The sequence below is a fragment of the Magnolia sinica genome, chromosome 3, assembly GCF_029962835.1.
Source record: "Magnolia sinica isolate HGM2019 chromosome 3, MsV1, whole genome shotgun sequence".
Taxonomy (NCBI): Eukaryota; Viridiplantae; Streptophyta; class Magnoliopsida; order Magnoliales; family Magnoliaceae; genus Magnolia; species Magnolia sinica.
In genome coordinates, this window is record NC_080575.1 from 103,337,515 (window position 1) to 103,409,603 (window position 72,089).

General features: G+C 40.8%; 3 protein-coding genes and 1 non-coding gene across 14 annotated transcripts; all 4 read right to left on the reverse strand.

Annotated features, from left to right (window-relative positions):
- Window positions 1–9,537: 9,537 nt before the first annotated feature.
- LOC131240489 (uncharacterized) lies at window positions 9,538–26,178 on the reverse strand. 11 transcript variants are annotated; one of them, XR_009168776.1, is made up of 8 exons: window positions 26,063–26,178; window positions 25,600–25,902; window positions 24,050–24,118; window positions 20,325–20,403; window positions 12,414–12,588; window positions 12,097–12,273; window positions 11,242–11,424; window positions 9,776–11,137 (listed from the first exon to the last, which is right to left on the reverse strand). XR_009168776.1 is itself a non-coding variant. In XM_058238751.1 (5 exons), the coding sequence occupies exons 3-5, from the start codon at window positions 12,423–12,425 to the stop codon at window positions 10,913–10,915; spliced, it is 414 nt and encodes a 137-aa protein (XP_058094734.1). In that variant the 5' UTR covers window positions 12,426–12,588; window positions 20,325–20,403; window positions 24,050–24,308; the 3' UTR covers window positions 9,776–10,912. The 11 variants fall into 11 exon arrangements, 5 of the variants coding, with proteins under 5 accessions (XP_058094736.1, XP_058094734.1, XP_058094735.1 ...); XR_009168777.1 differs by having other exon boundaries at window positions 12,414–12,597; XM_058238751.1 differs by lacking the exons at window positions 11,242–11,424; window positions 25,600–25,902; window positions 26,063–26,178 and having other exon boundaries at window positions 24,050–24,308.
- Window positions 26,179–31,430: 5,252 nt separating this feature from the next.
- Window positions 31,431–33,169, reverse strand: LOC131240490 (3-ketoacyl-CoA synthase 19-like). The gene has a single exon (XM_058238755.1). It carries the CDS (start codon window positions 33,165–33,167, stop codon window positions 31,695–31,697), a length of 1,473 nt encoding a protein of 490 aa, XP_058094738.1. The 5' UTR covers window positions 33,168–33,169; the 3' UTR covers window positions 31,431–31,694.
- A 23,296-nt stretch (window positions 33,170–56,465) lies between these two features.
- LOC131238670 (3-ketoacyl-CoA synthase 12-like) lies at window positions 56,466–57,896 on the reverse strand. Its single transcript, XM_058236290.1, has one exon. The coding sequence runs from the start codon at window positions 57,891–57,893 to the stop codon at window positions 56,556–56,558; it is 1,338 nt and encodes a 445-aa protein (XP_058092273.1). The 5' UTR covers window positions 57,894–57,896; the 3' UTR covers window positions 56,466–56,555.
- A 14,039-nt stretch (window positions 57,897–71,935) lies between these two features.
- LOC131241859 (small nucleolar RNA R71) lies at window positions 71,936–72,042 on the reverse strand. Its single transcript, XR_009169425.1, has one exon. It is a non-coding gene; the product is annotated as a small nucleolar RNA R71 (small nucleolar RNA).
- Between the last annotated feature and the right edge of the window lie 47 nt (window positions 72,043–72,089).

Genomic DNA, 72,089 nt, shown 5'->3' on the forward strand with positions numbered 1-72,089 from the left:
TAACTGAGCTTGATTTTTAAGCTTAAGCTTTGTTCTTGGGCCTGATACAGCAATCCAAGCTCAGGTCAATGTGGGCCAGGCCGAGCCTGATGAGCTAGCCCGGCCCATTGATAGCCCCATCGTTGACTGGGGAAATATGTAACAGGAAAACACTTGGGTACGGCATAAAGGGAGAACATAAGCTGTGCATGCAACCTCGGTTTCAGATGAGCCAGCAATGTCCATATGATATCCACTCTGTCCATTCCTTTCACTAGTTCATTTTGGGATGTAAGCCTAAAATTGAGACCGATCCAAATCTCAAGTGGGCTGAAATAGTCTAGCTTGACTCCGGCCCAGGACATTTACATAAAGTCCGACCCGATTCCGCCCCAACCCAAGGCCTGAATATACCTGTGGATAAATGATATTTTGGTGTGCCTCATGTATGAGAGAGGGAGAGAATGAAAGAAACAAATAAGAAGAAAAAAAAATTAAGTTTAGAAACGACCTATTAGGCTGGGCTGGGTTTATGAGCTTTTGGGAACTAAGCGCGAGCTCCACATGATGGGCCCATGGGCCCACCGGAGTTCCACGTGTTAACATTTTCAGTTTTCTTCCCTGGACTTGGAATGTGATGCACCACGGGAGCGGGTTAGGTGAAACCCCTGCCTCAGCCAAGACGGTAAGGCCCTTATCGTGGTGCCCATCCTAGATGTGTGTATTCTGTACCCATTGTGTTCATCGGTTTTTCCATATCATTTTAGGGCATTATCCAAAAATGAAGCATATCTAATTAAAAGGTGGATCATACCATAGGAAATAGTGGTGATTGATTATTAATAGGCCACAAAATTTTGGATCAAGTTGAGGTGAACCCTAAGAAGTTTTTAATGGCAATGTTTAATCAACACTTTTTCCTGGACTATGGTCCACCTCACAATTGGATCTTCTTAATTTTTGGTAACATGCCCTAAAATGATCTGAAAAAACGGATGGACGGAGTGGATATATAATACACATATCAAGGCAGGATCCACGGCAACGGCTGCACTGTCTTGGGTGAGGCCGGGTCTCACCGAATCGCTCCCCTCACCGCACAGCAAGAAGGGAATTTGTTGTAGTGTGAATTACACGTGGCCCTACAATGATTTATTTCGTTGATCCACACCGTCTATCTATTTTTTCAGATCATTCTAAGATGTAAGCCCATAAACAATGTAGATCCAAAGCTAAAGTGGACCACACCACTGAAGACAGTGGGAATTGATGCTATTATTTAGAACTTCTTATGGCCATGGAAGGCTTTGATCAGGCTGATATTTGTATTTTAACTTCACACAGGTACGTGTGATCTTGAACAAGTCAAATGAAAAATAAGCCTCCAAGTTGGCCTTAGAAAATTTTCAACAGTAGTTTGTGCAATCCCCACTGCTTTATGTGGTATGATCCACTTGAGCTTTAGATGGAACTTATTTTTGGGCTCATGCTTTAGAATTATCTAAAAAAATTGATGGACAGCGTAGATCTAATACAAAAATCATGATGGTACCTAAAAAAGTTCTAGGCATTAAAAGTTGCGTTACGAGTTAGCAATCCACTTGGGAGAGAAATCTGGCATATCTTGTCAGCGGGAGACTATCTGCACTCAGATAATATATATTTGGGATTTTAATGTAATATCACTGTGGTACGGGGAATTCCAGGAAAGTTTCAAATATTTCAAGGCAGTTTGGCTGACAAGTTTTGAAAATTTTTTTATTTATACCAAAATGTCATTTTCCTGTTATCTTATTCAATCTTGAAACAGTGTTGTTGATCAAATTCATTTATTTTTTTTTCTAGCCTTTTATTTATATGAAAAGATATTAATTTCTTATTAACATTATCTCTCTGTGGCTCACAAAACTTGATAATTTATAACAGTGTTCGTTCGATATGAACTATTTTCTTGTAATATGGTCAATGAGGTTAGCGTATGTTGATCATGCTTCCAATCATGACCTTTCATGAAATTCTGAAGTTAATGGATAGAGTGGATTCCACACATATGCAATGGTAAACCCCACAGACGGTATTCTTATAGTGTTAAGGGTAAGAGTTGAGGTTGTGGTGCATTAAGGGTCAAAGTTGTCATGTGTCGAGGGTTTACTGCCTTCAATACCAAAAAATGGATCAAACTGCTATGGATTAAATCCTCATGGAAGAATTTGATTGTGTGTTATAAATTTCAAGACCGTGGTTCTAATGTGATAAGTGTTAAGTTTGTCATGTTATAAGAGGCGAGTTCATGATTGTAATGTAATACAGGTCGAGATTGTCATGTTATAAGGGTTGTGAGTCCTGCCATAGGTTGTGTCGAATTCACTCCATCCATTGAATTTAGAATTTAATTTATCATCATGGGTCAAAAAATGAGTTACATCACAAATTCTATGGCCACATAAAGTTTTCAATCTCACCGTTTTCTATGATGTGGTACACATGAGCCTTTGACATGCTTCATTTTTGGGGCTCATTCCTTAAAATGATCTTTCAAAATGGATGGACGGCATGTATAAAATATATACATCACAATGGCCCCACGGGACCATCCTTCTCTAGATATGTCGAGTTATCCTATCCCATCACGTCACATTACATTGACGCGGATTTCGAGAGAATAATGAGAGAAAAACTTTATGGAGGCAGTTTCCACCACCATAAGCAATGTTGGGCCCACCGTGACATTTGTGGAAAATCCGCTCCCACCATTCATTTCGGAAGATAATGTTTAGAGATGAGACAAATTAGTCAGATTTGAAACTCAAGTTGACTACGCAACTAGAAATAGTGGAAAGGAATTGCCTACCATTCAAACTTTTCTAAACTCTACTGTGATGTTTATATGCAATCCAAACTGTTCATAAAGTGGCCCAAATGCTCATAAACTCCCTATCATGGGGATGGATTGAAAGAATGAAAATATTAGCTTGATCCAAAGTTTCTGCAGCCCCATGAATGTTTCAACCGTATGCATACGATCTCTATTATTTTCTGTTGTGTGGCCTACTTGAGCTTTAGATCTACCTCATTTTTGGGCTCATGTGATAAAATGATTTGACAAAATATGTAAGCAGTGTGGATTTCTTACAAACACCATAATGGGTTCCATAGTGTTTACCCATCTGAATTCCTCCCGCAGCTGTTACACACTGGCTCAACGCAAAAGGCAGCCTGAGGTAATTTCGTCCTAACATTTTTTTTTTTTTTTTTTTTTTTTTTTAATTTTTGTTTTTTTTAAGTGTCAAGTGACCATATAGGACAATTGTATAATCCTGCTTAATATTTTGGGCATTTTGGAATATCACGATACTTTTTTGGTCGAAATCCCTATATATCTTGGGGAGTTGCTTTTTAAAAAAAAAAAAAAATTTCTTGCCATGAGAATTTACAGCCATTCGGTGGGTCCCAACAAAAAATTACGGACCACACCTATCATATAAACACCATCTATGCTAGACAGAGCCAGAAGAAGACACCTAAACAGATACCTGATCAAGAACATCTGCTTATACTCTTGTTGCTTAGGAGGGTTGATATGCCAGCACTCAGAAGCTGTACATTAACTCAAATTAAACCAACTACTGTATGAGATTTACTGTTTGTAATTTAGCATACCAAAATCAGATTGGTCAAATAAATCTTACCACTGATTTGTGGAAATCTGTTTCTTGAAATAGCACCATTGGATATTTTCATCTTTAACCATCCAACAAATGTCCACCAATCAGATAGTCAGATAATCAAATAAGTATACTTTTTGGTTCATAGTACACCTCTATTAGAGCCCACGATTTTGGACAGTTTAATTTATTTATTTCTCAGGTACGCAATTTCTAAGTCAATTACGTGTATATGTATCATCCATCAAATGCTACCAGAGTTTCAAAAATGTCTATCATATATTTCATGCCATGGGTCATCCAAATTATTTATAAAAATAAAATAAAAAAAAACCAGAGACCAATTTCATTGAAGGTATGAACAGAGATGAATAGATCAGTATTTCAGGAGGGCACCACAAAAAGGCCGTGCCCTACCTATCATATAGCGTAAAGATCTAGCGAAAATGCGCAGGAAAAAAAAAAAAAAAAAACTGCAGCCCTCCTGCAGAGAACAGGGCTTAACTGAACCCCAACCACGGCGAAAAAGGAAAGCTCAGCCGGACTGGAAGTATGGCTAAACGAAAGAGGCAGAAACTCAGAGGTCATCCAAATTCCCTTTAAAAAAATATTATGGTTACCAAATCATCGACCATACGCTTGCAATACATCTAATGATGTACTACCATCGATGCCGTTCAAATAGTGGTCCAGCATGACGTTACTGGCATGATTTTCTCATCTGACTTGGTCATTTAAATTTGGGCCACTGATCATTTTCTTTTCAAAAGTTCGTTAGATGACCGCCAACTGCTAGCAGTCAAGAATGCAAGGTCAACATGACTTTCAAGCTATTCTTCGTCCGCAATGGGACCCACACGTATTCAAACTAATCCTCGTCAACAATCCTCTCTTATGATAGCATTAAAATGGCCGATCAGTAAACCATCTTCGTTCATCGATAGAGATTTGGATGGTCTCCATTTCCTCTAAAGATGAGGCATGGCGCTGTGGTTGTTTTGTTATTGCTTGTTTCTATTACTGTTACAGCGAGTTTTCTTGCAAGAGATGTTGTGGGCGTGAACGATAGCATTAGCAAAGGAGGCTATGGAGGCTGGCGTGATAGAGCTTGTGCCGGTGCCGGTGACGATAGCAATAGTATTCAGTTTGGTAGTAATCGGAGATTCGCCGGTTATTTTAGCAAGTTGTGCCGACAAGGAAGAAGATTGACGAGCAGTGCATATCATGATAGCTTCAATCTTCCAGGCGAACGAGCAGATCAAATAATTCTTAATGATTACGGTGGTGGCGGCGGTGGTGGGGGTTTCGGCCGTGGCGGTGGTGGGGGTTTCGGCCGTAACGATCGACCTTGAGGCATCGGATCGGTTTTCATTCATTCAGCTCATATACTAGGTATTATAATAATAATAATAATAATAATAAATAAAATAAAATAAAATAAAAGAAGCATAGGTGGATTATAATGGCTTGAGGTGGACTCCTGGCACAAGTATAATTTTTTTTTTTTTACAAACGCGCTGACACCCCCACACACAAGTATAATTTTATTTTATTTTTTTACACGCGCTGACACCCTCACACATACCCATGTACTCGCACTAGTAGCGGGATTTCACCACAATGGGTACTCAAACTCATGACTTTGTGTTGAAACTCTCGTGAGTCTGCCATGGAGGCCAAAAGTTAGATTGTACACTCATGGGTTAGGTCAGATTTGTATGTTACATAGAGATCATTGGAACTATTAAATAGAGCATTCAAATCATACAACGTTCCTAGCCATTCAATAAGTGGCTAGCAACAAGAGAAATGAGTAGGCATTGTGATTGTGATATAGGAATTGCTTTCTCACAAGCATGTCATATTTCTAAAAGATCCAATCTCCCCAAAAAGTGGGGTGCAATATGATGATCACCAGAAATAGAAACCAGGCTGATGAATTCATCGATCAGGACACAGCACCAAAATCATTGGCATCCGATGGTGTGTGTTATACTGTTAGGGCCCGTTTGGCCAGCCGGATTGGAAGAGATTGGATGGTATTGGAAGGGATTGGAAGTTAAATCCCGGGACTGGCCGGGCGTGCCAAACAGAGTCGGTGATCTCATCCCAATCCCACATATCTTAAGACAATCCACTGACAACACCATCGTTACCTTTAAATCCCATCCAATCTACCCTAATCCGTTCAAATTTGCTTGGGACGTGTTTGGTTTGTGGGATTGGAAGGGATGGGAAGGTTTAATCCCTGGATTGGCCAAGCGTGCCAAACAGACTGGATATAGCAATTCCATGGATCTCAAGACAATCCACTGACAACACCATCATTACCTAGAAATCCATACCATCCACCCTAATACCATTCAATCCCTTCCAATCCACCTGCCAAATGGGCCCTTAGTGTACTGGTGTGGGTCACACAATGAATGAATCAGCATTATTTTCATGTTAGGTGACTTTGGTGGTGCGGCTCACATTTTTCATGTATTGGATATTTTACAGATGTGCTATGTTGAGGGGAAATTTTGGCTGATTCAGCCGCTATATATATCTGATTGCTTGCCTTCCGGATTATAGAAGTTTTATTAAATTTTCTTTTATACACCTACTGAAAGAGTCAATAAAAAGTTTACTTATATGACCAATATATCTTTTGTAGTAAACCCAATTTATTTTTGGGATTTTTATCCCGAAAAAATTCCCAAAATTCCTCACAGATGCTAATTTTCCAGGAAAGATTTAATAAAATAATTAATAAAAAATTAATAAAAATTAATAAAAATCCTTAAGCTTTCTTATTTACCTTTGGAACCTAGTAATGAAAATAAAATGATCAATTTTGCCTTATTTCTATAATTGCATGGGAATTCAGAACACCTGTGATACAGAGAAGTTGGGTTTTGCTTAGCAGTTGTGTCCAATGAAGCTCATGTGCACACCACATATATGCAGCACTAAATTTAATCCATTAATCAAGTTATATTTTCAAAAATTAAAAAATGATCACTTGCGGACTCAGCGTTGGTAGCGAGGTAGCTATGACAGTGCTCTGTGGGACCCTTCATGATGTATGTATCCTATCTACGCCTTCCATCCATTTTCCAGACTATTTTATGGCATGAGCCCCAAAAATGAGTAAGATCCAAATCTCATATGGACCACACCACAGGAGATAGTGGTGATTGAACACTTACCATAAAAAACTTCTTATTATCCACAAAAGTTTTGGATTAAGTTGACAGTTTCGTTTTCTCTTCATCCAGGTATGTGTGACTTAATCAACGGGGTGGATGACAAATAAACATTACAATGAGTCTTATGAGGTTTTTAATGATGTCAATCGCCGCTATTTTCTTGTGGTGTGGTCCACTCAAGATTTGGATCTCCCTCATTTTCGAGCTAATAATCTATAATAATCTGAAAAAATGGACGGTTTTGATAAAACACATATATATCATGTGGGGTCAACAAAGCACTCTCGGTAGCCACCCGGCAACAGACACGGTCAGTACACAATCTGCATCCCGAATTCTTGGACAACGATTGCCACTAGCCAATGGCTAGTGGTCGGTGCTCTGTGGGACCCACCATTATGTTTGTGTTTCATCCATGCCATCCATCCATTCTTTCAGTTCATTTTATGGTATGAGCCCAAAAATGAGGTTGATACAAATCTCAAGTGGACCGCACAATGTTGATTGAACACCGACCATTAAAAACTTCTTGGGGGCCACAAAAGTTTTAGATCAAGCTGATATATATTTTTCCCTTTATCCAAGTTTGTATGACCTAATCAAAAGTTTAATCTCAAATAGTCATTATAGTGAGTCCTAGGAGGTTTTTAATGGTGGACATTCAGTCACTATTGTTTTCCCATGGTGTGGTCCACCCGAGATTTAGATCTACCTCATTTTTGGGATCAAGCCCTAAATTTATCTTTCAAAATGTATGGACAATGTGGATAAAACACATACATCATGGTGGGGTCCGCATAGCACCAACCACTAGCCACGTGGCCAGTGGCAGTGTCAGTAGCTAAATCGACACGAGGATTTGTTGGGGAAGGCTTTCTTAGGAAGTTCCTGCGCAAGGATGCTGAGTGGGCCCCATAGAGATGTTTTTGAGAAATTCACCCCGTCCATCCTTTTTACCAGATCATTTTAGGACATGCAACAAAAAACGAGGTGCATCCAACACTCACATGAACCATATAAGAGGAATAGGTGGGCATTAAGTGAGCATGAACCATTCTTATGGCTGTAAAATTTTTGAATCAGGTGATACTTTAGGTGTTCTCACTTCTTCCCATTCCAAATGACCTTGTAAATTATTTAGATTGCATATAAATGTCAAGGTGGAATCAAGGAAGGTTTCAACGGTGAGAATATTTTCCCCCAATATTCTCACCTATCACTACATCAGAATCTCTCTTAGGAACAGTTTTCAACCATGGTTAAAAAGGGCGTCACAAACAATTAGGGACGGTTGAAAACCATTCTTGAAATAGGGCATCGCAAACAATTAGGGATGGTTGAAAACCGTCACAAATTTTCAATTTCCAACCTTAACAAAACCTTGTGACTGTGAGCAAAAGCCAATAAAATTGTAGCATCACATTATACAATTTTAAGCACATGAGAGAAGCCTGCATCAATAGTAAAGATTAAGGGTGTACATCGAGTCGGCCACTAGCTGACCTCAGCTCAAACTCGGCTCAGCTCGGTCCTCGAGCCTGACTGGCCAGCTCGTCTCGGTTCGATTAGCAGCTCAGGCCAGTTTGAGCAGAGTTCGAGCTGAGTTGCCATTGCATCATTTTCACAAACACTTGGAATACATCTTCAAAATCTCACTGTATTTGAAGACAGCAGCAATCAATTTACAAGTATTTAATCAAACACCTTTTAAGCAACATAAAAATCAAGAAAAAAAGGGTGTTGGTTTCATATACATACCTTCCTTTCCACCAGCCACACTTCTTTGAGTCATTTCATCAAACACTTGGTGAGCGACATCAATATCAAAGTAACCAAGTCACTGAATTGGTTCGATTCGAGTTGGGTTCGATCCGAGTCGAGTTGAGCTGGGGCCAACTCGAACTCGGCTCGAACTCATTTTCGAGCTCAAAAAATTAGCTTCACTCGGCTCGAACTCAACTTTGAACCGAGTCGAATCGAGCTTTTTCGAGTCGAGTCGAGCGAGCTAACCGAGCTAGCTCAGTTTGTGAACACCTTTAGTAAAGATCCACCAAAATGCACAAAAAAAAAAAAAAACGTCCGAGTTGATATACCCTCTTCTCCAAAACAAGCATGTATTTGAAGTCAATTTTTAATTGAGGCTAAACCCTTATTAATTTTAGGAACAGTATTTTTCCTTATTTAGGAAGGATTTTAAACCCTTCTTATTTAGGAAGGGTCGATAAAAGCCATACAACTATTGAGAAAGGCAATTAAAATTTTTTTTTATTGGAACCTGTTTTTTTTTTTTTTAAATATTTGAAATCCAAATAATATTACAGTACAATTAAACAAGGTGCAAGGCATACGGACCTTGACAAGATACATAACCATCACCATGATACTGAACACCATCCACTATAGGGCATTGACATAATCTACCCCTGAAAGTGTCCTAAACAAACAGACAATCCAAAGATCAGTGAGAAGTGAGAAATAAGACATCATTCACTCAAAAACCCACCTCTATGCAATGGTCGTATGTTTTTACCACATGAAAACTATCTTAACATGTATCAAAACTATCTTAACATGTATCATTCACAAGATGCATTTAACATAATCTCATTCACAATACCTTGCAAGCAGAAATATTCAATTTCTAGTTCTGCCAACAGCCGTCATTCCTTTCAAGGCACTAGTTAGTCTTGAATTTCCGGAAACCAATCTCGACTAGAAAGCCGTAGGCATGTGTTTAACCTCCATTCAAACCATATGCTTGTTTGCATAAAAATAGACTTGCTGATGCTTTATGCCATGAGAATTTCACCTTCTCTATTAACTGCATTGTACCACAACACCATAAACACCAAATCATGTGGATGATGAACAAAATCATGAAATCCAGTATATATATATATATATATATATATTAAAAAAAAATAAAAATGAACCTCTTTGTTGCTAGCACTGATAGCTCGACCAAGCAAAGAAGAGAATCTTCTAGCCAGCAAGATTAGAAAAGAGTGACCTAACATAACCAAATCAAGAGATATAGAAGATGAAAAATAGGCGAAAAGCAGCCCACACCACCAAGACCATCCTATATCAGTATGTTTTGCAATGAATTATGACAACCATGGGAACTATGAAATCCAAATGCACTTTTACATCAAGTGTTGAAACTCGAAAGCAACCCATTCAAGTGACCGTTCTTGAATCATAATACAAAATCAAAGCAAGGTCACTGATATGAAGGATTTTGTCCTTCAAAGTATATGCAAAGAAATAAAGAAACAACTTAAAAGAAAAAAGTACAGCTTTGACGACATAAATGGATGAGTATTGCAGACTCCATGCAATGCAAATGTTCATCAGATCATGGTGCTCAGGCCAAGAACTGTCTGTAGAACTGCAAATGCAGCTTGGAAGAAGGCCAAGAATCCATTAATTTTCTTTCTTTCATCAACTTGGGGAGAACCCCAACTGACCAAAATCTTTTTCATATGCATGTTTTATGTCTACGTTTTCTACATACTATTGAGGTAGCTTAAAGAAGCTTGGTACTCTCATTTTTTAGTGCTTTCAACATAAATATGTATGGACTCATTAACAACAAAATCGTGTTAGTGTACAAGTAGTGTACAAAGGAGGGAAGAACATCATAGGATACATCACTTATCTTAATGGTGCCACTCTTGCTCTCCTCCATCTCGTTCTCCAGCATTTCTTTAAAAACTGGAGATTTGCTTATCCATACAAGAAACTTCGAACAAGCGTAGCTAGACAAATGCGTTCAAAAAGTTCTACCTGAATACAACTTTGAGGCTAACCAAACGGCCCCAAGATAAACATGAATTTAGTATCAGTGCTACATATGCACGCCACAAAAGACACTAGCATATGCACAAGATCATGCATGTGCACACATAAAGACACTAGCATGATGCATCTACGAAAACTTCCCTGTTACTATAGTCTGTCACAGTTCAATACTTTCAGTACTTGCAAGGAACGAATGCTATCCTTAATTTCCTGTAGATGATTATCATCGTTCTGATGAGCTGTTGCATCAATGTCAAAGATGACCAAATATTAGAAGGTATATGAAAAAACTAAGAGATCATCGTGACCTGATTCAGAATGCCAGCTTCCAACAGTCCAAAAGAAAATCGACACAGGATAAGGCCACCAAGTATTACTAGATAAAAGAGGAGAGTCAGGGGTCCAATGTGCTTCTTCTTTTGAACTTCCAGATACTTCATGCAATGCTTGATCTTTCTGAAGAAGATCCATTTCTATTTCTGCCTCTTCTAGTTCCTGCAACCATGGGGTAAAAATTATTCTATCAGTTTTGAGCTACTGTTTGTCAAAAGATTACAAAGTTGTACCTTTCGGGAAAAAAAAAAAAAAAAAAGATATACTTCTGATAGTCTCCAAATGATAGAATCTCCAAGTCTTTCTTCAAAGAACACGCTTCAAGAACATGCTCATACTACTCCCCATCCATTTCCTTACCAAACAATATATTTTCTTCGATTTTCACGCTCTGTATCCAAGGTGATTGAGCAACATAGGTTAAGAAACTGTCCAAGTTATAGTACCTGCTGAAGATGTATCGTGAACCAACCATTAATCTTATTTGATTATCTGACTATCAGATTGGTGGATAGTTGACAGTTTAAAATGAAGAAAATCCAATGGTCCTATTTACCCAAATGAGTGTCCACAAATCAGAGGTTAGGATTGTTTAACCAATCTAATCTTTGATTTTTGATTTGGCAACAGTGGGCTGCACGATCTAATTGGTTTTATTGAAGTTAATATATGCCATGTGTACAATTTTCGAGTGGCTGTGTATCAAGCATCATATGCAACCTGAGTATCATACAACTCTAAAATTAATACATGTAGTAAGACATACAACATACAGACATTTCATCAAAATTATAAAATTTGGAACATTAGTAAAATGTGTGCATGCAATGGTATGTGTGTTGTGGATGATAATGGTAACCTGCAATGGTAAATTATCCAGTACCAAACACAAATTCATAAACACACTATTGACAGATCCTATCACCATATGAACATGAAGTCAGACACAACTGATCCAACCTCTTAAATAATCAAAGCAAGTGTCACTACCTAGACTAATTGAACAGAGATAGGATTCACAAAAGGCAAAAAATCCCTCTTGTGGTTTGTGCACACTTTTTTTTTGTAACCACAGCAGCTACTGGCCCCATTCACCAATATTTATATTTTACATAACTAACCTGCAGCCCCAGCGCATGCACAAAATACTCTGCAGATAAGTCCATTCCTCTAAACCTGCTGCAGGTCTTACACAAGGGGAGCTCAACCATGGATTCAGATTCTCCAGCAAGGTAGGAGAGATCATCGGAATCTGAGGGCATTGTCCACTTCCCAGCCCTTAGAGAGATCATTGGAATCTGATTCAATGTTTACCTAATATTAACTATGAAAATCTCATAATATATAGACGAGTACATAATATTAACTATGAAAATCTCATGTATCCAAGATGATATGAGTAAAGAATTTGCCAAACAATGAAAGAAAAGGAACATACTTCATGTGGCATACTTCCCAGTAAACCAAAGATGACTTAGCATAGGCCTCTTCTCTGGTTACTCAAAACCGCTTCATCATCTGCCATAGCAGATCCCAGCAAGTAAACCAAACACCTACACAGAATGGTCCCTTTTTTGTCTTTTTTTTTATTTTTGCAACAACCTGCCTTCAACCTTCAAAAACTGCAAGATGGCATACCAAATCAAATTTCTAATACAGTAATAACAGGGGAATAAAAACCAAAGAGAAGGGAAAGGAATATCACACATGACAACCAAATGAACCCAGGCATTCCTTCCTACTAACTAGCGACGCAACTCATGGGTTTTTCACAACTCATGCGAGGAAAACCCAAAACAAGCAAGCTAGAACAGATCCACCATGGTTTTCCACAACTCACTGCAATTCCTTGAATTGCCAAAAAAAAAAAAAAAAAATCCAAACAAAGAAATCTCCAAAAAAAGGTCAATTTCTGAAAATATCGATGAGAAACGCTAGGTTGATTGGCATGAGGAGAGATTGAAGAAGCAATTTGCAGCACACAAACCAATATCAACTTTTGCAACATCTAGACCACTCATAACAGAGATATTTTACATCTAGATTACAAATATCAGGCCCACAAATTGTGGTCCATCACCTGTGATTTGAAATAATGGCAGGGAAGTTTTAGATACTAAAAAACAGGATTTGGCTTCTAGGAGTTTACATATAAAACCTTGTGGTTGAGATTCTCCAGAATCCACACCTTGTGATCTGCAGAAGAAGAGACCAATTGTCGATGACTGTTCATTCTAAAACTTTACATTTGACTCTAAACATTACAAGGAACATGATGCTTGTTTACAAAAAACCATTAAATACCTAATCAAATTAACAGAAGATACTTCTAGTTCCTCTAAAAACTTTTTCTAAAGACTAACACTTACGACCTGTTTGGACAATCGCAAGATTTATAGATCCGTGCGCTGACAAATTGCAGGAGAGAATATTTGGCACAATCACGACAACACAAATAGCAGGATCGATCCTTCTATCCATCCACAGTTGCCTAGCTGCCTATGCAATAGAAAGAAAGACAAAAAAAAAAAAACAATTGTAGCATCTGCAAATCAGGCAATAGCCATCAGTTCTTTACAAAAAAAGGAACCCTTTCAAAGTGCCTTCTGCTTTTCAAGAAAGCCAAAGAACATTCGACTATAAAATTACCTTTACTTTGACTCAAGTAAGTTTATATTTTAAGCCAAATAACCTATGTACTTCCATATTTTGACTTGAGAAATTATATACTTTCAATAGTATATGTAGGTTTTTAATTCTGAAAAGTGGGGCCTATGGTTTGCTAATCCACAATCATGGATTGAACATGGCCCAAAAATAGCCCAAATGATAAGATCCCAACCTAGGATGCTTTTCAGTTGAACACAGGCTAGTTTGTTGTATCTCTCTTAATATCTATTTGTCAGCCACAAATAAAAACTTTAAGATTATCCGGCTGAGTAGATTTTTGGAGCATGTCATAGTCCATCCACAGTGGAACATAGCAAACCAATGTTCTAGCCTATTAAATCATCAGAGAGGCCATACCATTACTGCTCTCTTGTCCAGAAAGATTGGCCTATAGAATTGCATTTTGACCAAATTTCCAACTAACTTTTAGTCCAACCCCAGCCGCTTTCATCTCACTGGCTTTGGGCTCCTCTTGCTTATTTTTCACTTTTGATTATGTGTTCTCCATTGGAGTAGGTGGAGGCTTCTTAACATCCTTCAGCTATAATAGCTATGACTCTGATTGTTGGCTGCTTCAGAGCAGCCTTGGAGGAAGCAGCGTGAACATGCTGAGAAGAATCTAATTACAATTCCTGCAAAAAATCAATTGAATGTGCACCCCTAATTTCATCATCTATCAAACAAGAAAAAAAATCACACTGCATGAAAAGATACTTCCGAAAAGTGCTGGAATTTAAAAAATGAAATCCATCATGAAAATGATTGGATAAGTATACAAAACAAATCAAATTTCTTTTTGCCAACAGGAGCCTTGGACAGGGAGCGAAGATGAAAATTCTCCCTTTGGAGTAGAAAATTTCCTGCATCCTGGAGTTCACAGTTCAAGAAAATCATACTGGTGGTAGCATTATGCAAGCAGGCATGCATATTCTACATACTATGATGATGGATCCTTTATGCAAGAGGGGTAGCGAAGCTCCCTATGCCATGCTAGCTTTTAGAAACCTCTGGACATACAAATCAACTGATGTGGACCACCAACTTTTCATTCCCACAGTGCAAAATCACACTTTTTTTTGGTAGCACTGATTGGATGATCCTTCCAATATATTTCCATCATGTATCAAACAAGAGAAGAAAAAAAAAAAGAAAAAAGAATCCAGCACTAAAGCAGCTTCCACACATGCATACGAGAATGTAAGGAACTGACAAGCATAGTTAAGCACTGGAACAATTATCCAAAGGAGAGATTTCATCGTCATTCACAGATGGTGAAAAGGTTAGAAGGTCAAAATTGTATGTTTTGACAACATAGTACTAGTAGAGGAACAAGTCAATATGACAAAATGGTGTGTACAACACTAACAGTTTCCTCCAACATCTCTAAACTTGAAAGGGAAAAAAAAATAATTCATTGGTCTTATAGAAGATAGAACCAACCCCAAATATCTGGGACAAGGCTATGATGATGGTGGTGGTTTTTTTTTTTTTTTTTCATGCAAGTACACCGGATCAAACCCGAGAACCCAATTTTGAAGCACACCCTGTCTGCCATTGAGCTACAGGCTTAGACCCATGAGTCATACAAAAGCCATCTTGATCTTGGGAGATCCAGCATCAGCATAAACAACAAGTAACATACATAATTGCGCAGATGGTCTATGTAGTTACCACTTGCCATCAATTGATGATGTGCAAGAATCATTTTTTCTCCGGCTTCCCTTTTTATTAGATTTGGAAGAGATGGTTTTCTTCCACTCCATTTCACCAGGACTCTTTTCAGTACATTCTTGTCGAACTTGCAATGCCTCTGATTGCACCAAACCCAAGCTTCTCTCAAAAGTAAGGCGACGGAACAACAAATCTTTCAATGGAATAGGACCACTGCCATCACTATCACCATTTTCATACATCACATCTTCAACAATTAAATGTTGGTATGTGCACAACAAAGTGAAAACCAAGCAAGCGTGCCATTAAAAAAAAAAAAAAGTCAAGACCTGCTGGACGATATTCTGCAGCTTGACCCCATCATTCGCCATCATGAACCTGCCAATCAAATCCAATGATAAGTCTAGCAAAGTCACAAGTCAGTTATGAAAGATGTTGCACAAAATAATAATAATAATAATAATAATAATAATAATAATAATAATAATAAAATAAATAAATGAATGCTTTTGAACCAATTTGTATGTAATGTTTTTTAAGGGTAATAACTAATTTTATTAAAAACAACTAGAACAAGAAACAACACGATGGATTACAACAGGGCATAGAAAAAAGTAATGCACAAAGAATTGTAAGAATGACTAACATACACAGTGCTTCGTGAGCAGTCAAGCGATCTGACAGGGTAGAGCGGAGCATCTTGCTAATAAGATCCTTGGCACTGTCAGAGATCACAGGCCATGGATCTTATTCAAAATCAATCTCACCCTTCAAAACTGCATCAAATATTCCCTGCTGTGTTTCTGAATTCAGAACAGAATGTGGAAGTAGAACTATGGAATCAACAACTTGTGGAAGTAGAACTATGTCAATGTCATACCTGCCCAAAAAGGTGGTCCGCCACTCAACAATATGTAGAGTATAACCCCTGCTGTCCATACATCTGACTCTGGCCCATAGTGCTTGCATAGTACCTCAGGGGCAACATAATATGGGCTTCCAACTACATCTGTGAATACTAGACCTATAGTAGCAAGTCACAAACAGAACTGATAAATTTTTAGACCTTAAAACAAAATTCCATTCTTTTCAAAGACGTATTAATTTAGAGGAATGCTAATTGCACCACAAGCATCCTTATTGCAAATGGGAATGCATGGCTGACATGCACAAGATATCGATTGATTGTCTGGCAGACCACACCATGGATGTGCCTTGGCCCAAAAATAGGCCTTTTGGACAATCCAAACAGCTTGATCAGAACATCCAAACAGGGTCTAGCTGACGATCAGCTGATGATCTTGAGATAAAGCATGGCAAACTTTATAGAGAATAAATCAGGACATTCAGTAGTCTAAACTATGATAACTATCTCAACAGGAACATCTAATAAGGTCAGGTTCAGTGTTTTAGTTGTCGGCAATAAAATATCGAATTATCTCCAGTAATTTCACTCAGTGAAACCAAAAACCCCCAAATTTTCAAATCTCTATCAGATAATGACAAGATTTCGCCAATTTTATTTTTATTTTTTCGATTTTTAGATAAATTGGCGAAATTGTCAACATTTTCGGTGATTATAAGGGACAAAATCGAGTAGATATCCAGCATAAATACTGGAAAATCCAAAAATAAAAAATAAAAAATGAGAATACCTTTTTTCTTTCGGATGTGTTTGAGAGAGTAAATTTCGGCACCTTCCAAGGAGTTTCAAAAGATCCTCGATGGTTGGATTGCGGATCGACAATTCCGGTCTTTAAAAGGTCCAAAATAAACCCAAAAGTCTTCGATTATGGTAATGAATTTCAAGGATTTCAGCGAGCTTTTCGTCATCTTGTTGAGATTCTCCAACAAAAATTCCTCCGATCCCGGAACGAAATGGCGTTGAAGATGCTTTTGAATGGGATTTTTAGGGTTAAAAAGGAAAAGGGTTTCTGTTTCCTTTTGTTTACGGAGTGGGAGAGAGGGAGAGAGATCGAGATCGAGGGGGAGGGAATCGGGAGTGAGTGAGCGGGAGAGAGATTGATGCAGGACAATTAACCACTTGTTCTAAAAGCTCGAACTGTTAGAGTATGGCGAATTAATCCCTTTATCTCATAACCCAGGCCCCACATCGCATAGGTTAGGACCTCGGCCGAACCCCCTTAGTGGGCCCAAAATCACATGGGCCGCCCACCCTGAGTGTGTCCACGCATCCCACGGGCTACCCCACTCAAGCCTGGTGTGAAATGCGCATTAATCACCCCCGGTGAGGAGTCTCGAACACGAGACTTCCTCCGTGAGCCACACCCATCCCGAGTGTGCCCCTACATCAAACAAGCGACCCCACTCGAGCCCGGTGTGAAAATGCCCCTGCATTAATCACCCCCAGTGAGGAGTCTCGAACACGAGACCTCCGGCTCTGATACCAATTTGATGCAGGACAATTAACCACTTGCTCTAAAAGCTCGAACTGTTAGAGTATAGCAAATTAATCCCTTTTATCTCATAGCCTAGGCCCCACATCACATGGGTTAGGACCTCGGCCGAACCCCCCCCAAATCACATGGGCCACCCACCCTGAGTGTGTCCACGCATCCTACGGGCTACCCCACTCAAGCCTGGTGTGAAATGCGCATTAATCACCCCCGGTGAGGAGTCTCGAACACGAGACTTCCTCCGTGAGCCGCACCCACCCCGAGTGTGCCCCTGCATCAAACAAGCGACCCCACTTGAGCCCGGTGTGAAAATGCCCCTACATCAAACAAGCAACCCCACTCAAGCCCGGTGTGAAAATGCCCCTGCATTAGAGATCGATAGTGACAGAGTGGGAGAGAGTTATAGAGGGAGTGAGGGACCAGGTGAGAAGGAGAGATATTAGGCTGGAAAATAGGATTTTGTTTTTGGTTTTGAAATTGTTTAAAACTGTTTCAAATTTGGAACGCCATGAGCCGTTCCAGAACCAAAACACGGCCATTCCAAATTTGCAATTTGCAATTTTAGTGTAGTGCATGTGACCCACTTGAGTGTTTTATCCACCTCAATTTTGGTTGCATGCACTAAAATGAGTTCAAAAAACAGATGGACGAAATGAATTTCTCACATACATTACAGTGACCCCACCTAGCATCCTTGCGCACGATCTTCCTGGAAATCCGCGTCCCTGTCCGCGGATTTATGCCGAAACCTAAGTTCTAGTGCAGGAAACCTAGGTGGGGCCTACCATGATGTTTGTGAGAAATCTAACCCGTTCATCCGTTTTGTGAGCTCATTTTAGGACATGGGTCCAAAAATGAGCCGGATCCAATACTTAATTGGGCCAAAAATGTGAGGATTGAACTTCTACAGTTGAAATATTCATGAGACCACAAAAGTTTTGAATCAGACTGATATTTGTTTTCTCAGTTCATCCAGGTAGGAATGACATTATGAACGGTATGGTTGGCATGTAAACATCACTGTCCACCCAGGGAGGTTTCAACTGTAGGAATTTCCCTAGCCACCTTTTCCTTTAGTGTGGCCCACTTGAGCATTGTATCCTGCTTGCTTTTGGTCTCAAGTCCTAAAATGAGCTCAAAAAATGGATGAACGGGGTTGATTTCTCACAAACATCATGGTGGGCTCCACCTAAGTTTCCAGCACAGGAACTTCATGCTAAAGGCTTTCACAGGAAATCCGCGTCGTGGTTTGGCTAGTGGTGCTGCCACCAGGCAGGTGGCTAGTGGTCAGTGATATGTGGACCCCACCATGATGTATGTGTTTTATCCACGTCGTCCATCCATTTTAAAAGATAATTTTGGGGCTTGATCCCAAAAATGAGGTAGATCTAAAACTCAGGTGGACCACACCATTGGAAAACAGTAGTGATTGAATGTCTACCATTAAAACCCCCCTAGGGCCCACTTTAATGGTTATTTCACATCTAACCTGTTGATTAGGTCATACAGACTTGGATGAAGGGTAAAAACATAAATCAGCTTGATCCAAAACTTTTGTGGCCCCCAAGAAGTTTTTAATGGTGAGCATTCAATCAACACTGTGCGGTCCACTTGAGATTTTGATCAACCTCATTTTTGGGCTCATACCATAAAATGATTTGGAAGAATGGGTGGACGACATGGATGAAACACATACATCATGGTGGGGCCCACAGAACACCGACTACTAGCCACTAGCTAGTGGCAATCAGTTTCCACCCAGAGAATCCAGGAGGCAGATGGCGTACTGACAATGTCTGTTGCGAGGTGGCTATTGAGAGTGCTTTATTGGCCCCACATGATATATGTGTTTTATCGAAGCTGTCTATCTATTTTTTCAGATTATTATGGATTACTAGAATGAAAATGAGGGGAATCTAGATCTCCAGTGGACAACACGACAAGAAAATAGTGGCAATTGAATGGCCATCATTAAAAACTTCCTAAGGCTCACTGTAATGTTTATTTGTCATCCAACCTATTGATTAAGTCACGCACACCTAGGTAAAGAGAAAACGAAAATATCAACTTAATCCAAAACCTTTTTGGAACCTAAAAAGTTTTTAATGGTAAGTGTTCAATCACCACTCTTTCCTATGGTGTGGTCTATATGATATTTAGATCTTGCTCATTTTTGGGGCTCCTGCCATAAAATAGTTTGGAAAATGGATGAAAGGTGTGGATGGGATACATACATCATGATGGGTACACAGAGCACCGTCAGTAGCCACCTCGCTACCAATGCTGTCAATATGCAATCCGCGTCTGACGTCAAGGTTCCCCTTAAGGTCGTGCGAACCGGTGTGCAGGTGATCATTCCTCTCTCTCTCTCTTCGCAGGTGAATAGGTGATCATTCCTCTCTCTCTCTCTCTCTCTCTCTCTCTCTCTCTCTCTCTCTCTCTCTCTCTCTCTCTATATATATATATATATACACATACATATATATATAAAGGGTACTTGAGGCAGATTAGAATTACCAAAAAGAGAGGTATGATGCAAAAATTGGTTGAAACCATTGAAATATAAAAGAGTAAAGAGTGTGCACACACACCTGCTCAAGCCACTCATCAAAAGAGGCTGATTGCTCCTCAATGCATTGATCAAGCTAGACTTCCCAATGCCACTTGGACCTACAATCACAGTTGTTTGCTCTTTAAAGGTGTTTGCTAGCGTGGTCAATCCATAGAGGCTACAACCATAGAAAAGTAATATAATAATAATAAAAATAAATTCTTTGACCATTTCTACGAAGAGGAGAGTTAGTCATACGAACCATTCAAACACCCTTGCAGCCACTGAAACAATTTAGAAGAAGTTGATGATAAGAATATTAATATCTATCCACTTCTATTTTATTGATAATCAACTAAACACCTATTAAGCCTGAAGACTGTTTTATCTTTAGATAATTTAACCAGAATTCAAACCAGAATTCAAGGAACTTTCTATCAACTTGACATGTGGTCAGGTAAAAGTCGTGTTTTAAAACCTAGACCAGATGGTTGGACCAGTCAAAACAAAATCAGCCACTGGAACCATTAAAAACCTGGCTAAACTAAGGTGGTCATTTGTTTACGCACAAGCACACACACATGCATGTAGCTCACACCAATTAGAATTCAAAGCCAAAACCTCTGCTTTAAAACATACGTCACAGCTACTATGGCAGATGGGTATTCTTTGTTAATTTGTTTATTTTAGTTAATTAACTGAACTTGATTTACGGTATGAAACATATTGGAACAAGTCTGACCAATTTTACTGGAGGTTAGGACCAACCGCCTCAAAAATTAGATTGAGGTCCGTTCCAGGTTTAGATTGTTTCAGAGTAACGTCTGACCAATTCATAGCTATGAACATCCACTTTCAGACAAGACAGATGCATCCTTGGCAATCTTGGCCATGAATAGATGTCATTCATAATAAGCTTTCCCCATGTCGCAGCAAAAGTTGATTGGGCTTCTTGTTACCACCATTCCCTAATTCAATTTACCTGTAACAGAAGAAGTGGATAGAGCCATTTCCATATGAAGAAATTGTAGTAGAACCAATGGACAGTGTTTGAAGGTAATGCACAAGGCAGTTCCAGTGGACATTGCTATCCAACGCACTGGGATCAACTTGGCATCCAAATGCGTCTGCTGTGAGCACCCTATCATCACTCCTGCTATTCCGCTCCCTCGAGTCACCAATCCTCAACCCCCTATCGCGAGCCTTCAGCCATCAGCAGCAGACTCCCAACATGCCCTCCTACATCGTCCTCACCATGCAGGGCCTGAATCCTCCTCATCATTCAGTCGATCAACCATCAACAGCAGACTCCCAACATGCCCCCCTACATCATCCCCATCAGCAGCAGACTCCCAGCAAGCCCCAGAATCGGACTCCCCTCAGCCACTTCAGCAAGGCCTGAATCCTCGTGCGGTTTCCAGCACTTCACCTGCCAACCTTCTACCCTCTCTTCTAAGCAACAACCCCCCTTAGCCTCTTATCTCTCCCAACCCTCTTCATGGAGACCAATCGACCCAACCCCGAGCCCAAAACTCCAGGCATATCTCGCTGGCCAACTCCCTATCCCCTCCCAGCCGCAACCACGCTCTCTCAATCAACAATGTAGATCTCTCCTCCGATCCCCAAGTCGAAGGTTTAGAGCATCTTCTCTGTCACAACATAATTACCTCCATGGTTTAGAGCCACTTCGCCTGACTATTCCAGATGCCTTTCATTCAGGACCAATCAATCCAGGCTAAAATTCAGCAATGGACGTCAGCTACTTCCACATCCTCCCCGAGGCAGTTCCTACGGGGCTTGACCCCCTCCATCATAGTTTGGAAAATCTGGCTTAGCAGGAACGAGGTTCGAGAATCAGAAGTTCATAACTACTCCCACCATCAGCAGAGTTTCCAATCGGCTCATTGAGATTGGTACTCTCCTCCCAGACGTTGACACCACAGTATGGAAAGAGCTGGTCCTCCGAGGTTTTGGTGCGGCTCCATACTCTTCCTCTCCTCCCAACATGGCTCTGGTCGTCAGATGGTTAAGGCCAACTAGAAGTTGGATGAAACTAAACGTCGACAAATCTGCAAGGGCCAATCCAGGAGCTTGAGGGGGGGGAGGTGTTTGCCGTGCCCGCTTGGGGAATATGATCTTCACCTTCCACAATCACTACGGTCTGGTTTCCAATATGATAGCGGAAGCCCGTGCCATGGTTGATGGTCTCAAGCTTTGTAAGGATATGGGGCTATCTTCCATCATAGTTGAGACGAACTCCCACGTTCTCTTCGACGCAGCCTCCCGCCCGTCTCTTTCCTGTGGCTGGAAGCTTTGGTATCACCTTGGGACCATTCACTAGCTCACTCAGTCCCTCAACCTTCGTTTTAGCCACATCCTCTAGGAGGGAAACTCCGTGGCGGATGGCCTTACCAACTTAGCCAGTAGCAGCGCCCCTAACAGGCTTTATCTTAGCTCCTCAGCCCTTCCCAGGCTTGTAAAAGGGGCCATTGTCCTAGACAAAGCAGGGGTGGGTCAAATCAGGCATCACAAAACCAGGAAAGGTGTGGGGTAATTTCGCCCTCCTGGATCGTCCAGCCCACCCTTACCTTCCTCCGTCTGCCACTGTTTTTGTGGGCAGTTCCGGCTGCCATCCAATTTCTGGTCCAATGCCCATTCTGATCCCTACCAGCAACCCTATTCAGGCCACTTTTCTTTTCAGCATTATTTTTTGTCTTTGGGTATATATGATAGGCAAGGCCCAATATCTCTTTTTGCTCGTCGAGGTCCCGCTCGAATGGTTGTACAATCGTTATCATCAATACAATGACGGCGGCAAGAGTCCACCCTTCCTTTTTTTTTATAAAAAAAAAAGAAGTGTTTGAAGCTCGCCTTAATTAACTTTGGCTTTGTAAGAAACCAATCTCACCCACAACTCAGTTTAGGACTTTTCCTTAAAATCGCTTATCCTTTTTTAAAAAAAAGTAAAAATCCCTTCATTTTGTTTTGTTTATATCTAATGAGTGCTAAATTAGAAATGAGGATGATTGTAACTGAAATGGGGATGTTGGAATGGATGAGTGGCAAGACAGATAGAATTAGAAATGAGTGCCTTCAGAGAACTTCATAGTAGCATCAATAGTTAAGTGAGTTGGTACATAGTCAAGCAAGTTGGTACAAATTGATTTATGGTCGATTAGGGCCAATATGGTTAACTTTCAACAAATCAAGCTGATAGACATTGTTCTTACCAAATCATGGTCTGATGCACCAGTGAATGCATGTTAAACCACACAAATAATGGTAGAATTTGGTGTTTTATATTTATTCCCCTATTTCCAATATGCCCAGCATCATTTTTTGGGCCGCATCAATACAACATCCAATCCCATTATTCAAAAGCTAGAAAATAAACACAATATACAAAAAGATGAATTGCATTACCTCATCAAAGATAACCCTATAAGCATTCAAGTAATGATATAATGGCCGGCCTTCAGTACTACAATAATCTAATACTTCTCCAAAAATAAGAACTTGCAAACAAGGGTGAATTCATAAGGCAAACATGCATCCAATGGTAGTTGCATCACTTGTACTGTCCCAGTACATTAATATTGTATAAAACAATCATCATGAGAAAATTGAATAATATAAGAATCATCAATGGATTGACCAACGGATAAGTCTAGTTAAAATATCTTAAGCTTCAAAGTCTCCCACGTTAAATTTCTCTAACTGAAAAAAGGTAGGCTCACCTACAACAGTGATCTTGTAATCTCATACCTTAATAGCATGCTTCCTCTCCCGGAAGTACATTTCTCTCTTCTTCTCCCTCTTTGTCTTCAGTGATTGCTGTAAAAGAAAACTGAGTAATCTCTATCAGGACAGATTCAAGGTACCATGAAATGTAGCACATTCACAATAATATATGACTGACAATAAAAGGCAAGATATGCATAGAACAAGATGAAGCAAAAGGTATAACAGACAATACAAATGGCAACTATGAAAATGAGAAAAAAAAAATAGAAATATATTACATGGATTGAAAATATAGAGAGAGATAGATAAAGAGATAGATGATCTAGGACACACCATATTGACAGAAAAATGGTTGGGCCAAGCTTTCAACCGGTGGGAGTATATCATACTTATAATTTGAAGATGGGTAATCTATTTGTATGAGTTTTTATCCCAAAACCCTTATGGGCAGGTCTGAGATTGCCAATGCCACTGTGAGCAAGACCCAAAAGGCCATGGCCTTTTTTTTTTTTTTTTTTTTTTTTTTTACTGAATAAGAGAGAATGGATGGCATTTGTTTTTGAAAGTTTTAGATGGTGATTGATTTGGGTTTTATAAGGAGAGTGTGGGGTGTGGTTAATGGATGATTGTTCATCCATGCATTAGAAAAATGGCAGAGGTGAGTAAGTATGCAGATTCCACTTATAATGTGGAGTGCCCATTAGTAATTCTTTTATGTTGGATAAGGCCACATGCTGCAAAAGAAATATAGAATATATGACAAACTTTTATGTCCTACATGCATTGAATGTGAGATATGCTCACACAGTTGTAGGCCCAAGCTTTCGTGAGACTCAATGAAAATCAGCTATGTCGACCCATTCATGAGATCTGATCTATTTCTACTCTTGGTGAGATTGGGAAGAACTGTGACCAATGAAATTTGAATTTGTTGCAGCATATTATGATGCCATGGTTATATTTGACCCTAGTGGTCCAATTTGGAGAATGATGCTATTGGAGCCTCTTATGAGACCTTTTAAAATCATTGTGATTTCGCCCACTGAGGCAATGCTTGTGTCATATGAACTCATCATCCTATGTTAACCATCCTACTACATGGACCATAGCCCAAAAACCTCAAAGGATCAATCCTAACCATATGATTTTGGGACCTATGTCTGTTGAATGTTTTGGTTATTTTAACCATCTATCTGCAGGAGCAATTGCAATGAGTGGAGAAATTTGTTGGGTTATTTCTAATCCAAAATGTGTCAGCTGAGCAATCCGGACCATGAAGAAGTTATGTCACATGCCTTCTAATTTCTAAGAGAGTATTCCTATCTTACAGTGATTCAGGCAAAGCCTGTACTCCCCATTGGAAAGAAAGGCAGTTCATCTACTCCTGGAATTGACAAACAACTGCAAATGAATAATGACTCTCACCAATATGAGAATCCCACCACAATTAGATGAATGGGATCATGCACGTACATAAAAATTCAATGATTAATAACAGAAACCCTATCGAAAAATCGGGAATAAAGAAGAGTGGAGTATGCACGGACAACATCAAAGAGCAGGGATTGTACCATAGCTTTCCAGGGTCTGTTTGTCGTTCAAAATCCCACCATTGTAAATCAGACGCTGCTGCTCGGCCGGGACATCGCAGTTCTTGGTTATGATGACCTTGAAAACCCCAACAGTCACATCGAGGCCTGTCTGAATGGAGAACTTGGAGCCGTTCGAGCATCGTATGTGGACGGTGACCGTGCTGTCGTTGTTGACGCTCGAATCACCCTCATTGGCGGAATTGCCGTTAGCACCCATGCTTTCCCTCTTGCATAGAAGAGAGAGGGAGAAAAGATCGGAAAGGGGAAATAAAAACCCTAACCCTAGAAGGAAATAAAAAAAAAGAAATAGAAAAAAAGGGGGATGATCAGAAATTTAGAAGGAGAGAAAAAGGGAAAGTCGTGGGAAAGAGATGGCACTTGAAAAGAGGAAAATCGGAGGGGGGAGAGAGAGAGAGAGAGAGAGACAGGGGAGGAGACGTACGGAACTAGGGCATGTGGGTGAGGTGGGGGCAGGGGAAGGGCGTGGGAGGGATATTGGGAGAGAGGAATAGATAAAAGGACCCGCGAGAATGAAATACCTCGTGGGTTCTTTTTCTCAGCTACAAGTACGGGGCTCTTAGTTGCCGGTTAAACCGTTACTAAAATAGCTACGGCTTTAAACCGTAGCTGAAAGGCCCTCGTCCATTGCCTTAGCATGATTTTTTGGTAGTGTTTGTTAAGAACCTAACCAATATAACAAAAGCATTATAACTAATATAACACATCAAGTTAGGCACTACAACTCATTAGAACCGTAATACGTTCCTTTCTTCTTGATCGCTGATGGGTAGATTGCCACTTCTCAATTTGATTCACCATGCTCATCACCACATGTTCCTCGGTAGACGATTGAAAAGCTAACTTAGAGCGTGTTTGGATGTTGGACCCTGATCGTATAGCATTGTATATTTTAATAAAATATATATTTCATTATGTTTGAATCTAAACATCAACACGTGGTCCACTAGCGGGCCAAGTACGTAGCCGAACCATCTTTCCGACTCCACGCATCTCCTATGCAAGTGTACAATGCAGGCCACAGTGCGGTGCTTTCATTGCACTGCACCGCCACAACAGAAGTACAAAAAAAAAAAAAAAAAAAATCATTTTCAGCAACATGGTTCAGTGGACCATTTTGAAAGCTCTACTCTCTCTTTTGCTTTTCTCCTGCTTCTCACAGCATCGAATGTGAGAGACCGTCTTGTGATACACTTATCCAAAGACCTCCACCATCGTCTGTGGTCAATGATTCATATAGTGATCATCGAAAATCCCTGAAGCTTGCGTTTCTCTGTCCTCCTTCCGTCCACAAATTCTTGTGAGTGATTTAGCGAAGACATGTATTACCTTGCGTTTCCTTTACAGAAAGTGTAATATACAACGTTAATGCTGGGTTCGAGAAGAGAGTATTCATGTTTGTGGGGGATGTATGTTATCCAGAGAATATATTTCTCCTTCACTCGGTATACTCCCCAAACGTAGTGATGTTTTGTGGATGCATGCGATTGTAGAGTAGTTAGCTGATTTCCAAATTACTCTACGAAGATGGTAATCACACTTTAGTGCAGCATGACCAAGACTCCACTCCCAAACATTAATTGTGGAAATCCAAAATGTTTATATATACAAACGTACTCTAACCCAAACAATGTGAGTGGTAATCACAATTCAGACGCTATCTTGCAATAGTATCGTGAATACCGTGACGGGACAGTTTTACGTTGCAATACAATACTATACCATACGTGAATCCAAACACGTAACAAGCTTCCTTTCTTTTCCCTTCTTATTTTGCTTGTCGGGATGCCGATTGCCTCCTATGCTTATGTGGAGGAATATCCTTGCAGCATGACATGGCCCAAGCTTTATAGGGCCATCATGATATATGTTTTATCCATGTGGTCCATCTATTTTTTTCAGCTTATCTTAGGGCATGAGTGCAAAAACAAAGCACATTCAAGGGTCAAGTGGACCACACGACAAAAAAGGGTGGTGATTAATTGTCCACCATTAAAAACTTCAAGGGAGCCACAAAAGTTTTGGATAAGTTGATATTTGTGTTTGTCCTTCATCCAAGTCCATCTAACTTTACAAACAGGTTGAATGGCAAATAAACATCATAATGAGGCTTAAGAAGGTTTCAACGGTTGACATCTTTATTTCCACTATTTTATGCTGTGGTCCCCGTGAGCTCTTTCCATTTGCTTCATTTTTTATTATTAATTCATGTTTCAAAATGAGCTGGCAAAATAAATGGATGTGTGAATAAAACACATACATTACAGTGGGTCATATAGAGTTTCCTATTGTCTATGCAGACTTGCGTTAATTTCGATCAAAGGCCGCCATACAAGTGGGGATATGGCATGATGAACATTCCTGCCCGAATATATGCATTCTGTGTCGGCACTTGTTGCACTCTTGCATCTGGCTAGTTCACATGGGCAACGGTGTCCCTTTAGGACTGTCCATGGGCTGGGCCTTGCGGAAAAAAATCAAAATTTTTATAGGCCCCGCCAAACCAGTTCTGAACCAACGCATGCCAGCCCACCCGCAACAGAGTTGTTCAGATGTACAACGTGGGAAATCTCAAGCCTCAACCTTCCTAGTCTAGCATTGATCTCTACTCATTTGCACCAAATGCTCTAATGAGGTGCATTGTACCACTTTTAAGTAGTCCACGTCAACTTTGACGTGGATGCCTCGAAGAATGCGCACCTGCGCACCTTCTTACGTGAGCACTCTGCACACTTTTGCACACGTGTTATAGGCACACAATCTGAATGGTCCACTTGATGTGGTGCCCCTTGAAACTCTACTATCCCAATTTTCAGCCTAATTTAAAATTCTAGTGGGTTATAGCAAAGAGAAATGTAAATAAGGGGAGCAAACTATTTCCTGTTTCCATGGTCCATCAGAGTTTTTTTTATCAGACTGAAAATTGGGCTTGTAGTTTCAATGGGTGCAGCATCACGTGGACTGTTCAGATTATGTGCTCATAACAGTATGCACAAGTGCTCACGTAAGAATGTGTCCGGGTGAGCATCCGTGGATATGCCTGATTGCGTCCCTCCCTAACCTAGGTCCGGGCAGGAGCTTTCTAGAGCCCACCCTGATATATATGTTTCATGCATGCGGTCCATCCATTTTGACAGATTTTAGGGCATGAGCTCTGGAAGCAGATTCAAGGCTCATGTGAGCCGCACAGTGGGGATTGAACACCCACCGTATAAAACTTTTTTGGGAGCGGTGGAAGTTTTGAAAAAGCTCATATTTGTATTTTCCTTTTATCTAGGTTTACGTAAACTTATAAATACGTTAGATGGAGGAAGGTTTTAACTATGGGCATCGTTATCATCACTGCTTCATGTGGTGTGGTTCTCTTGAACATTGGATCTCTCTCGTTTTTTGGCTCACGGCATCAAACAATCTGTCAAAATAGATGACAACATGGATAAAACACATATATCATGTTGGGCTAAACAGAGCTCCTAGCTGGACCGAGTCGGTCCTTTAAGGGGCAGGACGCAATACGTGCCCCTTTTAGCGACTTCTAACATGAAAGTCAAGTCCCTATTTACATAAATTTGCCTGCCATCTAAATGGGCCCAGGTCTCAGCCATCATAATGGGAGATAACTGCAATAATATGAAATGCAAAAAATCACCCTCCCATTGGAGTCCCTAAAAAAACAAGTCTAAACAAGTCTGTCACTCTTGCTCAGGTTTTTTCAGGAAGAACCACATATGTTTTTATAATGCATAAAAATAGTTAGGGCATGTTTGGATTCGCGTATTAGGGTGTATTATATTGTATCCGAGTACCATTCATGTATACGTTGGATGGTTTTCAAAATATATTCAAATCAACATGTCATTAATCAATATTTGGATAGGAGGTATTGTTTAGGCAAGTATACAAATTCTTGTACAGATCAATGTTTGGATACAACATATTAGGCCTGCGTATTGTACAATCTATTTTTTAGGAGCGAACGGACCATGATCTAGGCCACCTTTGTGCTGTACAATTTCAACGATAGATAATGATAGAAAACAAGCGCATTATCTAGTCTGTTGATTTAAACAGTTATCAAAAAGGAACCCCGACACCAAAATGCCCACAGGGAAACCCATCATCAGCATAAAGAAGCCCAACCCGACACCCACCCCAACATCGACAGCGGGCCCCATGTAACACCCCCCGCCACCCTCAAACGGCATCGGGGCGTAGTACGACACCGAGTAAGAGAACCCGGGCTGGCTTAACGACGGGACCAAGTAGCTCCTTGACGAGGAGGAAGACAATGATGATGACGAGAATGCCCGCCATCCTCCCGCCGAAAGCCGCGAGCACCGAATGCGGGTCGTAGGCCAGGAGGACCCCTAGAAGGACAGCTGTGATTGCTGGCTTCTGCAGCAATTTCAGGGTCTTGAAAAGGGCACCGAGAATCGCTTGGAAGGGATTACGTTGCTCTCTCGATGGGGATCCAATCTTCTTCGAGGAGTTGGAGCATTTGATAGGAGGAAGGTTGGGTTTGGAGAATCTAACGATAGGCTTGGAAGAGGTTAAGGTCAGACGCGTCTAATGGTAAGAATGTATTGGGAGACTCTGTAAGAGAGGATTCCATTTTCAATGAGAGAGGCTTTGAGTTTGGGAAGAATGAAGGGATCAGTTCAAGTAGTGAAGCAGTAGTTGCAGCCATCGATGGATGATTGGGAATCTCGATTTGTTTTCTTCTTCTTTTTTTTCTTCTGTTATTTTTTTTTCTATTATTGGGAAGGCGGTTGGATGGTTTTTCACGCGAATACATTACATTGAATAGTCTGTACTGATGGCAACAAAGCCGTTTGACAATCCTCTACTGTCGCTGTGATTTTTTGGAATTACGATGTATTCGCGCACATGGTTTTCCATGCATCTCAACTTCAAACCAAACACGGTAAATGTCAAATCAAGCCCTTTAATACCATACAATACAGTCTAATACACGAATCCAAACAGACCCTTACTAATATTCGAGATTCCATTGAGGAGAGATGGAAGTCCCTCCCTTCCAGAATGGTGGCGCTTCGGCCGGACGCTCCTCACCGATGCTGGACCTCACCAATTTGTTTCCACCCTTGTAGGTATGATTTGCAAAGGAGATGGAATGAATAAAGAAGAGTAATTGCACTTTGTATCATGAATAGCTCTCTTGCACTTAACATGGAGAGCTCCGTGAATGTGAGTGAGAGAGAAAGAGAGCAGAAACGCTAAAGCGCTGGACGAACTTGCATGGCAGGTCAAAATTAGAACGGCCGAGTCGTGTGAAGCACCTGTACATCCGAGCCCTGTATTATATATATATATATATAAGATCGACTCCGTACATCAGGTGATAACCATTATTTTGATGGTACATGCAAAAGGTAGGCTTGATTAAATATCATATACGCCACACCAATGGGAGCAATGTAAAATTTCTCCCAAAACCGTAAAGTTCGCTTGGTGTGGCCGAAATGAGTTTTGTAATTACAAAGATCTTTGTATATTCTCTTTTATCCTGGTGAGATACACCTAATTAATAGGTTTAATGACAGACATACACCTTTAGCCCTCAGACAAGCCCACGCATCTAATATCCATTGTTTCGTACGCACAAGTCAGAATATAAGCTTTTTATTAAAAGAGCGCTCGTCTCATAAATGCTGTCCTGACACAACGCTGCACCTCCTTTATATCGGAGTTTATAACCTACTTTTGAAAAACAAAAAAGAAGTAAAAAGTAAAATCAAAAGGAAAAAAAAGTAGGACGTAAAATCAAAAGAATAAAAAAGAAAAAACAAAGATAAACGACCAAAAGCCTAACAGCCTAAGCAAAAGCACCCATAAGTGGGACTTACCAAGATTAATAATAACTTCAACTGGATTCCCACCATCTAGCTGCATTCAGGATCAATGGCAGAGATCCTTAGTTGGAGGGAATCCCTATTCTCCTAGCCAGTGAAGGTTCACAGGTGGGGGGAAAAGGTATTCCCGCCTCCCAGTGGACCCCTAATTTATTTGAATTTTGAGCCCCAGGTGCTCTCCCATCAATTTCCATACTTCCTCCGGATCTCCATGCAAGTTTGAGCAAGGCGTTCGGGATCATTGTTAACCCAGCCAAACTTCTCCGTGAAAGGATTGACTAGGGTTTGAGGAGGGTACTGGTCAATGCAATCTTCCCAAGCATTCCTGTCGTCTAAATCCCTTACTACTTCCCACGTGCAGCTGTTGCACAGGAAACCAGCTCCAAAGCCAATCATCAAAACTCTATTCCCCTTCTTAAGCCTCCCTTTTGCCTCCATGTAGGCCAACACATACCAAAGGTTACCTGCAGAAGTGTTACCGAATCGGTGAAGTGTCATCTTTGCGGGCTCCAGATGATGCTGACTCAGCTTCAAACTCTTCCCCACCCCTTCGATGACTGCAGTCCCTCCAGCGTGGATGCAGAAATGATCTATGCCGGTCTTGAAATCCACACATGCGGTCCCATCTCCTTGAAGGGTATTGCCTGTCTTGCTCAGAACGCAAAAGACCACGTAACGGAGTAATTCCGTAAGGGGTAAAATCCTAGGTGCCAATGATCTAAGGTTCTCAACCAAAGCCTGTGTAGCCGCCTTCGGTAGGTCTTTGCTGAGGTTCATCCCGAGGTTGCCCATTTCATCTTCCATTTGCATGGCGCATCCATATGCATCATCGTGTGCTCCTAGGTGGGTCTGGATCAGGCATTTCAGGCGGAACTTTGCTCGGTTTCTAAGATCGGGATTGTTCGTTAGGAGGATAGAACACCCGCCGCATCGGAAGAGGCAATTGGCAACCATCATCGATCTGTCAGTCCCCTCGTACCAACTGGGTCCTATTGATTCTGTTGAGACGACGACTGCCAATGTTTTTGGGCGGCATTTGAAGATGTTTCGGACAATATGGATCGACACCCCACTTGCGCTACACCCCATTCCAGAGAGGTTGTAGACCTTGATGTCCTCCCTCATGTTGTAACGGTGAATTATCCTCGCGGCAAGAGAAGGAGCCGGCGAGAACATAGAAACGTTCACGACGAGCACATCAATGTCTGTCGGGAGGAAGCCTGATTTCAGAAAGAGCTTGTCGAGGGTCGCATTAAAACAGTCATCCATCTCCGAGATTCCATCGACGAGAGATGGAGGTCCATCTCTTCCAGAGATGATGTCTCTTGGGCCATAGGTCTCCTCACCAATGCCGGACCTCACTGTGATCTTGAGGAGGAACTTGCATTCGTCCGGACCCAAGTTCTTATTTCTCATGATAATGTTACTGCAGAGCTCTGTGTTAAGCTTCTGATCATCGGATGGTTTGAAGCATACATAGTCGAGCATGTAGCAGTTTTGATTCTTCCATTGCACGTATAATTTGTAAAGGAAGTGGAATGTATGAAGAAGAAAAATCACACTGAGTAGGAAGAATGGCTCCATATGAGAGAGAGAGAAAGAAAGTTGTGGTGGAAGCTTGGAAGGGAAAGAGTTGGGAAAGAGAGGTTTCGTCATTCGATGGAGAAGGAAATGCAAGATAAGGTTCGTATTTATAGCCGTTTGATAGCTGGGAAATCCCGCCCATAGTTATTAAACCCGAAACTAAGCGCGCTTGCGCAAGAGTCCAAAAGAGACAAATGTATGGGAGCCGCTGATTATGAAATTCTAACTGTGCATATACGCCATGTATGAAAACTAAGGCCCACAAGATCGTCAGGTGGACCACCCATTTTAATTGGACATGAAAACTATTAGTTTATTTTGTACACACTGCGGACCACCCAACTGACGATTTTTATTTTTATTTTTCCAGAGATATCGTTTAAGATGTTTTGGTCAATGAGAGGATCCGATCTCTCGCTTGTGCGTAGGGCTGCATGGGCCGGGCCTGGGGTTGGTCTCGGCCAGGAATTTTGAACTGTTTGGAGCCGGCCGTCAGTCTGGGTTTATTCAAATTATGATTACCGGCCCGAGCCCGGCCCATTGACAACAGTACTTGTGTGCGGCTCGACATGAGGCCAAGCACTGATGCCCACCGTGATGTATGTGTTAGATAGACTCCTTCCATCTGTTCATTTTAGTAAAATAAGAAACCCAAGCACCGGAGAGATGTAAAATTCAAATGAGCCACACCACCAAAAACATTTGGAACTGAATTTTCATCATTAAAAACTTTTGGGAGCTAGTGAAGTTTTGGATCTGGCTGGTATTGTGTGTTTTCCCTTCATCAAGGTGGGAATCACCTTGCGAACAGGTTTGATGGCCTATAAACATCATGGTGGCTGGTAGGTAGGTTTCAATGATGGGTGTTTCCATCCCAAATTGTTTCTTACGTGTGGCCTTCTTTAATTTTGGATTTCCTTCATGTTTTGTTTTATGTTTAAAATAAGTTGGTGAAAGGGACTTATGTTTAGAGCTAGGCAGGACTCGACTCGATCCGGTGGATCCGACTCGTCTAACTCGGTCGGATCCGACTCATCCCGAACCGAATGCCAAGGTCGGGTTCGGATCGAGTAGACCCACCCTAATCCAAATCCCGACTGAGTCGAGTTCGGGTTACGTAGTAATCTGATCCAACTCATCCGAAATCCGATTCGTCGGATCTGATCCGATCCAAAACCCGACTTGGACCGGAATCGGGTATTATATATACAAAATAAAAAAAATACTCATTCCCATCTCTACCTTAACCCTAGCAGCCGACCGCCGCACCCAACCCAATCTCGATGTCCCCTACTCCAGCACACATCCTGCTTCGAGCTCCTCCTCCTCTTCTCTCTCTCTTCCACTCGTCCACATGGTAGCACTCGTCCGTCTTCAAGCTCTTCCTCCTCCCCTCTCTCTCCTCCACTCGTCCACACCATAGCACCTGTTCGGCTTCGAGCTCCTCTCTCTCTCTCTCTCTCTCTCTCTCTCTCTCTCTCCTCCACTCATCCGCATGGCAGCTAAGCAGCACCCCATCCGACTTCGAGCTCCTCCTCCTCCGCCTCTCTCTTTCTCCTCTACTCGTCCACACAGCAGCACCGGTCTGGTCACCTAGCCCATTCTCGAGCCCGATTTTTCATGTATTTAGGTATTTATTTATTTATTTATTATTTTAATTAAAATGGATGGCTCTGATTGACCTGGCCCGCCATGTTGCATCCAGGCCAATTCGAATGTACCCCACTCGATCCGACTCGGTTTCTCTGACCGAGTCGGATTCAATTCAGGTTAGCCCAGCTAAGAATTAGTTCAAATTGAGTCAGGCCTACTGGACTCGATCCCGAGCTTGATTGAGTTCGATTCAGGGTTTTTATAATACCGGATCGAGTCAATTAGTTGGACCTAACTCGGTCCGAGTCAACTCGATGCCCACCTTTACTCATGTTTGGTTTTATGTTTAAATTGAGTTGGTGAAAGGGACACATGGAGTGGATATAACACAAAAATCATGATGAGCCTATAAAGATTATTAGGGTTACCAACGTGGAGTCCTATTTGTGCCCCTGCTTGGACAGAGTCCGTCAATGCAAGAGCTCTGTGGAGCCCACTGGGATGTATGCGTTTTATCCATATTGTCCATCCATTTTGTAGGATCATTTTAAAGTACGAGCTAAAAAAGAGGCTGATCGAAGGCTCAAGTGGACCATTTCATGAAAGTAATGGTAACAATGACCGGCCCCGTTAAAACCTTCTCAGTGCCCACCATGATGCTTATTTTCCGTTCTACTAACCTGGTGAAAGGAAAACTCAATCAGCTAAATTCCGCAACTCAAAAGAAATGGATAGACAACGTGCATGCAACCCATGCAAAATGATGTGCACCACAAACCCTGCCAAAGGGATACGATTCAGTGTTACTCCAGGCTCAGGGGTCAACGTGATGTATGGATTTTACCCACACGGTACATCCATTTTGATACTTCATTTAGGGTATAAGCCTAAAAAGTAAGGCAAATTCAAAGCTAAAGTGTACCACACCATAAGAAGCATCTATGGAAACCTTTTTAGGGCCCACCGTGATGGCCAATTGCCATCCAAAGTACTTGGTTATATGGTCACATGGGCCTAGATGAAAAGAAAATACAAATGTTAGCTTGATCCGTAACTTACGTATACGACCTTCAAAAAAAATTTCATGTGTGTTTAAACTCTACAGGCAGGTCCACTTGAGCCTTGGAACTTCCTAATTTTTGGCTTTTACGGTAGGATGGAAGGATGGTGTGGAAAAAACGTACACATCACGGTGGTCCCTCAAGAGAGTATGTCCGTTCGCAGCGTGGAAAGGGTGGGGTATTACCCAATCCGCGACCCTGCCAGAGGCGGGTTTCCTGTTAAATGTGGAAAGTATGCAGTAGTTTCACTCCGTCCATCTCGAATGCAATCAAGGGTAAAACTGGACCTATATGTGACGCGGTACGGCCCACCGTAATGTTTGTGAGGAATCCACCCGGCCCATCCGTTTGTGAGCTCACGAGACAAAAATTGAGCAGGATACAACACTCAAGTGGGCCTACCAAAGGAAAAGGTGGTTTGGAAAATTCGTGCTGTGGAAACCTCTTAGGGTCGAAATTAATGTTTACATGTCATCCATATCATTGGTAACGTCATTTCTAGTGTGATGAACTGTAAAAACAAATATTAGTAAGAGTCAAAACTTCCGTGGCCTCACAAATGTTTCAAATGTTAACGTTCAATTCTTATGTTTTTAGCCCAGTTGAGAATTGAATCCGGTTCAATTTTAGTTACATGCCTTAAAGTGAACTCAAAAAACGGATGGACAAAGTGGATTTCCCAAAAATATCACAATTGACACCACCTGAGTTCCCAGCGCAGGAACTTCCTGCAAAGGCTTTCACAGGAAATCCACGTCCTCCCTATGGTACTGGGGTACGGTACGCTATCCCATTAAAACCGAGAAAATTATCACTGTGAACCCCACCTTTTATCCAGCGTCTTTTATAAAGAATGCAAAACTTAACTTACCAACTTAGATCTCTTACGTGCGGACAGATCATTTGAGGACGAAAATACAACTTAGATCTCTTACGTGCGGACAGATCATTTGAGGACGAAAATACCCCTGCTTTTTAAAATTATATGTCGTTTCTGTAGACCTATGGCTACGAATTATAACCGTAGCTATAGATAGCGTAAGCAGGGGTAGTCGAATCCTCAAATGCTCTGTCCGTATGTGAATGGCCGAAGTTTAGAAGGTAAGTTTTGAATCCTTCGTAAAAGACGTTGGATAAAAGGTAGGGCCTACAGTGGTAATTTTCTCCATTAAAACCTTGCAGTTTTTATAAGAGAAAAATGACCCAGTGGGGTTTATTATTATTATTATAAAACACGCGCGCGCACACACGCACCCCACACACTCACGCTAGCGGAATTTCACCACCTATGGGTACTCGAACCCTCGACCCGATCCAGTGGGTTGAGTACATGGAAATCTTTGCATGCACCTGGTTACATTTTTACACGGTGGCATCCTCATCAACCATCTGGACCGTCCACTAGGTTGGGCCCACTCTTTTGTTGATATTCTACAAAAGCCACAGTAATACGTGATAGAAAATGTCAATGACTGGACTTTTCTTCTGTAAATGACCTTCTCCACCGTATTTTTACCATTACCTTTACTGTTCAAAACAGTAGGGCCATTTTGTCTGGCTGATGATCATAAATAATATAAAGGAAATGTATATTGATTGTTCATAAGTAATAAGTAATTAAAAAAAAAATTATAATTATTACAAATTATTTTGCCATCTCATGAAAACACATGCATTTTCTATTTTTTTTTATTGATGGCCATGATAACACATGCATCTGATCATGATACCTATGGGTTGGTTCCTTGGATAAAAGAAATTAATGAATAATATTATAAATTACTTTACTGTCCCTGATAACACATGCATTTGACGCTGCTACATTTTGGTTCGTCAACTGCAAAACAGTACCAACATGCATTAATGTTAGTATTTGAATTTAAATTTTCATAATAATTACACAAAAAGTGTAATAAGTACTAATTCTTTATCACGTCAATACATGCCCTAACCAGTGAGGAAGCCGGTAGGTCAGCCGGTAACTGTGGAATTAATAATAATAAAGGGGTGACTGTAGATTAGGCTCATTTTCGATTCACTTGTAAAGCTATCTTCATTTGAAATTTATTCACCTGTTCACCTGACTGTATGTGCGTGGGGCATACCGGTACATCCAACCATCCAACCGGGAGATGCGATGCTCTTAATCAGGCCTACACATTATTAGGTGGGCTAAACCATGATTGAAAATCAATTGAGAACCACTCAAAAAATCTTAAAATTCATGGAATGCCGCCCCACGTGATGGTTGGATCGGTTTAAATTTTGGGCTACCCAGATTTCACAGTTGGGCAGCCCTTCTGCACGGAATGGATGTCATGCTCACAGAGGGTGGAGCCCAAGGAAACCCTGTCTGATACGGTTATTCTGCTTCTCATTAAGAAAGCCGCCTGACTTGGCAGACCAAGTTGCCGGTTGTAAATGAGCTCAGCTGTAACTCATCTACCATGATAAATACAAGATATTTTTTTTCCATCGAGGGCACTAAATAGGAATGGCCATTCCCCGACAGGTGGAAAGTATGAAGTAGTTCCACTCTGGCCATTTAATGGGTGCTTTGGATGGCTTGATGTTAAAATAACAACTGACTATCATTCCGAGTGGGCAGTCAAAATTACTGGAGAATCTGATAGTTTGAAATGGTTTTTACGGTGCGAGTGAGATTTGTGCTTTCAAAGAAAAAAAATATTTGTTTAGCTCAGCACTTTCAAGTTAAACTGTAAGTGGTTCGAACCCGTGTATAGTTAATGCACCACTGGGATCGAGTTATAGTTGTTGCATTCTGAAGGTCAATTGTTGTGGAAACTTGTTGCACTCGAGACACTATGCAAGGGGAGCAAATTCAATTTCAATCCAAATGACTCACGTCACGCCTCGACCAAATTCTATAAGTCTTTTGTCTCAAATTTTATTCTCTTTTTGATTTTCAATTTTAAATAGTCTATTTAATTCAATTATAAATATATGTCAATAGTTATAATCTATGTCATTAACTACACACACGTGCCTGCCCCGAGCCGAGCCGCGCTGCGCCGCGTCGTGTCGAGCCGAGCCAATTTTGAGTCCAAGTCCAAGTCCATGTGCACATGTGTGACGAGACGAGATGGGCTGGGCTGGGCCCCAGGTGAGGGTGTAGGTGTACTCGTGTGTGTGTGTAGGTACTCGTGGGACTTTATTTATGCGATAGTGTACACACACTTGTGCCTTTTCATTTTAAACCAGAGAGATGTGAACGATCGGTAGGTCACACCTGTTGGGTTTAAATCCAATAGACCAAAACCTTTTGAAAGGGTGCTTAATGCACCACTTCGGAGTCTATATAAGGACTTCCATTCCGTTTTCAAAATAATGAAAATCATTTCTACTCCTGTGAAAACTCTCTTTATTCTCTGGTTTATGAGTTGCTAAGTTCATTGTTAAGTTAAGTTAGCACTTTCGGGTTAAACTGCAAGTAGTTCGAACCCACGTATAGTGAATGCATTATTGGGATCAGGTTATAATTGTTGCATCCTGGAGGTCGATTGCTCTAGAAACCTGTTGCACTTGGGACACTATGCAAAGGGAGCAAATTTAATTTCAATCCAAGTGACTCATGTCACGCCTCGATTAAATTCTACAAGTCTTCTGTCTCAAATTTTATTTTCTTTTTGGTTTTCAATTTTAAATAGTTTATTTATTTCAACTATAAGTTTAAGTTAATAGCTCTAATCTATGCCATTGACCACACACATGTGCCTGCCCCGAGTCGAGCCACACTGCGCCACGTCGTGCTGAGCCGAGCCGATTTTAAGTCCAAGTCTGCGTCCATGTGTGCATGTGTGATGGGATGGGATGGGATGGGCTATGCCGGGCCGGGCCCCACGTGAAGGTGTAGGTGTACTCATGCGGGTGTATATATGTATATAGGTACTCGCGGGACTTTATTTATGCGATAGTGTATTCGCATTTGTGCATTTTCATTTTAAACCAGAGAGATGTGAGCGATTGGTTGGTCACACTTGTTGGGTTTAAATCAACAGACCAAACCCTTTTCGAAAGGGTGCTTAATGCACCACTTCGGAGTCTATATAAGGATTCCATTCCATTTTCAAAACAATGAAAATCATTTCTACTCTTGTGAAAACTCTCTTTATTTTCTGGTTTACGAGTTGCTGAGTTCATTGCTAAGTTAAGTTAGCACTTTTGGGTTAAACTATAAGTAGTTCGAACCCGCGTACAGTTAATGCACCATTGGGATTGGGTTATAGTTGTTGCATCCTGGAGGTCGATTGCTCTGGAAACTTATTGCACTTGGGACACTATGCAAGGAGAGCAAATTCGATTTCAATCCAAGTGACTCACGTCACACCTCGACTAAATTCTCTAAGTCTGTTGTCTCAAATTTTATTTTCTTTTTGGTTTTCAATTTTAAATAATCTATTTAATTCAACTAAATATTCCAACATTGCCTTTGTCGCAAGTTTTTCATTTTAACTAATTTATTGGGTCTTGATTCAATGAGGGCCCACATGTGGGGCCCTGTCTGTGTGTTGCGAAATTGCTAGAGATATACATACAATGGCATGTTGCATGGCAGTCGGACGCAGATTGATGACTACCTCGCCAAGACCTAGCTAGAGAACGGATGGTCCTATGAGGGGCTCTGTGAGGCCCACCGTGATGTATATGTTTTATCCATATATACCATGCATCCATTTCGACCGATTATTTTAGGGTATGAGTCCAAAGAGAAGGGATATTGAAGACTCAAGTAGACCACACCATAGAAAGCATTGGGGAATGAAATCCTACCGTTGAAATTTTTGGATCAAACTGATATTTATCTTTTCATTCCTCCAGGTGTATATGTAGGCTCATGAAAAGGTTATATGGCAAATAAACACCACGGTAGGCTTAGGCTCCCAAAGTTTTCAATGCTATGAGTTCGATCCCCACTTGCCTTCGATCAGCCTCCTTTTTTGACTCATGCCTTAATATGATCTATTTAAAAAAAAAAAAAAAAAAGGGACCAGCGTACTAAAACATATACATGAAGGTGGGCCGCACATAGTCCTGATGGAACTGTTCATCTCTAGCTAGGTACGTGCTAGCAGGGGTAGTACCGTCATCTGCACGGACTGGGCTGGCCAAGACAGTACAGCCCTTATCGTGAGGCCCACTTTGATGTATGTATTCTATATTCATGCCGTCTATCCATTTTTCCAGATCATTTAATAGTATGATCCCAAAACTGAAACAGATCCACGTCATAGTTGGACCAGACCTTAGGAAATAGTGGTGATTGAGCGTGAAAAGCTTCTTGTGAGCCACAAAAGTTTTGAATCAAGCTGATATTTATTTCCCCCCTTTTATCCAGATTTATGTGACATTATCAACAAGTTGGATGGAAAATAAACATTACAAAAATATTATGATGGGCCCTGGAAAGTTTTTAATGGTGGAACATTCAATCATTACCGTTTCCTATAGCATGGTCCACCTGAGATATCGATCTGTTTAATTTTTGGGCTCATGCCCTAAAATGATCTGGTAACATGGATGGACTGCATGGATATAGAATACATATATCAAGGTGGGCCCCATGGTAAGGATCGCACCATCTTGAATAAGATGGGCTACATCTAATCTGCCGCAGCAGTCCATGGCATAAATGGGGACGCGTTTTGGCTTGTGATGATCTGTGGGCCCACTATGATGTATGTATTTTATCCACACTGTTCATCCATTTTCCCCTTAGGGCTTGATACAAAAAATGAGTCTAAATCGGTATACCACCATGTGGGAAGAGTAGTAATTGAATGTCCATCATTAAAAACCTCATAGGGCCCACTATAATGTTTCTTTGACATCCAACTTGTTGATTACGTCATATAGACCTAGTTGAAGGGAAAAAACAAATATTAGTTTGATCCCAATCTCTTGTGGCCCCAGGAAGTTTTTAATGGTGGGCCTTCCATCAACACTGTTTCATATGATGTGGTCCACTTGAGATTTGTATCTACTGCATTTCTGCGCTCAAGTAACCAAATGATCTGAAAAAATGGATGGATGGCGTGGATGAAACACATACATCATGGTGGGGCTCATAGAGCCCTGACTTGGCAGCGTCAGATGCCCATCAAGAACTTCCTGCCACATGAAGCTAGGTGGGGCCCAACGTGATGTTTGTGCCCAATTAACCTTGTTCATCCATTTTGACATATCATGTTAGGACATGGGCTCAAAAGTGAGGCAGATCAAAAACTCAATGGCATATGACAGGCAAATGTAGGTAGGAAAATGCCACACTTGAAACCTCCCCAAGTCCATCATAATGTTTACTAGCCTCCTTTCGGTACATAAAGTTGTCCCAACGTAGATGAGAAGAAAACACAAAAATATTAGCATGATCTAAAACTTCCGTGACCTCGTGAATGTTTCAACTGTGGATGTTCAATCCCAACGGTTCCTTACCATGCACCCCACTTGAGTTTTAGATCTACCTTACATTTTGCCCATGTCATAACATGATCACCCAGATTTCTTGGGACACCCTGATGAAGTTTCTGCCATCAGTACCTAGGTGGGGCCGATCATGATGTTCCCGAGAAATCCACCCATGATCCATTTTCCCCCATTATGTTTGGACTGAGCTAAAAAATGATCCCAAAACTAATGTGGGCGCATGGCCAGAAACAATGAGCGTTAAACACTTACCTACCGTTGAAAGATTTGTGGAGCTACAAAAGTTTTGAATCAGGTACATACCTCATGAGAACTTTCAAATTTTAGGTAGGCCCACCAAGTTCTTTTATTAATTTTATGCATGTCTTCACGTGATTTTAGATGGTATAGCTCACCTAATCGAGTTCTTGTGTATGGCTGATTTTTAGGACATCCCATAATTTAAAGGAGACCTATCAAATGCACGGTGTTGATGTTTGACACGCATCATGGAACCATTTCCATATCTATATATATATCCAATAAGAATGAACTTATGAACGACTTGGATGGCATATAAACATTGTGGTGGAGCCTAAGAGGTTTCAACGGTAGACATACTCACTTTTTCCTTCATGTGCAATTTACTGTATTCTAAATTCTCGCCACATTAACATCCATATATTCACAAAATCACATGTTTTCTTTGTCAGTTATTCCATCATATTTACAATCACAAAATAAATTTCAAAATCAAACTATGCCCACCCACTTAGGACTTTTTCAACTACGATATCCAATACCATTTTCAATAAAATTATTATTATAAACAATGAAATATCAAATCTAAATATCAGTGACTAAATATAAAAATAATCGCCTATCAACCAGTTGCATGAGCAAATCATCCCTCCAATGTGGCAAGTTCATCTTCCACAAAATACGACAATTGGTCTTGAGTCTCATCCGCTAACTCTGCCTCATTTTCTGGCACTTGATTCAATTTTCTTATTTGTTCGTCTATGTATGGTTGTGAATCAACATCGATAGATGGACAAGCTAGTGACTAAACCCAACATGGATCATACATAGCACAATATAAAATCTGATAATCAACAATCAAATATATATATGCTGGCATGAGTATATATGTATTTTGCAATATCATAAATGCATATCAAGTGGGATGATCATCCACTTGTTTGGGTGGGATATCCGTCAACCCGCATATATCCCTTGCTGGCTTTTACTATAGGAAAGCATAGGCAAGGCCCACATTTATCCTATCTATAAGCTTTCTCTAATAAGGGCATCTGGTAACATATCTACCAAATAAATCGTATAGGGAGATCCCCCAGGAGCTTAAACACGAGGTGTGCATGCAGTCATCTAAAGAGTACCTCTAAGAATTAGCATATGAACACTATGGATGCATTTAATGCATGCTCACTATATATGCATCAACATACTCAGTCGATATATACATCTCTTGGTACAAGAGGAAACAATAGATTCATGATCATAATGGCTCATATGTTCATGTATTCAATTCCTATTAATAATCATCAGAGCATGAACCAATAGAAGAAGAATCATCTTAGCATGTTATCACAAGCCGATAGTTAATAAATCATGCCAATCATAACAAACATGTCATTTGTGCTAACTGTACATGTATGAGACACATTTGGATTCACTCTCTTATATTCTTGATAAAGTCAAATCTGTTGAAAAGTCATATGCTTAGGAATCTAGACTCTGAATCCTTATTAAGATGATTTAACGTATTATAATTCAAGTAAACTATTCTATTAAGTGGGGTCCACCTTTGATCAACCCAATATAACCCACCATTAATCCTTTTAGCTAAATTTGGAAATCAATAGGGGACTATCAATGCAGTTAATCAATTGAGCCCGCTCGAGGGCCCTCAATTGATCTTCTAATCAATCGACTATATTTCAATGAAATTCATATTTTAACATCTTAAGTCTCTAGATAAATTTGGTCACTTTCAATTAATTGAACCTGGCCATCAATTAATCGAAAAAGTCAAATTTAATTCAACTAGCTTGTTGAACATACTTTACCATTCTCCATCAATTCCCTCGATCGAACTTGAACTTCGATCAATTGGATCATGTTATGGTCTTTCAACTTTATTTGCTGGACAAAAATCGACTCATTTGATCAATTGACCGAAGTCGGTTACGTTCTTCTACACAATACGATTTTTCAGAAATTTTAGGGTTTTCTCTTCTATTCCTTAGCTTTTGAGAATTCAATTGATTCCTAAATTGGGTCCAACTCACCCAATGGTGCTCTCCACTACAAATTCAAAATAACCAAAGGATTGCTCGAATATGAAATATATGGGATCTATAATTGTTGGTTTAAATGATTTTTACAGCATAGTCTAATATCATCTATACTATTCATAGATTGTTGTGGGAAATCTGTCAGTCGGATCATTCTAGGATTTGAGGTCATAACATAATTCAGCTTTAAGATCATTTGATTCGAATCTTCCTACACTGATATGTCTTGTTTTCGATCTTGATGATACTCTGAGATGAGAGAGAGCTCCCATGCCCCACCGCGCAGGGGAGATAGCGTGAGAGAGAGATCCCACGCCCCATCGCATAGGGGTGATAGTTAGAGGGGCTAGCAGAGGCCGAGCGGCTAGATGATTTGAAGCCTCCCGTTTCCCTGGCAGATCAATAGGGGGTTTTAGCCTCTATGTTCGGAATCTACCATTTAATTGCTCTTCAGATGATTTACACAAGATTTTTCAGAGATATGGAAAAGTAAATGATGTGTATATTCCAAGGTTCAGGGACAACAAAGGCCCTAGAGGTTTTACACTTGTTAGATTCCACTATGAGATGGACGGTAGGGTGGCAATGGGAGTTCTTAATGGGAAGAAAATCGACAAGAGAAAAGTTACAGCTCATATAGCAAATCCTAAACCCTACTATGTTCCTAAACCTGCCAGAACCAGACCCATTAATTTGCAGGAACAGAGGCCAACTCCCTCCGTAAACCCTCTAACAGGCGAAGCTAGATTGTATGCTGACATAGTCAAAACCAGGAAGGAGGTTAGGAGGTCAAACTGCTCAGACGTGTTTTGTTTGGTGGTAGATCCGGGAGTGGTAAATAAGAAACCCCAAGAACTGAATTGGGGCTCGATAGGTAGGGTATCCAATCCAGCCACATCGATTTTACAGCTAATTGAAGACATTAGAGGCTCGACATTCGGTTCTTCAGCTATTGATGTCATAAGATTATCGCATCACTAGTTCTTAATCATGTTGAAATCGGAGAGTGAGTACAAAGATTTCCTTGAGGATGGGAATCTACACAAGGTTATGGGCCTAAATTTGGTGGTCCCATGGTCCTAGGACGGTATGGAGGGAAGGGAAGGTATATGGATCAGGATTTTCGGCATTCCCCCACAAGCATGGTTTGAAGCGGTGATTCTGGATCTAGGGAATTACTTCAAGAAGGTTCTACAACTGGATACCAATAGTAGATTTGGGCTATTCCAAATGTATGCAATAGTGAAAGTGATCCTTCTCCCTGGAGTCAGCTTGAGCCAAGTTCTTAATCTGCAGGTTCTAGAGTCAAACTACCCAATCTACGCGGAAGTTGAGAATGTTGATATTTCGCACAAAGATGTTCAACATTATTTCGGGACACAAGTCAAACAAGACGAATCCACCAAGAGTTGGGTAGAAAGAAACTTTTATGGCACTCAAACTGGTCAGTTGGTCTGCCTTCCAACTGTTTGTGTTAGGGCCTCAGAGAGAAACATGAGAACTATTGATGACATAGCAGAGGGGAACTCAGAGGAGAATTCAGACAAGCATAGTAAGGGCCATTTTTGCGTTAGTGGAGAGGACCAAATCAATGCTCGTGCAATCACCTAAAAAGTGCATCTATCAATAGGGCCTACCGCTTGTTTGTGATGGGGACCCAATAGAAGGGAATTGCCACCATGCTCATTGCCTGATGCTAGAAATTTATCACTCCCCCACTGAATGTATGTCGCCCCCGCCAAACCCAGTATCAGCTGGAGCTGATGGGGCAATCCACCTACAGAGTGATAGAGGGGATATGTTTTCTGATGCTTCAGATGGGTGCCCAAACATCAATTCAGTTCAACCTCATAATTTCCAAGCCAACCCCTACCTTTAGTCTGCTACAGGGTTGGACACCAAGGTACAACAATGAAAGCTAATAGCTAAGCAGGTTGAGTGCCACGCAGTCATCCCGAACGTGAGGCCCACATCAATCGAGACTCCACCGCTAGGTGACATCGACTAGAACAAAGATATCTCTAAACTTCTCTAGGCTAGATCAGAAGGGAGCTCCCCTCTCAGAACCTAGGCTTTGAGCCCAGAGAGAGATCCTCCCTGGGCAAAAGGAAAGGTGAGCTTTAGTCCCACAGGAAAAGAGTGTGATCCCTCACCCAGGAATCAACCAAGCTTAGTGAAAAACTGTCTCCAACTAGCGGTAGACCTTTCCCTGTGCTTCGATCATGAAGCTTTGGATCAAAGGAATCCATTAGACAATAGTCAACCTGACGATTGTGTTGTCCAACTCCAGAGCCCTCCCAATGCCAAGATCCTTTACCTATCCTAGTAAACCTTCTTTGCCAAAACTCTTCAGTACATGTGGCCTCGACTAACGCAAGATCTCCAGACAAGGCTGCCTCAGAGGCTCTTGGTGATGGCTCGATATCCGTTAAAGGCAAAAATAGGAAAGTGAGAGGCATAAATCTCTGGGTTAAAACAAGTGAGGGGGGTTGGTATAGCAGACTCAGAAGATGAAACGGCAGGCAGTGAACTTTGGCTATGTCACCAAAGCCATTGTGTGGAATGCTCGTGGAGTTAGAAATTCTTCCACTCAAATAGCTGTCTTGAAGTTGATTAACAAGTTCAAGCCCTCATTACTTGCCATTCTAGAGTCGATGGTTAGGGAGTCCAACAAAGTGGGGTTCGACTTAAAACTCGGATTTCATTGCTACTTATCTAACAATGGAGAAGGTGGAAAATTTTGGGTGTTTTATCAAACTCCCTGGATGTGCCAGTAGCCTCTATATCAAATCAGTTGATTTCTCTGCATGTAGTTGTTCCCAATTCCAGGGAGCCTATCCTATTTTCTATTGTGTATGCGAAGTGCTGAAGAATCCAACGAAGATCGCTATGGAGGGAGATGATGTCTATTAGCAGGAACACCCAACGACCTTGGGCGATAGCTGGTGACTTCAATGCAGTTCTATCGGTGGATGAGAGACTTGGTTCGTTTAGGCCAAATATAGCCAGCATGGATGATTTCAGGCAACCATTCAAGAAGCAAAACTTTTGGACGCAGGTTTCTCTGGGAACTACTTTACTTGGAGCAACAATAGGGCGGCCATGGCGAGGATATGGGCTAGGTTGGATAGTGTTATCATCAATGACTGATGGCTCACGACTTTTCCAAGATTTTGATTTCAACATATGGTTCACTTTAACTCGGACCACGCCCCACTGCGTCTTCATTCTCCAAGTCAAACGCTCATCTCTCCCAAGCCTTTCAGGTTCTTTAGAGTGTGGACTCTCCATGATGGCTTCATGCAGGTGATTAAAGAAGCTTGGTCAGGCCAGCTTTCCCCTATTCCCTTAATCAATGTGCAGCTGAAACTTTAAATAGTTAAGCAAGTCATACGACTTTGGAATAGGGAAGTGTTTGACAACGTTTTCATATAAGTAAAGCAGGCTGAGGAGGAGCTGAATGACATTGAAAAAAGAATGCATGACTCAATGAATGAAGACCTTCAGTGTGATGGAGCGGCAGCAAGACAAAAACTGTCGCAGCTTGAACTCATGGAAGAAGTGTTCTAGAAACAAAAAGCTCACAATAGTTGGCTCAAAGAAGGGGACAGAAACACTAAGTTCTTCCATATCACTGCCTCCGCTCGGATGAGGAGAACTGAGATCAACTCTATAAAACTTGAATCAGGTGAGGAATTGACTAGGCAGGAGGAAATAAAACATGCTGCTATTTTGTTCTTCTCCAATCTTTTCTAGGCCGTCGATACTTCAACACCGATCTCGTTTATGGAATCCGTTTCTCTACTATCTGAGGAAGACAACATGGAGCTGATTGGGTCAATATCCCCAAAGGAATTGCTAGTTGTAGTGTCTTCCGTTCCTAAAGATGGAGCCGCTAGGCCGGACAGTTTTTCAGTGGTCTTCTTCGCCCACTGTTGGCAGGTTGTAGGGGGGGACATACTTGGTGCAGCGCAAAGTCTTCTAGCAGGCAGCCCACTTCCCAGAGGATACACAACCTCTTTAATCTATTTAATTCCTAAATCCCCCTCGGTTGTCTCCTTCGCAGATTACCGCCATATTAGTCTTTACAATGTGATCTATAAGATTCTATCCAAGGTGTTGGCCTCCCACCTTGCTAGACTGCTGCCCAAACTGATTTCTGTTGAACAAGGTGTGTTTGTGCGTGGGCGGCCATCATGGGGAACACTGCATATGCACAAGAAGTATTTAGAAACTTGAACTGAAAAGTTCGCGGTGGCAATATCCTACTCAAATTGGATATCGAGAAGGCATATGACAGAGTGAGTTGGGACTTTCTGAAGAAGGTGCTCAAAAAATTTAGGTTTAGCAATAAATGGATCGCCATTTTGGAAAATTGCTGGAGTAATAACTGGTTCTCAGTGTTGATTAATAGTGAAGCGGCTGGTTTTTTAAAATCCTCCATAGGGCTTTGTCAGGGAGATCCCCTCTCCCCAAGCTTATTCATCCTTGTAGTAGATGCTTTCTCCAGAAACTTCAGTACCATGATGAAAAGAAGGTGGTGCAAACCTTTCCAAATGAGAAGGGGCTGGATGCTTGCCTCCCATCTGCTTTTCACTGATGATACTCTGCTATTCCTGAACGGGAGAGAGTCCTCCCTTCAATTGGTCAAGGTTTTCCTAGACTACTTCCGACAAGCCTCAAGGCAAAGGATTAATCAAAGGAAGTGTAGCTTTATTTGCTCCAATAAGTTGTCCGAGGGGTGGGTTATATTCATCGAACGACATCTCGACATTGGCAGATCAAGTGGGAGATTTTCTTACTTGGGCATCCCCTTTATCAAAGGTAGAGCAAGAGTGGCTATATTCTTATCAAACACGTGTTTTGCAGCATCTCGCTTCACATCATGATAGTTTCGGTTGTCCCGTCCCAAATCCTTGCCAAGATGAAAAAAAGCTTTGCCAGGTTCTTTTGGGGTTGGTTCGAAGGGAAACACAAGCTTCAGTGAATATCTTAGAAGAAGATATCGAGCTTTATTGAGGAGGGGGGCCTGTGAATTAGAAAACTGAAGGAGGAGGTGAAAGCTACTAGGCTCAAAATGGCTTGGGATGTGAATTTCAGTGAAGATAATGTGCCTTGGGTTCTTCTCATGAATTCCAATTACCAAGCAGACCTTTGTCTTAGAAATAGAAGCTCCATTTCCTCCTTCACTTCGCTGTTTTGGACCAAAATTAGAGTACTCCTTCCTTAGGTGGGAAGAGAATGTTCAATGGCTAGTTGACATAGGATCTAGAAGCCTTTGGGTTGACAACTGGTCAGGCCTTGGCCCCTTGCTGCAGAGGATGATCAGACCGGTGCTTGATGAATTGTGGGACCTGAAGATTCATAATTTCCTAGGTCCCATGGTCTCCTCCCCCTGTCGTTGGTGTTCTCCTTCCTCTCGCAAACAAATGTTGATTTTATTTTCTAGGGTGGGTTCGCAACTTCCGAGGACAATGATCGATGTATCTGGCCCCTGGCCCCTTCAGGGAAGTTCTCTGTCAAATCAGCCTGGGAGTTAAGCAGGCAGAGATCCAGTGGCAGGGATTGGATATTCCCGAGCGGGCAGAGCAAATGGCTCGAAAAGATCTTCATTTTTTATTTAGAAATTGCTCTAAGGGGCGGTGCCAGTGGACACCCGCATTCAAGATAAAGGTGTTCCCCATGTTTCCAGGTGCATGTGTTGCGAGGAGAGCTCTCAATCCAGGCCTAGCGTCGAATTGATCAAGCATCTTTTCCTCCATAGTGCTCTGGTGTTAGCCATTTGGGCCCACTTCGGTTGTTTCTTCGGGATCATCACTCTCCCCAACCAGTCGATTAACTCCAGATTGAGACAATGGTGGACTTCGGTCACTGCGGGAGGAGGCTTGGCCCAGTCGCATATATTCTCGGACTGCTGCATCATCTGGGAAATCTGGTTGGCGAGAAATAGGGCCAGATATGATCATAGGCTTGTGAAAGCTACAGTGACCATCTCAAGGATTAACTGGTGGATCCAATGGCTGTCGGAAAGGCCAACCAACTCTCTTTTGAGGAGGCAGGGCGGTACACAAGTGGGCCTTAACCTGGAGGGCCCTCGTAATCTGTTGGTTGACATTGTTAGATGGGCCAGACCAGATGTTAACTGGGTGAAACTCAACATCGATGGGTCTTCCAGAGGCAATCCAGGGCCATCGGGGGGAGGGGGAATCGTCAAAATCGATCAAGGAGCGTTCCATTTTGCATTTGGGTCGTCTTATGTGGTGGGTTCCAACAACAAAGCTGAGTTGAGAGCTGTGCACGATGGCTTACTGCTGTCTGTCAACATAAGTTTCTCTAACATCGAGATCGAATCTAATTCTAAAGTAACGGTCAACATGCTATCTGAAAAATCGACGTTTGCTTGGCAATATTCCTACTGGGCCAACAAGATCAGAGCCCTCATGATGTTGGGCAATATTTCGATCAGCCTCATATGTCATGAGGGCAATGGCCTTGCCAACGGCTTGGCCCGTATTGCCAACAAGCGTCAGTCATCTTTTATCTGCCGTCATGTGCGTGATCTCCCGCTTCACATAAGGGGTTTAATCTTTCTAGAGAAAGTGGGCCTCGGGTCGATCAGATTAGTGCACGCTGCACCTTAATGCGGTCGCTCACCCCCTTGTTTCCTTTTTTTCCTTTTTGTTGTTTTATCGTTCCCTTTCTGCGTTCGGCAACCCTCTTCTGTAGCTTATGATAGGCGGGCCTTCTTTTGATGTTGTCGCCCCACTCGAATTAGATCAGGTTGTAAAATTCTCTTTGTTTCAATGAAGTTGGTGGGCCCTATGAGCTAGGCTTTGCCATTCAAGAAAAAAAAATGTCTTGTTTTCTCAAAGTTGATCCCTAAGAATACAAGATCTCATGCAAAAGTTGTTCTCTTTCTTCAAAATTTCTCCATAGATCAAAATAATGGACGTGGGATGAATTTGCCTTGCTCATTATTTAGATCTAGGATTTTTAGGTTCCGAATTTAGAAAAAATAAAAGAAATTTGTAGAAAACTTATCAACCAAGGCTTTTTTCATACGGTTTCTCTATCTTTCTTCTGGCGGCTCTTTGCTTTAGGATTTACCGCAGAGTTTACCTATGGTTTCCCCCTTTAAATATAGAAATAGCCTTAGATCTAGAAGATTCCACCAGGGTTTTGTAAATTTTAACAAAAATATAAATACTATAGTATTTGGAATCAATCGATTAAGCTATTTTCCACTAAGAGTATATCTACTAACTAGGCTAAATGCTTGAATTTGTTAGTAACAATAAAAATAAATTAATAATTTGATTAGTCCAGTTCTTATTAGGGCTGAAATTTGGGCGGGTTCAACCCGACCGACCCATGACCGACCTGACATTGGGTGGGGCTTGGGCAGGATGTATCGGGTTTGGTTTCGGGCTTGGGCCATACAAGCACCAACTTGATAAAACTTGGGTTGGGCTTGGGTTGAGGTCTCGGGTTGTCCGACCCAACCCGAACCCGATCAATATATAAGTTCCTTATAACTTAATTATAATTCAGTGTGGATCGTCTATATTGAAGGCACATTAAATTCCAATGCCATCGGGTTTCATTGGTCCACGTCGTTTCCAATGACTCAAGCTAACAAGATACGCCAGATTTCTCTCCCAAATAGATTGCTTGATGCATGATACGTTTTTTAAAAGTGTAGTTGTCCTATATTTTAGCTTGTTTATTTAGAAAAAATGAACTTCTTTACAATAAATAACTACATATATAGTTAATAAAATTAAAGGTACAAAAAATAAGATGTGTATTGAAAATATAATAGACTAATGTAATAATGAAAATATTAGCATTTTTTTAAAAGGAAAGGTGGAAATCCTTCCACCTGATCTTTATAAATATAAAAGTGGGATATATAGCCATTCAGGTAGGCCCCAATAAAAAGGATCCGGTCCTTGCCTATCATATAGAGCATCTACACATGGCCAAATAGAAAAACAGAGAAGAAAAACCAAAACTGGAGGACCGATATGCAGTGCAGCAGCAACATACGGAAGAGCTGACAATAGAGACATATACATCCAGATGGGCTCCAAAGGAAAGCTGAGAAACAACAAACATGGCCTCAGCCGCCGCCCAAACCTGCAGATGGCAGAGGGAAGCTGAAAAACAGAGCTAAAGCAGAAGAGAAACCAGAGCTAAAACAGAATCCACTCAGCCCCGACTGCATGCAGCCGCTTCAAGCAGACCTGACATCAAACCCGATTGGCCAGACTCTCACTAAAGCACATACAGAAATTGCTACCAATCAAGCAGAAGGCCAGACCCTACTGAAACAACACTTTGCGACAACGCTAAGCCGAGAATTGCTAGACTTCCTTCTCTAATAGATTATAAGGAGAAAGAAAAATGGGAAAGAAACGACACAAATATCTAGTCAGCAAGAGAGTCGAAGCGAACAACCTCAAGGCCCAGCCTATCGAGAAAGAGGCTTCCCTGAACATGCCGCGGGAGGAGAGAAGAGCTCCAAAATAGCAAGGTGGACTGAGTCTCACTGCCCATACAGGCCATACCATCTGCTGGCCCATTACCTTCTCTATAGATGTGGAGAAAATGCAACTGACCTAAAGAGCAAAAGCTCTGAATTCTCTCGATCCAATGGGCCCATTTCCATGAGGGGCGCATATTACCATCTAGGAAGTTGATCATGATCTTAGAGTCAGATTCGATGATGATATTAGATATTTCAGAATTGAAGCAAAGGGAGAGCTCGTCATGAACTGCACGAAGCTTCGCATATGTGTGGGACATTAGCCCATATCCTACTGAAAAAGAAAAATTAAACTCACCATTGTCACCCCTACATATACCTCCTCCGCTTAACGGCCTCGGGTTACCCCTAGCTGAGCCATCAATGTTGAGCTTGGACCAGCCTGTGCATGGTTTCTCCCACCTGACCACAACTAGGGGATGATGAAGACGCGTTGAATCTGCTCTCCCCAGAAAGGACCGAGAGGATCTTCTCGGCAACGGACACCAAAGTTCTGGGGCTCGCTTAACAAGCAAATGCAGCCAGCACTTCACCTTAAACACAATCTCCTCCACCTTTATAGCCTCGCCGTCGAATTTAGCTAAGTTTTTGGACTTCCATATTTCCCACAAAACTAATGATGGGGTAATCTTACTGATTGGGGAGAAACGTTGTAGTGAGCCTGCAGGCATCCACCAAAAGCTGAGGTTCTCTTCGATTGACATATTGGCAGAAAAGGGGATCCCGAAAACATCTCCCAAACATTTCCAACAGGCTGAAGCTATCGCGTTGTTGATGAAAAGGTGGTGCATAGATTCAACAGAATGGCCTCTGGATGCGTCGATCGAGTAGCAAAAACACTTAGATGCTAATGCTACTTGATGAAAAGGTGGTGCATACAGAACTTTGCATGCCAAACCCACCTGGACCAAGCCCTATGCAGATTGGGAGCTCTACTAAGCTCTTACACAGACTTGACCGAGAAATCGCCTGAAGGAGTGAATGGCCATATGCTATATGAAAATATTAGCATATATCTACCCGACTAACCTGGCCAACCTGACCGAGCCCGCTTGTGTTGGGCTTGGGTTGAGAATTTCCAACCCGAGGTTGGGTTGGGTTGGGTTAGGGTTCAGGTATAGGAATCTTGGGTTGGGCTAGGGTTGAGCACCAACCAAACCCAACCTGCCCGACTTTCAGCCCTAGTTCTTATATGGCTCAAAAATCAGGGTTGTTATAACGCACACCCATGGTTGTTTGAGGGGTCCGCCGTGATGTGTATGTGAGATCTAGTCAGACCATTAGATGTGTAATCTCATGTTAGGTCAAGTGTGAAAAATCGAACATGCTTGTTATTCAAGTAGGCCACACCAAGGGAAATCATTGCAAGAGAGATGTCCACCCTAGATTATTACAAGGCCTCACAGTGATGATCATATAAAATCCAATAAAACCATTAGATGCCATACCAATATTTAGGCATGGAGCCAAAAACCCAGGTCTGTCCATGATTTAAGTGTGCCACACCAAGAAAATAGTTCTTAGGATTTTCTTTGTCCTGTATATTATTTTCTATGGCGTGGGCCACTTGATTATTGAAATGGGAATAATTTTTGGAAGTAGACCTTGGAAGTCGACCCGATTGGAAGTGGGCTTTTGGAAGTTGAACCGATTGGAAGTAGGATGCGGATTACCTGTGGTAGGTAACAACTTAGTGGTTGAGACACTGGCCGTGGGGCCCTCCTCGATGTATGTTTGTCATATATCCACGCCATCCATTGGTTTTAAAATCTCATTTTAGGGCATGGTCCCAAAAATGAGACAGATCCAAGTCCCTGGTACTGAGCCACACAGTAGGGATTGAACTCCCACTATTAAAATGAGACAAATCTTTTGTAAACTCTAATGAGCCGGGATGGGCCGATTAGCTTTTGGACATCCTAGTCCAAGCCCCGTCCGTTTAGAAATGAGCTTAAAATTTAAGCGTGAGCCTGGTCCTCGGGCCAACTCATTGACACTCCTACCTTTAATTATCCGTACTTGACAGGAGCCTAATCCCCCAGGATTATGCTAGGATCGGTCAAGGGATGAAAATGGCAGCACTATGGGCAACACCACGCAAACTGACAGGATCTTCACAAATGCCTCATATCTTCCTCTCCTATTTGGAAGGGAATTGGTTTTGGACTGGGCGGGCTTAGGATCGGTTAGGGGATGAAATTGTTCTACCTTTTCTTTTCTTGTTTATGTCCTGTGTAGGCCTTTACGATAGGCTGGCCCCTCCCCCCCCTTTTTTTTATTGAGGTGGTCCAGCCCGCATGTGATCTAGATGTACAGTTTTTCTCATTTCAGGAATATAATTTCTCTTGAATTTTTTTTTATTTTTCTTTTTTTAAAAAAAGCCTAATCCCCTAGGACACCTATTTTACTCAGGGTGTAAAACACCCAACCCGTTGAGGCCCAAAATGTTGTACATGTAAAATCCACTGAATCAATCATTCTTCTCCATGCTAGGCCATGGGCCCAAAAATCATATTGATGCACAAATCAGTTGGGCCACACCATAGGGGACACTGGGGACCGACCATCAGTTTGTTCGTGGGGCCACCAAAGCGCGTATCTTTCATCAAACCCGGTAGGCATGTGTAAATCACCAGGATAAAATCAGCCTGTTTCAAAACTATGGTGGGCCACAGCACTTGAATAAAGAAATTTTAGGTGCCAATTTACATTGATCTTCCCACATGAGTTATTATTATTATTATTATTGTTGTTGTTGTGGTTGTTGTTGTTGTTGTTCAGGTTGATCTTTTATATATTCGGTGACATGAGGTATAACTGATGGGCAGAGTGGATTTCATATATACACATGATGGCCCCAAAAGCTTTGGTACGATAAGAGATAGAAAGGAATTTCGGAAGTTAGTGTTTTACAAATAAATGCCCAACATTTGTAGAACACATATATCAAGGGTCCACAGGACTTGTAAACAAAAGTGCAACATCAAACTTACAAGTTTTGCCAAGCCACACACACATCCACAGTCCTCACACGTGCTGACCTGGAATGTGTGTGGAACATATACGCTATACATAAGCGGGATAAGCCACCATCTAATGACCTGGCTGAGAAAAAGAAGCCACTAATCAGGCAGCTCATACGCTTCGCAACCATCCTTCATGTTTCTCTACATGCGTTACCCACCTGATATATTTAAGTTTATCTGACTATATTTTCTGCCAGTGAATCAACAGGCCAACATGATGCACGGCTCAAGTGTCCCACACATAAGATAAGTTATCACGTATGGCTGGCATGGTGGTGCATGTCGGCTTACCACAGCTCAGAAACTTACACAGACAGAACATAACCTAAAAAAGACACAAACACACACACACACAATAATAATAATAATAATAATAATAAAAGAAGAAGAAGAAGAAGAAGACCAAAGTCAAGACCAATACATACACAACATGGACTTAAAGCAGAAAGAGATAAAATGCACATGGGTTGATGGTCAACGTCTTTGTAGCATTACTGGTCGTTGATCCAGCCGTACTTCTCCATGTAAGGATTGGCTAGTTTCTGGGGAGGGTACCCATCAATGCAAGCTTCCCAGACATTCCGGTCATCCAAATCCTTCACCACCTCCCACAAGCAGCTGTTGCACTTGAAACCAGCCCCAAAGCTAATCATCAAAACCCTATTCCCCATCTTAAGCCTCTCCTTAGCTTCCATGTACCCCAACACATACCAAAGACTACTTGCTGATGTGTTACCGAATCGATGAAGTGTCATACTAGCTGGCTCCAGATCATTCTGACTCAGCATCAGACTCCTCCCCACCCCTTCAATGACTGCTGACCCACCTGTGTGAAGGCAGAAATGATCGATGCCCGCCTTGAAATTCACTGGGGCTGTTGCACCACCTTTCTTGCTTAGAAGGCCAGAGGCAACGTAACGTAGTAACTCCCTTAGAGGTAAAACCTTAGGAGCCAGTTCTTTAAGGTTCTCAAAGAATGCTTTTGTGGCTGCCTTAGGTAGGCCTTTGCCAAGGCGAAACCCAAGACGGTCCGCCTCATCCTCCATTTGCATGGCACATCCATATGCATCATCATTTGATCCTAGGTGGGTCCTGATCAGGCACCTCAAGCGGAACTTTGCTCGGTGTTTAAGATCGGGGTTGTTTGTTAAGAGAATGGAGCATCCCCCAGACCGGAAGAGACAATTAGCAAGGATCATGGACTTGTCATTGCCTGAATACCAGTTGGGGCCGATGGACTCTGATGTGACCACCACAGCCAACATTTTCGGATGTGATTTGAAGATGTTTCGCACGATATCTATCGATATCAAACTTGCGCTGCATCCCATTCCAGATAGGTTGTAGACCTTGATGTCCTTCCTCATTTTGTAACGGTTGATTATCCTTGCACTAAGAGAAGGGGCTGGAGAGATCATGGAGACATTCACAATGAGCACTTTGATATCCGCTGGAGATATCCCAGATTTCACAAACAGCTCATCAAGGGTAGCATTAAAACACTCATCCATCTCCGAGATTCCATCAGCAAGCAATGGAGCTTCTTCTCCTCTTCCAGAGATGATGTTTCTTGGGCCGTAGGTCTCCTCACCAATTCCGGACCCAACTATGACCTTGAGGATGAACTTGTGCTCTTTCTCACTCAAGTTCTTGTTTCCTAGGACGATGTCACCGCAGATCTCGGTGTCAAGCTTCCGATCATCTGATGGTTTGAAGCACACGTAATCGAGAATGTAGCAGTTTTGGTTCCTCCATTGTTCATACAACTTCCAAAGGAGAAGGAATGAGTAAAGAAGAAGAATCGCACTGAGAAGCATGGAGAGCTCCATGAGAGAGAGAGAGAGAGAGAGAGAGAGAGAGAGAGCTTTCTCACGGGGAAGCTTGAGAAGTAAAGGGTCTTAAAATATGGAAAGAGAGGCTATCTCATGCAATGTTGGTGGGAAGAAGAAAGGCGAGAAAGAACGAGAAGAGAGGTTCGTATTTTTAACCGTCTGATAGGGGAAGCATCTCCATCTACCCAACTTCCAAACATCAACTTGTGTATACGAATCATGCATCCGTTTGTACGTCGTCATGCCTACACCGTTGATGCATGTAAGTGCATTTGATACTTAATGGAAACAATTGGGTGCTCCAGTTTGATTTTCACGCCGGGGACGCTAAATATGGGACTAACATGATGAGTGGAATGGATCTTGCACAATACGAATGGACGGAGTGGAGGTCACACACAATACGATGGGCCCCAGGAGTTGGGGGTTGCAGTTGCACCCGCTGGGTACAATGGGTGATGTAGTGGATTCTGGTCCGCGATCGAGGTCTCATTTCACCTATGATGGGACCCACTTGCTTCTTGGTTAGATGAGCCAAACATTCTTTGTTGAACCTGGACAGAGAGTGCTGTGGTCCATCTGACATTTGGATCGGCTTAAGTTTTGGGACCAGGCCCTAATATAATATAAGAAAAAGGATGGATGGCACAAATATACATAAACTCATCCAAGTAGGCTACACGGTGAGGATAACAAAGGTGTTCCCCTGCAACACTTAATCCGATCCCTACTTTTCGTAAGCAGCTTGCACGCGCGGTGTGCCACGCATCACTGATTTGGTTGGTGCATTGATGCATTGCACCAATTCTGTGGGCTCAACCATAATGTATGTGCTATCTCCGCGCTGTCCATTCATTTGGCGAGATCATTTTAGCTGATGAGACTGAAAATTAAGAAGATGCAAAGCTCAAGTAGATCTCATCACAGAAAGCAACCCACCTTTAAAACCTTCCTTAAGCCTCCCAAGATGTTTATTTGTAATCCAACCTGTTGATAAGGTCACCCAAACCTGGATGAAGGGAGAAAAAAAAAAAACAAATATCAGCTCATCCAAACTTTTATGGGGTCAAGAATTTTTCAATGGTAAGCATTCAATCCCCAATGCTTTTTGTGATGTGGTCTGCTTGAGCTTTGGATCCGTTTTATTTTAAGATTGCACACTAAAATAAACTCACCAAATGGATGGACGGTTTCGATATAACGCATACATCATGGTGGGACTAATGACAACACACCACTAAGGTCATACCATGCAATTGGACGCTTGTTCTTCTTTAATCTCTTTCTTTATAGTGGAGTAAAATACTCCACCAATTTTGTATTTTACGGGTTTCCTTTTTATCAGTAGTTATTATCTAAACAGTGTATTTTTCAATTTTATCATCCAACAGTGAAAGACAAGACCAGACTCAACAGGAATATATATATATATATATATATATATATATATATATATATATATATATATATATAGCTTTGTTCATTTCTCATAGTATGGTCTTATTAGGATCTGACTCTTTTAGAAATTATAATGCCATGAAAAATTGGTAAAACACATGCATCATTGTGGGGCTCAAGGTACCGACCAGTAGCGAAGAGGGGTAACTACGGAATCCGAGTCCAAAAAAATTAGGGTGATACACATTACGTGGTAATGGGACACAGTCAAAATCTATAGATTCAGTGTAGCGGCGCGGCTTACCCAATGAGCAGATCATCCCCATTTGCATGCCAGGCGATCATCATGGCATGGGCCACCAGCATATGTAAATATTGGCTATCCTACATAAGTGGCACAAAGGTGAAAAAAACTAATTGGGCGGCTTTCATATAAGGTCCTATGAGTGGCCCTTGCCAGCCCACCGATGATTCCGAATCTGCGCCTGTACTCGATTTTTAGTGCATGGGCTGGACCTGGACATGCTTTTGCCTTGCCAGCCCATTCACCCCTCTCTCTGGCGTGTAACCGCACAAACATGTACTATGAGGCCGATCCACCTGTGATATGTGATTGATGTTCATCCCATTAATCAGATGCATCATTCTATGGTGAGTCTTGGGCCTAAAAATCAGGCTACTCCATGACGTACGTAGGCCACACCACAGACAACAGTTGACAGTGGATGCCCACCAATTGAAACCTTACTGATAGTATACAGGGCACAATGAGATGTGATTTAGACATCCATCCCATCCATTGTGCATCCCATCCATTGTGTGGGTCCCACTTGGATGAGGGGTCACACCAAATTTTAGGCAATTTCAAAACTTAGTTTTTTTTTTTTTCCAAAAACTTAGGTTAGCCTCACCAATTACTTTTTAGATGTTTTAGGCATGATTTTATATGGTACACCTACCTGAGTCTATTGTCTCCACGTGCTGCACTTGAATTATGAAGACTTTGTTTTCATTCACATTTGATTAAACATGTGCAGAGTTCCATATATGTAGGGCCTATGGTTTGGTGATCCAAACCATTAATCAGATGGAGCCAACATGGATGATGTATGCATTCTTGGTGAGATTCAAGTTTCATTAATGTTTAGTTTTCAATAACTAAGTATTGCAATAACTTGTTTGTACTTTTAATGCAAGCGATGAGTAAAACAAACACAGAGAATTGCTCCAAGATTATGATGAACTACACGGCTGGTTCAAAGCCATTTGTTAGGCTTCGTAATGAGATGGTATAATTTACTTTATTTTTCTTATATTTATTAATTTATTTTATTAATCACATTACTTATCATAACATTGTAAATATGATATTTTTTTGTTTAAATATAATAGTGTAACCGAGAGACCCAGCATGAGCCTGATCTCATTACTTTCTATCGAAATACACACATGAAGACGATGATGGGCACTTAGGTGACTCCGCGTTGTGGGAAGATATGCGTAAGAATCATTTTAACTTATTTTAAAGTTATTTTATTACTTATTCATTTTATACTCATAATGCTTTGTTAATATTATAGAATCAAATGCTACAACTCCATACTCAATCTCAGTCGGAGGACATTGCACTATTGACAGTAGACGAAGCATGTTTTAAGGCCCTTGGATCTAGATTTGGCTATGTCTGTAGTATCGGGCATGAGGAGGTGCCTGCATCGACCTATCGTATCCATGCTGATGTAGATGAGGCTACAAGGAGGGCCAAGCGGGCAGAGGCAACAAGAACAGAACTTATGACTAAGGGTATAGGTCATGCAAGGGACGATAAATGATATGTAGACATGACAGGCTCAGTTGGAGGAGATAGTGTGTACCCTTATGTCACAACAACCCCAATCACATGCATCCTCAGTGGTAAGTTAAATTTTACATTTAAATTATGCAAGTAGTGTAGAATAGTTATTATTCATAATTTATTTTAATTATTTTATAAATTTTCCTACAAAGTGGTGCCATCTTTCTAGGCCCCACTGTATTATAAAGTACTCGCATTTCTTTTTTTATTGGACAATTTGAACATGTGTACTTTTTTTTATTCTAGATAATTATAAATTTAGTTTTAATTTAATTTAATTATTTTTGTATTTCAATAAATAATGATAAATATTGATTAATACATGCTGTTTTGTTTGATTAGTAACTCAACATTAATATTTTTTAATAAGTTGTTAGGTGATGGCAAATGATTAACTCATTGATGATGACTTGCTGTTTTTGTCTATAAATAAAATTTGAGACATCATATTTGCGATGAAATTGGTGACAATCAACACTCGTCACAACAAGGCTGTGGTGATGACTTTAGTGTCTTTTTTTTTTTTTTTTTTGCAATAAGTGAACTTGTGGGAAAATGTCTAATATTTTGCGATAAGTTGTTACATCGTGGAAAATAATTAACTCATTAGCATCGACTTATTATTTTTTTCACTAGATAGAATTTGTGACACCGTATTTGTGATGACATTAACAACAATTGACATTCGTCGTCACAAGGCTTTAGTGACAACTTCAAGTTTTTTAGCAATAAGTGGACTCCTCGCAAAACGTCTTTATTCGCAAATAATTAAATCATATGTGACGAGTATTTGTAACAAAATTGGTAACAAGCCACTCATCGTAAAAAATCTTTTGAAACAAATTTGAGATTATTAATAACGACAAAGGCTCATCACAAAACTTCTTTATTCGCGACGAGTTTCATATTTAGCGACATTTTACAATATGCAATAGCGACGTGTCAACTCGTTGCTAATTAGCTATATTTTGTGACAAATTATTAGGTTGTTGCAAATATTAAGTCATTGGCGACGGGTTAGTGTTTTTATTGCTAAATAGAATTTATGATACCATATTTATAATAAAATTGATGATGAGTTTGGAGTTTTTAGCGATAAGTTAACTCATCGTAAAAAGTCTGAATTGTTGTCGTGAGATTAAAGGAACCATTTTACTTTGCACTTGGAATTTTGAACCACTCTATTTTTACTCGGGATTTTACCATCTCAAACTTTGCATCTCAAATTTGGACCACTCAAAAATTTTCTCACGACTATCAGTTTTAGCAAACACCACCTCAACTTTTTAAAATGCCGATTACATGGTGTTGCTCACATGCAGCACTGTTGTGATGTATTGGGTGGTGCAGCCCCCACTGTGATGCATGTGCCTTATATCCATTCTTTCCATCTATTCGGCCAGCTCATTTTTGGGCATGAGCCTAAAAATGAGGAGATCTCAAGCTCAAGTGGATCACACCACAGAAAACAGTGGGGATAATTACACTCACCATTGAAAGGCCCACTATAATATTTATTTTCTATTCAACCTGTTGATAAGGTCATACAAACTTAGACAAAGGAAAACACAAATATCAGCTTGATTCAAAACTTCTGTGACTCTAAAAAGTTGTTAATGGTGGGCGTCCAATCAGCACTATTTCCTGTGGTGTGATTCACTCGAGATTCATATCTTTTTCTTTTTTGCTTGATGCCTTAAAATTTGCTGGCAAATGGATGGACAGTGCATTTGTCACCAGCATCTCCTGTCAACCCCACATAACTTCCGCCTTCAGGTACTTTCCGTGCATGGGAGCACAGCACAGCGCTGTTCGGCAAGTAAAGTGACTAAAATGCTCATTTATTATTTTGTTAAAAAAAGAGTCCAAGAGCCCGTGTATTGTGGGCCACGAGGTACGTGTCTTACATGTAATATTCCTTCCAACTGGTGCATCGCACAGTCATGATTATTAAAAAAAAATAAAAAATTTGCTATGTTTCTGAAAGAAATAAATAGATTGGCTTTGATTATGATGGAATCAACCTCCTGGACGGTTTAGATGCCACTGACACACCACGTCGGCCTGACATGCTTGAACTTGCTATGTTTCTGAAAGAAATAAATAAATAAATAGTAAGGTAATCTAAGTCATTTTCACTTGTCTAAAGGTACTCGGTTGTATTTTGGAAACAAAGGCATTGTTTGCTACAACTAGAAGGGTAAATCTTTTTTACTTTTGACCATCCTTTGATTAGTTGATTTTAGAGATATGATTCATATTTTCCGCAATTTGGACAGGTATGAATACCCTTAGAGGAATAAGAGTCACCACCGTTTTCCTAGAAATTCCGCGGTTGCATAACCTTGCTCGTTGTAACACAGAATTAAGTCGTAGATGAGACAAAGAAAGTATGCCTCATCAATCAGGGTGGTTGTGGATATCAATTCCCTGTAAATAAGGTGGTGCATTTGCGGCAGGAGGCTGGCCTAGAATAAGCTGTGTAAATAATAGTGTCTCCCTCTTTTACTACTACTGGAATATAACAGGACAGAGCTGTATTGTTTTATTGGCGTCCCTGAAAACACACCCTTATGTAAAAAGATGGACGGTGTGAATATATATATATCCCTGTAAACACACCCTTATGTAAATAAGATGGACGGTGTGAATATATATATATATATATATAGAGAGAGAGAGAGAGAGAGAGAGAGAGAGAGAGAGAGAGAGAGGAAATGGTACTGTCAAGTCAGCCTCATGAGAGCTCCCCATAAGGTTGACCTCTGTGGGCCCCATGATAATCTACGTCGGACATCCATGCGGTGCATTTGGTGGGTCCTTGGTGTAGAGCGGGTTGCAGACACTTAACATGGCAAAGATAGACCAGAGAAGGCTTACTCAGAGGCCGTAATTATCCGGACTGTCAAAACTTTAAAACAGTCATATTTTGCAAACCAGATGAGTTTCTTGAGATACTATATATAAATTTGGGTAAGAGAAGCTACTTTAGCTAACCAAACCTCTATGCCGAGTTGCCCATGCAGGCTGGATTTGCAAGATTCCATCCAATTGATGGTCAAAAGCTCATTTTATTTTCACTTTTACTATAAATACTAAGTTTTAGTTCGAGTATAACTTTTGACCGATCCTTATGAGTTGTAGGAGTCATGCACAACATGAAAGTGGCTTAGAGAAATTAGGAGAACAACGTGGTGGCCAAATTGGACAATTACTCTTTTTGGCTGAAAATCATAAAGTCTACTAGCCGTGAAGATATGTCCAAAACTTGGGGCAACATCTAGGCTAAGTGGGACACATTCAATAAACATATAAATTAGATGCCTTAACCACATTTCAATGGGCCATTTAAACAACAATAAAAGTTTTAATGGGTGAGCATCTACTCTCAACTGTTGACTATAAGTGTGGCCACTTAAGTCATGGTTTGGCCTGATTTTTAGGCCCTTGGGCGGTCACAAAAGGTGCATGCACCCGATTGATTTTTAGGCCCATCACACACCCCATTTGGGAATCGATACCAAGGCATTAGTGTTTGAAACGAGGTTATCTTCCCGGATGGGTATGTATATATTAGGTTGACCTAGTGGGAAGATTTTAATGAGGTCGAGTTCTGTGGAGCCCAACATGATGTTTGAGGGACATCTGTCTCATTAATTGAATGCACCCTTCTATTGTAATGCATGGGCCTAAAATTCAGGCCAATCCAAGACTTAGGTGGGCCACACCATAGATAACAATTAAGAGTGGATGCCATCCATTTACACCGTCTTGATTGCATGTAGGGCCTAATGAAATGTGGTTTAGACATTCAGCTCATCTAATGTGTGTGTCCCAATTGATGATGATCACACCAAGTTTCAGCCCTATCCAAAACGCAGGAAAGCCCTAGCAAGTGCTTTCAGATGTTTTAAGCATGATTTCGTGTTGTTTCATAAGGTCTTGTCTACTTGAGTTAAAGATACAGCTGATTTTTAGGATATCCTATGCCTGAATAGGACTCACCAAATGCACAGTGTAAATGTCCAGTGCACATCACGGTGGCGCCACACAGCTCAACCTCATCCCATGATGTCAACCTCGTATTGTATGTGTCTACAGTCCAATCAGTCGGACCACAAAGTACAATCCAACCTATCAAGTGCACGAGACATCCAATGCTTCTAACATTCCACATGAGGATGATCTAATGCAAAACATCTACTAAATACACGTCAGATATTTACGGCCTGCAAACCTTTCTATTCGGGCAAGCGGATTGGCTGGTGTACCACACAGCAGCTATATAGCTGCTGTAGGTACGTGTCGTGCGAAGAACGAGCACTGACGCTCCTGGAGCTCCCAGTTGTACGAACGGCTCAAAGGAGAACAAAGTTACATGACCCCACAGTGATGTATTTATTATATCTATGCGTTCATATATTTTTAGAGATCATTTTAGAGCATTATCCAAAAAATAAATCATATCCAAAGATCATCTGGACCACACCACAAATAGCAGCGGAGATAATGATTCTCACGGTTAAGAAAATTCATAGGGCCCACCATAACATTTATTTTCCATCCCATCTGTTCATAAGGTCACAAAGACTTGGATAAAGAGGAAAAGCAAATTTCATATTGATCCAAAACTTCCGTTATCCCAAAAAGTGTTTCAATGGTAGACGTTCAGTCCCCCACTTCTTTTTGTAGTGTGGTCCACTTGATAGTTATACCTCACACTAGCTATATAGACTATATATATATATGGTGTATTGAGATCAGCAAGTTCTGTGACCCTGATCATGAGATATGTGTTATATTCAACCCGTACATCCATTTTGCAAGCTTGTCTCAGCGCATGAGACGGAAAATAAGATAGATATAACTATTAAGTGGACCACACTGCATATGATATTTGTTTTTCATATTCATCCTGGTATTTTTGACCTTATGAATAGATTGGATGGAAAATAAACATCATTGTGGGCCCTACGAATTTTTTAACGGTGAAAATCATTGTCCCACTGCTATTTGTGGCGTGGTCCAATTGAACTTTTTATATGATTCATTTTTCAGCTCATGCTCTAAAATGATATAAAAGAAATAGATGAACGGTGTGGATATCATAAATAGATCATTTTAGGGGCCATGTAACTTTATCTCATTTGAACCGTTCGTACAATACGGAGCTGGAGGAGCGTCAGCGCTCGTTCGCACGACACGTGCCTACACTAGCTATATAAATGGTGTGTGGTACACCAGCCAATCCGCTTCCTTTCTATTCATCCTCTTTATAATGGATTGAATGGTCGTGATCATATGATGAGAGCATTTAATTTTATTTTCTGTCATTGTTCACACGGGGTGCCGTGGTGCCCACTCACTGGATGGTCATGATCACCAATAGCAAGCCCATGTATGATTGGAGCAATCATGATTTTTGGGTAGTCCATCAAGTGACCCGAGAGTCATTTGATTCCTGTCAGCTGTCCACATGTCCAGAGTCATTTACCCAGCGAGCATATATACGGTGATTAAATAGAATATTTGCTTGTTATTTCGGTTAATTTGCAGTAAATATTGTCCCCGTCCATTTCCCAGGCCAGCCAGAGAATTAAGGGCCATTCATATGGTAGGTCTACTTCGAGATGAGCCGGTCCACATCAGGCCAGCTGGGCCATTAGTGGGTCTACGGTGTTTGTTGAATTTAGATTCGAAGAGTAGTCCTTATCTGGGTCTAAAAGTGAGGAAACTGCTAAGAGGTCATTCACATGCCCCGTGCCAACACGGGAAATGCGTGTGGGATTGATCTCATTCTTCAGATGAAGCCCATCATAAGAATGACTGGCCCAAAATCAGGATGGTCCAAATTCATCAGTGGGCCTCACAATCGTTTGTGGATACATCTCTAACCGTCCACTTCTGAGGACTTTTAGAATCCCATCAAGTCAGTTAGTCACGTGGATATCACCGTGTATATTCATTGCATAGAAATTGTGCAGCTGATATGATCATCAAGTGGGCCACACATGTAAATCAAATCTTAAATATTCATAAATATCTGGTACACGTATGGACCACTTGAAGATCAAATCATGCAGATTTTTTTAGCAAATGCAAATACCAATTGGGACATCGCTGGCACGGTTGGCCCACACAAGGTGCAGTCACTGCTCCATTCTCAAACAAAAAACTGAATCCCATGAATGATGAAAGCGAAAGGTCGAAAGATCTTTGGTAGGGTGTAACAAACCAGAATCATCTAGAGCACTTGTTCTCCACGTGCGTGTTTACAACCAGGTATGTAGGGGCCAGTATATGTGAAATCTACTCTGTTTATCATGTTTTGTCTTCGATTTTAGATTTAAGGCCAAAATTTTGATAGATCAACAAATCAGATGGGCCACACAACACATAATAATAGAAATGGGATCTCAACCATAAGTTTGTGTGGGGCCACCTAGGTGTTTATCTTTCATCAAACCCGTTAATCAGGTATAACTCATCGGCATGAAAAGAAGGGACAGAAGTCGGCCTGATGAAATACTCAGGCTGGCCACACCGTATGGGCTTAGCAGTTTTGGGAACAATTTTAAATTTGTCACGGTTCGTATGGCCAATATGAGTTTCCATCGAGCATATCTTCTAACTGTACGGTGAAATTAATGTTTGTCATGTAATGGACAGTAAATTTTAGGAAGCAGCGAGACTGGCTATTGAAGTTACGTCACCAAGTTGCGTGCCTACCATGTTGCATGTATTGTATCACACCGCAGATCAAAATCTGTGAAAATAGTTGGAAGAGTGACGCCCACCGTTGAAGCCTTTCTAAGGTTCACCGTAATGTTTATTTGAGATCAAACTGTTCATAAGTTAATATGGACATTAAATAAGGGAAAACACATATCAGCTTGATCGAAAACTTTTGTAGCCTTTAGAAGTTTTTAATGGTGGGTATTACTGTTTTTTTGTGGTGGGGTCCACTAGAGATTCGAATCTGATTCATTATTTAGTTCATGCCCTAAAATTATCTCCCAAAATGTATAGACGGTGTGGATACAAAACATGCATCATGGTGGGACCCACATCTCTAGGTGACGTCACTTCAATGGCTACTCTCGCTGCTCTACCTGTCAATAGCTAATCGGCGTCCTGAATTTTACGACGTGGTGGACCCCACTATGAGGTGTTTTACTGGATGTGACGGAAGACGGGATTGTGGGGGGCGTTTCAGAGATGAAATAAATTTCCTCCCAACTATGGTAGAGGGTACACATTCAAATCTATTTATTGATAGAAAGAGGAGGTTTTACCTTGGTAGCGCTTGGGGGTCAATTGCCAACGGCTCATCCATGTAGTAGCAATTTCGCTGCATTTTCGGATGATCCTGGCCACCCCAATGGTAGCTGCGAATATTAGTGTGCCACTTGAAAAAGAATTACAGAGAAAAAAACTGAGGACAATCCCAGCCACCTGACTTTCTAAGTTGACAACATGAGCCTACTACCATTTTTAATTAAAAGGTTCGGGTTCTACATGCAGTTAATATTTGTTAAGTAGCCTATCTATCAAGGGTGCTACTAAATTGACGGTTCAGATCATGCTTCTGTGCATCCAAATGGGCCTGATCATTGATAGCTGGAGCAACTAGCTTAGGGTGATAGACTAGAGTCGGCCCTTATTGCTAGAGTTGGCTTTTATTACTAGAGATATTTTCAACGTTTGTACGGAGTTGGTTCATCGTGTCTGCTTTTATTTGCTTGGATGGGCTTTTATTGCTAGCGCTAGTCTTCCATCTGGGCTGGTTCATCGGTCATGTTCACATGCACAATAAGTTGTGGACGTCTGTCAAACTCACAGCACACAAATAAGATCTAGCCTTTATTACGCGACGCGTGATTGTTGTTGGGCCGACCTTGTTGGATGTTGAGTATTATTATTATTATTTTTAATTTTTAATTGGCCTATTTACTTTCAGTCAAACAATCCGAGCCATCCAGTGGAAGGAATTTTATTGCTTGGTTTTTATCCATTCCGAGGAAAGCGGGAAAGGGTAAATGTTTTCTGAAACTTGTTAATTCTGTTCAGTTGCGCCTCTTGTTTATTCGGTTTTTGAAAAAATAAAAAATAAAAAATTTCATTTTAATTGCGTGGGTGTGTAACAACTGATACATCGGCTTGATCGAATTTGATCAACTTTGACCCAAGCGTCAAAGTAAGCAAATGTGCCTATGACTAAATTTTGATAACATCAATCTCTTAACTACTTACAAAATTTTAATAGAGTGCAATAGATGATTAGTATAGGATTCTTCCTCTGAAAATGAGTTATTTTATAACTTCCCGTTGAGACTCAAATATTACATAATTTTCTCCATTTATACCTTGATTTTATAAACATAAATCAGTTTAATATTCTATTTTACTCATGTATGTGCCAGGTGAATTTAAGTGCTTGGATTGAAAAAGAGTGCTAAAAGTATGAATTTATTGCTCAAGAACTACCAAGGTAAGGAATGGATTTTAGGAGCCAAAATTAAAGAATTCACATTCCAAAGATCCAAGAAAACCACATGATAAATGAAAAGAATCGAAGATTTGAAGTGAATAACTCTGAAATCGTCCTAAAAAGTATATTCTAAAGCTCTGAAGTCTATTTTGAAAAACTGCGCAGCAGGAAATCTATTTTAAACAAACTGTGCAGGGAGAAATCTATTTTAAAAAAATACATATATTTGAGGCGATTTTTAGGATTTTTCAACTTTGTATGAAAATTGGAGTTCCCTACTTATAAATAGGGCTTCCTAGAGCATTCATAAACATTATTCAAGGCATCCTAAAGCAAAATTTAGGATTTTTAAAGAGTTTTAAATTTTATTAAAGTTTTATAAGTTGTTTTTTTCTTTTCTTTTAGATCTTTTCTATTTGCATTTATTCTTTCTTGTTACTTTCTTTCTTTATTCTACTTATGTTTTTCTAAGTTCCTTCTAACCCGAGCTAGAAGAGAAGTTCATGGGTTTAATAATTCTTTAAATTATGATGATTAATTGTTTTAATAATGAGAAGAATAGTGTATGCATGTTATCTATTGTTTAAGTTTTGTTTGTTTATCCTCTTATGAGATCCATATGTTTCCATCATATGAGATCTACATTGATGGATAGGCTTACCCTATATCAATTAGATTTTCTAGATAGGAGAGGTTCTTAACCTACTACATTTCTTTGATATTCATTATCCTATAGATATTGAATACTTAAAATCACTGGCAGTTGAGAATATATGTCAATGGTGTAAATTCATGATTTTCTAATATTTTATATCATTAATTAAAATATTTAAACAGTTTTATTTTTCAATTAGGCTGACCATATATAATGCTCAGATCCTAGTTGTGTTATCCAAGTCATCATGGTTTTGGAACATTAACCTATGTGTGGAACTCTGAAGCTTGGGTGTTATTTTAATTTACTTGAATTACATCCATTCAAAAATTTCAAAATCAAATCATCGGTTTAGTTTTAATTACTTAGTTTGTTTTGCATGTGATTTTTTCCTTCTCGCATTTCATCTCCATGTGGGATCGACCCTATATTCACAGGATATTACTTACGAACCTCTACACTTGAAGGCAAACAACCAAGTTTTTGGCGCCGTTGCCGGGGAGAAACTGAGATAGAATAGATCTGTGCAAGATAACTAAAGTAAGTTTTTTTCTAAGGTAAGTTCTCTTCTAAACCCTTTAAATTTTCTGTAAATTTTTTTCTTTGAAAGTAAATTCAGTTAGGTCTTTCAAGCACTAACGATGACATAAGGTTGCCCTGCTTGAGATTTTATCACCCAAGTGCTATGGTTGTCCTACAGTTGCTGTTTGATCACAAAGATCATCAGCTGAATTTATTTTTCAGATTAGCATAGTTTAATTTCTGCATTAGTTTTACTTTTGTTGATTTATTTATTATTATTATTATTTTTTGTGGACTGAACCCTCATGTTCGGCCCTGCCGCTTGAGTTGTTGATTTATTTTTGCTTTATGGACTGAACCCTTATGGTCGGCCCTGCCGCCTAGGTTGTTGATTTATTTTTGCTTTGTGAACTGAACCCTCATGGTCAGCGCTACCGCCTGGGTTATTGGTTAAGTTTTTATTTTTATTTTAAGTACCATACTTGCTATTTGAATTAGTGGTATGTGTTGTGTGGTGTGAATAGTTTATGTCCCGTTGGAATAGAGATTAAAACAATCGACTCTCTTCCAAAGGCGGACTGGTTCCAGGCCTTGATCATTCACTTAGGAGAGGCACTCAACATCACTTGGATTACATGGCAGACCCAGTTAATAATCCAAATCCAAATTTGTCAGATCCAACTATAAATCAAAAAAGAAAAAATCAACCTAATCCTCCTCCTAAGGATGAAAATGAAGTTCATAGGAATGTGTTAAACCAACCACAGACTTTACGTGAACATTTACACCATGAGAGATCAACTTTACCATCTTGCATAGTGTTCCCTTCTTATACAGGGAACATTGATTTTAAACTAGGTGTGATTCAATTAATTCATAAATTTCATGGATTGGATTCTAAAAGCTCCTACTTGCACCTCAAGGACTTTGAGGAAGTAATTGCAACGTTATAAGTAAATAATGACAATAGGGATGTACTTAAGCTGAGGTTATTCTCATTTTCTCTAAAGGATCGGGCCAAAGTATGACTCAACTTTCTAAAACCTAATACTATCACTTCATGGCAAGCCTTAAGTAAAGAGTTTTTGAAAAAGTTCTTTCCTGAGCATAAAACAAATGCATTAAAACAAGAAATCATGTCATTCTCCCAAAAGGGGAAGGAACAGTTTTTTAAAGCTTGGGAGCGCTTCAAAGACCTTCTAATTATCTGTCCACATCATGATTATGAACCATGGCACGTGATTGATGCGTTCCGAAAGGGGCTCACCATGG

Excerpts from the sequence above, each read along its gene's own strand:
- LOC131238670 (XM_058236290.1), bottom strand. The coding sequence starts at position 57,893 with ATGGAGCTCTCCATGCTTCTCAGTGCGATTCTTCTTCTTTACTCATTC.
- LOC131240489 (XM_058238751.1), bottom strand. Across the intron at positions 11,138-12,096 it reads TGCATGCGCTGGGGCTGCAG|GAACTAGAAGAGGCAGAAAT; the intron begins GTTAGTTATGTA and ends CCATGGTTGCAG.
- LOC131240490 (XM_058238755.1), bottom strand. The coding sequence starts at position 33,167 with ATGACGAAACCTCTCTTTCCCAACTCTTTCCCTTCCAAGCTTCCACCA.